At 43.3% G+C, this 72,089-nt stretch overlaps 2 long non-coding RNA genes across 3 annotated transcripts; both read left to right on the forward strand.

Moving 5' to 3' along the window:
- Positions 1-26,877: 26,877 nt before the first annotated feature.
- On the forward strand, positions 26,878-34,190 carry LOC106559881. Its single transcript, XR_005371806.1, has 3 exons — positions 26,878-28,827; positions 30,240-30,328; positions 33,488-34,190. It is a non-coding gene; the product is annotated as an uncharacterized LOC106559881 (long non-coding RNA).
- A 9,162-nt stretch (positions 34,191-43,352) lies between these two features.
- LOC106559882 lies at positions 43,353-56,904 on the forward strand. Of its 2 annotated transcripts, XR_005372112.1 has the most exons (6): positions 43,353-43,792; positions 43,886-44,025; positions 44,285-44,376; positions 44,618-44,710; positions 46,018-46,077; positions 56,684-56,904. It is a non-coding gene; the product is annotated as an uncharacterized LOC106559882 (long non-coding RNA). The 2 variants fall into 2 exon arrangements; XR_005372111.1 differs by having other exon boundaries at positions 43,353-44,025.
- The last annotated feature ends 15,185 nt before the right edge of the window (positions 56,905-72,089 follow it).

Consider the following 72,089-nt stretch of genomic DNA (forward strand, 5'->3'; position numbering starts at 1 on the left):
CAAAGTTTCCCAGGGAGGCTAGAACTTACTGTCAGAAAACTCAATCTCAGGGGATGGAGTAGCAGGAGAAACCAGCAGTGAAGACTTAGTGGGGAACCAGGTCCTGGGAGAGCCTCTGTCTGGAAGCAGGCCAGCTCAAAGGCCATGAGGTAGCTAAACCCATGGATGAGTAGCTTCAGTCACATGCTGGGCAAATGCTTAGACCGTGTCTGCCACTTGTTGGCATTTGGTGCCAGATTCTCTCCTAGGAAGAGGTGCTTTGTGAATCATTTTACCCAAAAAGAAGCCTGGGTCAGGTGATCTTGACTCCCTGTGACAATGGGAGTGAAGGGCTGGGAAAATACCGCAAGAAGTATTGTGCGCTCGTGTCTTACCTTTCCTGGGGAAAAAGAGAGCAAAGGAGAAACTGGAAACAGTCACGTCTCTAGACGTCCATTCATAGGGAAAGAGTCATTGCCTTCCATGTGGGGAACACAAAGGGAGGTTTTGCAGTCATCTGCAGGACACCACTTCTCAGGAATGCCCATATCTGAACATTGCACAGCAGTAACCGGTGACTTGGTGCTGAGAAGCTAAGTGGCAAAGAAGGAGCACAGGCTTTGGAACCAGACAATGTGGGGCTGAATCCTGTCTCCACCACTTATAGTTCTGTACTAGTAAGAAACTCAGAGCTCAGGGATGCCCGAGTGGCTCAGTGGTAGTGTCTGCCTTCAGTTCAGGGTGTGATCCTGGGGTGCTGGGATCGAGTCCCGCATCGGGCTCCCCACAGGGAGCCTGTTTCTCCCTCTGCCTGTGTCTCTGCCTCTTTCTCTCTCTCTCTGTCTCCCATGAATAAATAAATAAGTAAGTAAGTAAATAAATAAATAAATAAATAAATAGTAAAAAAAAAGATACTCAGAATTCAAGGCACAGTCAGGTGAAGGAGCCTGAGACATTTCATTTTTCTAAAACTGAGCTTTAATCATGCCACTGCCATGACGAAAACCTTTCATCTGCTTCTGGTCATCTTTGAAAGAAAATTCCACCTTTATTCCTTGCAGAGACTACAGCCATAGGATGATTCCTGTTCAGTGCTAGCTTAGTCTCATGCCCCATGCTCTCCACACCCTGTACTCACATTTCCTTACAGTCCCTGGGGTCTCTTTGCACCCTGACTCTGCACATTCTGTTCCCTTTGCCCAGAATGAACCACTTGCTCCAGGAATAGGAATTCAACCTTTTAAAAACTGGGCTCTGTGGTTTTTTGGCCACAGCAGAACCAACCTTGATGGGTTGAGAGAGCTTCTGAGGGCAAATTTCTCATTTCCCTCAATTCACAGGATTGATGACTGTTTTAGGGTTGTTAGCTCACGAGACTGTGAACCTTCCAAGAGGCAGAGGTCAGTGCGTTTCATCTCGGTATGTCCCAAACCTACTACCTAGCCTGGAAAATATTTGTTAAATAGATAAATGATTGAATAGCTTGGTTTCTAGCCCATAGCATAATATTTCTCATGCTGTGATTCTCAGACCACCTGCATCAGCGTGTCCTTGGGGAGGCTGTTAAAACTGGGAGGTTCTGAGCCCCACCTCAGACCTACAGCATCTCTTGGGTAGGGCTCTGATATCTGCATGACTAGTAAGCTCCACAGGTAATTATAGTCATGTTGGTGTAAGAATCACCTGCTACATCAGATCGAAGCAAGGAAAGGCGCCCAAAGAGAAACACTGGCCTAGAATGGAGGGTCTGATGGGTGACTAGGGAGAAAGTGGGCTTTCAGAACCACTGTGTGACAGAGCTTTCTCTTGGGTCACCCTGATAGTCTAATAGATAGTTATAGTAGTGACACTGCATCCTTAAGAAAAGTTTTGTTTTGTTTTGTTTTTCAGATTTACTTATTTTGGAGGGAGAGTGCACAGTAGGGAGGGGCAGAGGTAGAGGGAGAGAGAGAGAGAATCTCAAGCAGACATCCTTTTGAGCCTGGAGCCTGACACCAGACTCCATTCCAGGGCCCTGAGATCATGACCAGGGCCAAGATCAAGAGTCCAATGCTCAACTGACTGAGCCCCCCAGAAAAGTTTGAACCTCTAGTCAGCAATCTTTCCCAAGAAGGAGGAGTAGTGTATCAATCATTTTAGGAATATTTCCCCCCAAAATGGAAAGATTAAACTCTCAAAAACTGAAGAATAAACAAATGGATTACTTGGAAAATTAACTCAGACACAAAAAGCCATGGGCAAACTTCACAGGGAAGAGCACTAGCTCTGACATGGATACTGAGTTCATTTTAGGCAGTTCATTTTTGCCTTGCCGTACTCACCAGCTGGCCTCACTGGATGCATCAAACAGAGAAAGTGTCCAGGAAGAGGAGAGAACTCACGATAAGTGTGTTCGGTTCACATTTGCAGGGCTACTGAATGGATACTGCAGGGTGTTTGGAGCCTGGAGGGCCTGTGCTCCCATCTCATGTCCCACTCTCATGCACTCTGGGTCCTTGAGTATTTCTTTCTCCGCCTTTAAACTGGGGGGTGATGTGTTAGTTATGCAGTTGGTATGCTTGGTCATACTAAAATCCCAGGCACTTTACATGCATTATTACTAAAGAAATTGCTGCTATTCCCGGATGGAAAAGTGAGATTGAAAGAGGGCGGGACTTTCCCACCATTGCCTAGATAGCAATTGATCCCAAGTTGGTTGTGCTAATGGGTGTAACAGAGCTGCTGTCTGGTGGGATATCAATGAATTTATATCCTTCCTTTCCTATTGCTAACAGGATTCTAAAGCATAAAACATAATGCGAGCAACACCTCGGATCTCTCTGGAATTGTGCTTTTGGCTTCACCACACAAGCAGCCAGCATCTCTCCTGGTTTCTCTCCATCTGGAAATATTAAATGTCTGTCTCAGGGTGCAGGTGACTGACATGGTGGGAAGGGCCAGCTGTTGAAAGATTGACCCCAAAGGTGACCAGGATCAAAGTGGATGTGGGCTTTGTAGATCAAAGGCGTTGCCTCCCTCCACGGAGTGACCCGGAGAGCCAAAGTCAGGGCAGCTGGCAAGCCCAGGCTGCTGGAACATTGCGCTCCCATCAGTTCATGTTCTAATTAGGCAGCCAAGTGCATCAGCTAAGGCTTCTGGGTGGTCTGAGTGGGACTCTCCAGTTGCTAACCATTGCTGAGCTCTGACGGGAGGTCTCGAGGCATGCAGAATGGCGGTGGGGCCCAGACAGGGAAACAAAGATCCTACCCTTCAGACAGTGCAGTCGGCTCCCAGCCCGGTGGTCATTATGGTTGTGGAGACTTCTGTTGTCCTCAGGAGCCTGTTTTGAATTAGCTGGTGGTTTCACAAGTCAGGCTTAAAGAAGAGGTGCTCAGAACCCCCCAAACCACTTTGACCTCATGGCACTGGTTGGCTGGCCTCAACGGAGAGCATGACTTTTTAGAGGTCTGTGCTGTTTTAGGCATTGGCTCAGGGCTCCCACAATAATGCAGAGGAAATAATAATTAAAACTTTGGTTCTTGAGTGTTTATTAAATACCAACGTTCTGCATGTCACTCAGATCCTCACAAAATCCTGCTGATGGATATGGATTATTCCAGTTTTATAGAGAATGACATTGGGACTCAGAAAGACGAAATGCCTTTCACAAGGGCACATAGCTCAGGGTTAGAGGTTCAAGGGCTTAGATCAATCATTTGGACTCCAAACCTTCATTTGTTATCTGGTGCCGCAAGAACAATGTGTGATGCACAGCCATAAATCCTCAGAGAAAAACAACCACTGACATTTATTTTTGCTTACCAGTCTAGAGGTAACATGGGAAGTTCTACTCATTTGGAACAGGATCCGCTGATCAGGACTGCATTCATTCCTGGGTCTTTGGTCAGCTGGTGGGTGGGCTGGTACAGCTTTATTTTGGTTGGTGTTGTCTGGGAAGACCCATTTCCCATACCACATGGCCTCTCAGCCTCCAGCATGCCAGCCTGAGCTTGTTCTCTGGGAATGGCAGGGGTCCATGGTCAAGACCTTGAGTGAGCAGGCCTGGGTGTCAAACTGTCATTCTATACGTCTAACTTATCTCGATGAACCAACACAAGGTAGAGTATTGGGTTGATATTTGTTTTGAATACTGTGTTGAATCTGTTTGGTAGAATATTTAAGTGTTGAAAAATAGATCTCATCTCTAGGTGGGAGGAGCTCTGAAGTCACACTTGTAAAGAAGTTGTTTGGATGTAGACGGGCCATTAATATTGGGCCCTTCATGTACTTTAACCCCAAAACTGTGCTCTTGCCCCATGCCAGCAATGCTGAATTTTGTACATTTCTTCTGCTTTTAGTAAAGGAGTAGGAACTTCAATGTTGCCTTTTCCTTGGTTTAAGTATATGTGTACTTAAGTTGGGAGATGGATAATAAAATTCTCCATATAATATCAAATATATTCTTACATAATCAAAACCTAATGGGAAATGGAAGACATTGAGGCATGTAATTCTTTACAGTTACTTGGTTTTAGGTTTACAGGTTAGGACTTTTCAGATCACAGATACATTGCGATGAACCCTAACTGATTTTTAACATAAATGCAAAGTCCTGTTTGGTACTTTGGAATGTTACCTGTTTCCTAACAGGTCCACTCTGCCCTGTGCACATTGCACCCCCCACCCACCCCACCGGGGCCTCCTTCCTCCAGTCACAATTGATTTGTTTCTCCCCAATGATGTCTGATATTCATCATCTCCATGTTTCTGCACATACTCTTCCTTTCATCGAGGTGTCTTCCTGTCTTAGTTCTTAACCACCTCCTGTTTACTGGTCACATGGCAAGGGGACCCTTTCCTGTGCACTCACACTGGAGTCAGCTCTGAACACCTTGCTGCATTTTCTGGGCTTAAACCCATCTCTACACTGTGAGCTCCCTGGGGACAGCTTTCATCACTCTATTTCTAGTGGCCAGCACAGTCACAGTGGGTAAAGAACAGTTACTTATCAAATCAATGGACATATAAATAAACTATCCACCTGCTTTCAATGCTACTTAATATTTGAAGAAATGACTTTTATAAATAGTTTTTAATTTCATAACTCCTTGTGCCATTTTTGCAATTAAAATTATACTTTCCATGGTCATTCCTTCACATGACAGTTTCATGGGGGCTTCTGTAATAGTCACATGGGTTGAGTTGGCGGAAAGCCATGTAGGTTAAAGAGAGACACCTTCATCTGAGGAAACAAAGCTTTGAGCCCTATAATATGGCTCCAGATCCACAAGCTCTGTCAGAGCTCAATGGAACGTTGTTATGAGCTGTTTCCAGAATTCCTTCCATCCCCAGCTTCCTTCTGTTTGTCCCATCTCCTGAACACTTGGGTTATTGGCTTTCCACTCTGGAACACGGCCAGCACCCAAACTGGGTGTGTAGCTTGAAGAATGAGGGTGTGTGAAGCATTTCAACAAATTGTCCCATCTTGAAGGGTTTACTGATGAAATAGGGTGTAGTGAAGGGTGTCAAGGATACAAGGAAGAGAAACCAAATGAACAAGTACTGAGTTTTAAAATAATTCATGTAGCTTTATATGAAGATTTATGCACACACATTATTGTCTAAGTATAGTATGTATGTATGCGTGTACATATTTTATGCATTTTACATATAAATGTATTTCAAATTATGCATTTATCTCTCTGCTTTGTATATGTATGTATCTATGTACATCTCTATATGTATATGCATCTGAACATGTACATAAGTGTATACTTACATATATATTGGACAAACATATTACATACATAGCATGCACTAAGCGTGCCTAGTTCTGATTAGCTTCCTACATAGAGTTATAGCAAAGCTCATTCATTCGCATGAATATACATAAATTCTGCATGCACAAATGTGTAATACTTCATAAACATGTACTTATTTGTGTGCATATTTTTGTATGATGTACCTATCTCTGATTATTCATATGGGTAAGCAGGCGTACACGTTTTTCTATGTATGCCGATAGACACACATTTGCATGTAGCTTTATCAAGTCCTAGATTTAAAATATGTAACATGGGTATTTTTGTACAAAAAATATATTATGGAGGAAACTCAAGACTGTGTTTAATAATTTTTTTTATTTCCAAGAGTGTCTGGGAAAGTATTTTGCATAGAGTAGGCACTCATGAATATCTCTGTTGATGATATCTTTCAAAAGAAACTGCATTACTGTGAAGCTAATGCTAATTACTGGAACAAATAAACCTAAAATTTCAGTGGGACACTGGAGATGTAGGTCCTATCCTGCTCCTTGGTGATGCTCATTTCCTTTTCTTGGATTTGGTTTGTTCCTCTTTAACATGAGGGTGTTGCATGAAACAGCTCCAGATTCTTTGTTAGTGATTACATGCTTTGCCTTTTTATTTTTGGCAATCTTTAAATGGACAGCCAGACTCAGCCTTGCAACGCTTTTAGAAATAGAGTAGCATGGACAATGAGAGAAGAACTCTGAAGTGCAATTTCTTTTGCAGACTCTTATTTGCGATTAGTGAGTTCTTGAACAATCCTGCTGAAGACAGTGACCAATTCAACTGCAGTTCCTGAGGTTTTTGATGGAAAGAGGTCTTAAAAGAACCAACCATGGACATTCACTAACTTGCTGTTGTGCCAAATTCTGTGTTGTTGGAGGAATGTAGATACAAAGAGGCAGGAGAAAGGTGATTCCATTCCTATGAAGTCACTTACTAGGTCCTTTTAGAAAGCCACCTGGATTTTTCTCATATGTCAGATAAAGATTATGGTAGTGCTCTACCTACACATGGAGATTTGGCACAAGAAAGAAATGAGATTGTCCATAAGCTTTATAAGATTCCAAGTGATTTTGTTGAGATGATGATGATAATTGACATCTGCTGTTCAGGTTTATAAAATGTAGTAGTGAGGCAAGGCAAATACTTTCAGGAAGTGACTAGAACAATGGTAAACCTCAAATACAAGTGACTTCAGTCTTCTGGAATAATAACAAATGCTGGGCAGAGGCTTTAAGGTCATGATAAGAGAGAATGCCATGGGATCCATGGCCAAGGAAGGCTTCTCAAGGAATCCTGGGTTGATCTGTGCCTTGAGACTTGGAGATTTTCATCCATGGGGAAGTGAAGATACAGTGAAACCCAGAGAGTGAGTTCTCAGGCACCTTGACAGTCTGGTATCCACTCGGACACCTAGACTGAGTTTATCAGAGATGCTGGCTGCAGAAGCCTCTGGAAGATTTTGGGCTAGACCAAGGGTTCTTGATTTCTGGTCTGTGAACTCTCCAAGAGGTCTAGGGATAGAATTTGGGAGTTTGTAAGTATAGATGGGAAAAATCACATCATTGTTTTCACTAATTTTTCAGCTAAAATTTAGCATGTCCTTTAATTATGAATGTAGGAGATAAATCATAGTCATATTTACAGTACCTAGAAAATCAATAGATATCACATTTATTTTTATATCCTATTACAGATGTTGTAGATGTCTAGAAATTCATACCCATTGCAACTTCAGAATTCTTTTTTTTTTTTTTTCAACTTCAGAATTCTGATATGTACTAGGTTGCCATTAGATTTTTAAGATGTAGGCAGCCCGGGTGACTCAGCGGTTTAGCACTGCCTTCAGCCCAGGGCACGATCCTGGAGACCGGGGATCAAGTCACATGTCAGGCTCCCCGCATGGAGCTTGCTTTGCCCTCTGCCTGTGTCTCTGCCTCTCTCTCTCTCTCTGTGTGTGTGTGTGTGTCTCATAAATAAATAAATAAAATTTTTTAAATAAAAAAAAAGATTTTTAAAATGTAGTATGTTAAAGAAACAAATATTAACCATATCATACATTTATTTTAATATGAATACATGTATTCCAACATAACCGATTTCCTTTAAAATCCTTGTCTGTTTTTTTTTTTTTCCCCTTTTAAAATATTCCAAGAATGGATTCAAAGATTCCACCACACTGCTAAAGGAAGTTCATGGCATGGAAATAGTTAAAGCACCCTGGACAAGACAAAAAAAGATATGCAACATGACCAAGGACCAGCTGAACCATAAGTCAGACTTGGGCTTGAATTGTGACATCAGAGCAGTGATGCTGGGCATTAGGTACTAGGAGGTGGGCAAGAATGGGATGGGAGGGAAATGATAGCAGCAGAAGCTAGATATTGGGACTGAGAAAGGATCGGGAGAGAAAAGCATGGGATCATTGATTCAGATTAGTGCTTGGACAGGACCAGTGAGACTAAAAAGCTAAAAAACCTTCATTATATTTGGTACAGCACTAATTACAACATCGAGGCCAACCTGACTGAGTAGATGTCAGGTGCTAGGTTAAGAATTTTACACGAGTAAACTCATTTAACTCTGACAAGCCCCGAAGCTCAGAGAGGTTAATTAAGTTGGCCACAGTCATGCAAGTAGAAAGCAAGGGTTTAAACCCAGGGAGTCATACATACACTGGGGCTTATTAAAAGAACACAAAATAGGCATCATTCATTATAAGCAAAACACAGAGTCAATCCCAGAAGGCTGGAGCCCAGGGTCCATTTCTTATGAGAGAGAGGCCCCAGCAACACTTTTCAACTCCACATGCAGGAAACTATGTCCTGATTCATCCCTTATTTATAAAGGGGAAGAGGTTACAGCCAAACAAAGGGGCAAGCACAATCCCACTTGTGGAAACAGGCAGGGACATTGGAGTCTCTGAGTTGGTGGAATGTACTGGGCATTTTGAGCCTTTCCTCAGCAGAGCCACTTTCTGACATTTCATTGGGTGCTTTCCCTGAGTCACTGTCAGGAGCGCTGAAGCATCCTATGCAAATCCAGAGAGTTCTTAATTGGAGTTGACCACAAGAAGCCCCAATTAACTCTGTGGGGGGCAAAATGAGGAAGGAGGTTCTATGAGGTCCTATGATGATCACTTTGTAACCCCTTTAAAAAACAAAACAAATAAAACAGCAACAGAAAAAAAACAAAACAAAACCGTTAGACTAGAGTGCATATTTCAAATCAAGCAGCTAACTCCTCTCTTCTGTTTTCTCTTTAAAGTTTAAGACAGTGTGAGTTGGTGGTGAAAATGGCACCCAGATCCCACCAACCCTCCTTCCAAGCAAAGCAGAAGAGAAAGGAATTCCCAGGATCCTTCTTATCCAGAGAGGTGGGGAACTCAGGCTAAGGTGTGGACATTCCCAGAGATAGGGAGGACTAGTAAAGTATCAAGGTCTCTATCAAACTTTACTAGACACTTGAATTCTTTCTACAGCGTGTTTTATGACCAGAGATGAAAGCACATTTATTTGAATTATTTAGATGTCATACAAGTTGCTTTTTCTAAAGGTGGCCCAGTGTATGCTAGACTCTATCCCTACAGCACTTCCTCCACCATGTGAATTCGTATTTCTCTCACATAGCTCCGCTTTAGTGCTGTGATGCAAAAATAATTTTAAATCATTTTAAAATAATTTTAACAGTGATGGCAGAACGAGTTTGTGAATAATTCGATGAACTAGTTGAGCAGTCAAGGGAAGTCCTACAAATCTCCTCCCTTCCTGTCCCATCCCCTCCATTTCCTTAATTACTAATATTTTTAGTTTTTTCAGGTCTTACTGGATCAAACACAAAACGTAAGCAATGTTAGTTCAAATATTGTGTAATTTAATCCCATAATGGATGTGAATTTTTACTCTCATGGCCTAGGGTGTGGCATTTATTAGGTTCATTTTTTGGGGGGAGGGGCATGTACTCTATGCTTTCATTTAATCTTCATAATGACTATATGGATAGATATCATCTCAGTTTTACAGATAAGAAAAGTAGAACTCAAGACTAAGAGTCCTGCGTGAGAACATCCACCCGAGTAAATGTGAAAGCCAGGTTTCAAATGCAGGTTAACTTCTCTCAAAATCTACACTCCTTACACTGCTATACTCTATCTACCTCTTAGATAATTTACCACGTTATTTAATAATGCTTACTTATTTGCTTCCTATAGGATTTTGGTGTCCTTATGTACAGAGAATATAACTTATTCACATGTGAGTACTCTACGTCTGGCAGAATCCTTGTGTGCAAAGTGAACACTTAGTAAATAAATGAATGGATCATCAAATGAATAAAAATAAGCATGATTACTTCATTTAGTCTTCTGAATACTCTATGTATTAAAGAAAAACTGGAGAATCCGTTACTTTCCTAGATACACGTGTTTGAATAAGATAAGCAAGGCTAACTACATGGAGAGTTGCAGGATTTTACCAGAGATGATGACGGGATGGTTAGAATCTGTTGTTTTCTGTCTTAAGGCAAACCAGGTGATCAATCAGATGAGATGAGAGAGGATTCTTGGAAAAGGGATCTGAGAGGATGCTGAGGTCAAAGAGAGGATGTAGAAGTTGAACCATGGTTCACACAAGAACTGGGAATGACTCCAAAGGAAAGGAATTCCAAAAGAAATGAATTTATTTCAATATCCTTAGAATTCCATTGCACTATATGAGCAATATTTGGAGAAAGGACAGAAGGGAGAAAGGGAAACATAAAGCTATGTTCTCCTTAGATATTCTTTGTTAGACAGTGGAATATCTGGAATGAGAACTAGATGTTGAGTCGGAAAGACGGGTTCAAAACCTGTACTCTGACATTTATTAGCTGTAGGTCAACCACTCAATATGTCTAAAACTTTGTCATCTGAAAAATGTCTAAAATTTCATTTCTCTCTGCCATTTTTAAGATGGATAATATTCATCTTAAAATTGAGTGAAAATTAAATGAGATACTCATCATGAACATGTCTAGCATAGTGTCAGCCACATACTAAATGTTCTGAATGTGTTTATATAGATAGCCAAGAAAAGCTCTGCTCTTCCTAAAACAGCAAGAAAGATTGGACCTTCTGTGTCCCCAGTGATCAAAAGTTGAATCGCCTTGGCAAAAGGCTAATGTGAAACAAATGTAGATGAGAAATAGATTTTGTTAAGCAAGCTCTGTTCTTGAGGGAGTGTGGGGGTGCCTTTTAAATCCTTTCCCACCTGCATCCAACACAGGTCCTCAGAGGGGTGGTGATAGCCTGGACAATGTACAAGAGACAAACATGGAAAGATAAAAAAGATGAGCCCCAGTTCTCTAAGAAATTATAACCTGGTGAGTCATGCAAATATTTAGTGGGTGTTTTTATACATTTGGGAGGGTGTTGGACATGCCCAATTATATGATCAGATACCTAATGTATTGTTGAGTTTCTTCTCCATTGTAAGTACTTCCACATATATTTTTTTTTTTTTTTTTTTTTTTTTTTTTTTTTTTACTTCCACATATATTTTATCATTCAGTTTTCACTGAAACATTGCATGCTGTAATGTCTATCCATGTATTTAGATGCCAAACATGGAAACTCAGAGATTAGATAATGGTTTCCAGTTATAAAATTAGAGAGCAATTAAACACTTTGAAAATTAAAAATCCTTTCTGTATGTAAAGGGTAATGGTGAAGCATACCAACACCAAACTAGGAAAGTATTATTAATATTATTCAGTTGATTTGGGGAAGTAAGTATTTCCTAAATGTTCTCATTGGAAATCATAAAATGACAAAATTAAATAAAAAATAAGACAGAAAGACAGAAAGAAGGAAGAGAGATTAAAACTTTATAATTAACTGGAACTAGGGAATGTGAACCTCAACAATAATAGTTTTAAAACCATTATTTTATATTAAGTAGTCTTTCATTTGAAATTATCTATTCTGACATGATACCATGTTTAAATTGATTCCATATTCCCTACCTCTCTTCATAAACCATAAATTCCTCACTTATGACATCTTTATTTTGATTCTTATTTCAAGCACATTTTTCAAGATCACAGATGTTCTGGTTTTTAAGATCTTTTATCATGAGAATCATTTCATTGTTGTTGTCTTTAGCACGGTGACTTTGCTGGAGATAGAAAAGAATTGGGTCATACAAATTTCCTTTCAAATCTCTGTAGAATTTTTTTCTTAATTGTATGCTAGTTTCTAATATTGCTGAAGCAATGTCTGGATCAGAAGAATTTAATCTCCTTTTTTAGTAATCTCAGTCTAGAAACTTGATTTGTGGTATGCTTCTTTATCCTTGAAGTTTACTAATTTGATCAAAGTATGCCTTGATCTGCTTCCCCCCCTTCAATACCATGAATATTAGTATATTATAGATGGTATAGTAAAATCCAACAATGTCTTGCAAAAATAAAAACATTAATTCTCACTATCTGATCAGACCATTGGTTTGTGGCTTTTCTATGGGTCAGTTGACCGCTGCTGGCTCAGGCTTACCTCCCAGCCCTGAGCAGGACACGTGGCCTGGAATCCAGGCTAAAATAACCTCAGTACCTGGAGCATGTCTTTCTTAGAAAGGAGGTTAGAAGTTCAAAATGGTGACTGACATGTGATGCTTCTTCAGACCTTGGCTTGGAATAACCTATGTTCTTATGGGTCAGAGCAAGTCCTACAGGCAACCTTAAAGTCAATGAGGTGGAGAAGTATTCTAAGAGTATAGAGATAGGAGTGGGTGGGGAGGATTTGAGTCTTCTTTTATTTCAAGAAATGTATACTCACACACATACATAATATATATTATCTTTAGAATTTTTTTCTAATTTCTTCTGTGATCTCTTTTTTTTTAAGATTTTATTTATTTTTTATTTATTCACGAGAGGCAGAGAGAGAGAGAGAGAGAGAGAGAGAGGCAGAGACAGAGAGAGAGAAGCAGGCTCCATGCAGGGAGCCTGACGTGGGACTCGATCCCGGGTCTCCAGGATCACGCCCTGGGCTGAAGGTGGCGCTAAACCGCTGGGCCACTGGGGCTGCCCTGTAATCTCTTCCAGATCTTGGTTAAGAAGATATCCAGTGGATCTCCAGGGGCTGGTCTTCATGTCTGCCTGTTACCTTTGATTATTGTTTATTTATCTTTCCTTCCCTTTCTCTGCCATTTTCAAGGCTGAAGCAACTACAAAATAAATCATTGAATAGACAAAATTGAGAGTTGTGAATATAAAGAAGTAGCAGGCAAATTTGTCATTATTTTCCAATGGAAGATATAAAAATCTTCAACTTAAAAATTGAAGAGGAGCAACTGAACATGTTTTATAAAGCTTTGGTTGTTGTAAGTTTGTTGGTAACAAAATACCTACAAATTTATAAGTTTAATCTTAGCAATGATAATGATGTGGTAAATGACCACAGTTACAGTAACATTGAAACATGACACAACTAGATATTAGCTTAAATACAAGTATTTGTAGTCTATATGAACAAAAATGTCAACCTTTTCAGATAGATGTACAGAAAATTTGAAAACATGGTTCTTGCAATCTCAACATTGTAAAGCTGCTCATTCTCTCTAAACTAATTTTTATATTCAACCTAATGGAAATAAGAATTTTAATGAAATAGAAATTTTCTTTTAAATTATTCTGGAAGAATACACCGATTAAAATGCTTAACACGTTTTTGGAAATGTAAGGAAAATGATAGAAGATGCCCCACCAAATCTTTAAACCTAACAGAACACCATTGCAATGAACTAATTTTGGTTGTTGACTTGGGAGTTCACCAACAACTCAATGAAACTGAGTAAGGAATCCTGAAAGCTACACATGTTATGGGGTTGAACGGGTCATAATGGTGGTATACACATCGATAATCAGGAAATACCTTCAGGACAACTAACCTTGAGGAGGATTTGGAAGAGGAACAGACCTTTGTTCTCAACTCATTGTAATGTATGTAATAAATTCAAATTTTAATTAAGTTCATTTAAAAAATCATAAACTCACTAGAAAAAATTTGATGAATTTTTTGGGGGGATGAATATTTTTATAACAGGGTTTGGAAGACGTTTCTAAATTCTACCTCAAACTCAAAAAGTATAAAAACAAGTTTGGTAGATCTGAGTATACTAACATTTCAGACTGCTGAATAACACAAAAACACTATAATTGAGGTTAGAGTAAAAAACAAAAATTAAAATACAGTTGCAACATCTGACATCATGTGCAAACCTTTTATAGAGTGATAAGAAAAAAGGAAATTAACATTGCAGTTAAGATGGATGAAGGATTTGAGTAGACCATTTACAAAAGAAGAAAATATAAATGGCCACTAAATACACTGGTGACATCCAAACTCATTAACATTTCAAAAGCTCAATCAAAAGTTCGGCTTCTAAAAATTGTGTATCACTTACCAATACTTCCATCGTTGATGATACAATAGAAGCTCTCTTAACTTCCCCTTAACCGACTCGCCAGATTAACTATTGCTCTTGGCACACTCTACCAGGATGTTTCTTTTCTCTTCCCCAGTCAAATTGATGCCTACCCATTTAGCTGTGTTTGTTCCCAGACTTGTTTATGCCAGTTTATTTGCCATGTCAATTATTTAATTTAATTAAGTCCTTTTTAAACCAGTGAATGCAAAATAGAGAGCTTGTTGCCGTGAGTTTGAATGTTTTGGAGAGTCTCTGAAAGTGTGAATGAATTTTAAAAAACGTTGAATTAGACATGAGAAAGACAAGTCTAAAAGTTTACACCAGATAAAAGGAAACAGAAACCCTCGAGTAAGTCTGCACAAAGATGACTTCACAAGTGCTTTCAAGCTCCTGTGTTCCCTCAAGAAATTGAACTTGAAAATGATAGAGAAGGAATCACAATTATCTTTTAGGCAAAAGGAAAATAGGGATTGTCAACTAGCAATTGGACAGAGAAAAAAAAATTAAAGTCTATGAGCTATATCCAAAGATTGGTCCAAGTTTAATAGCAAATACATAAAGGCTTCAATGCTGGGAAAAACTTCATGATATCTTTATGTATCATACTAGGAATAACATTTTGGTCCAATTAACCTTTTCAAGCATTTATAAAGAGTTTCATTTTTCTATAGGTAAATTTTGGTTGGAGAAAAAAAAAAAACTATAATTAGATGAAACAGGTCTAAGTTACAAATTACCACTACCCAAATAATGGTATGGTAAGTAGAACAGGAAATACCACAAAACCAGAATTCAAAAAAAAAAAAAAAATCACATTCCCTGCCACAATTCATCTGAAACTCACAAATTGCCATTTTTTTGTGTGTAACAAATCAAAGAATCCTGCCACTATTAAAAACAAACCATTTATCATCGCCAGTTTACTGCTGTTTACAAGAATCAACAAGGAGGGATTCCAAATTACTCCAAGGAAGCTTTTACCTTTGCCCCATGGATTTACACAGTAAACTTACTTGAACAACTTCCTATCTTAACTGTGAGCTGAAAAGAGAACAGGTAAAGACCATGTTTTTTACCAGTCTCTGCCGTCCTAGACTGTTTAATGAAATGTTACTAAAAAAAATTTTAGTTAAGTTTTGGAGAAAAAAAAAATAGGAGACACAAATATATTTTTAAAGAATCATTTGAAATTAGCAACTCCACTGATATTTTTTATAATGTAGCAATAGAATGGAATAGTTTTCTCAGGACATCTATTCCTTATAATAGTAATCTGTGGTCTGAGACTGACTCTGCTACAGAAAGTCCTGAACTGTGAAACAAAATTTTAAAAAAAAAATAATTTTTTAACTGACCTCAAACCAAATGAATTATTTATAGTCTGTCTCTGACTCTAGAAGTTTCCAAAGACAGGACTTTCTATGTCTTGTTCACTCCATCGCTCAGATTGGTATTTGATTCATTAGAGATACATAATAAATGTTTATTGAATTCATGAGTAAAAAGATTGAGATACCATATTTCTAAGGTCCCTTCAGCCATACTTTTCTATGGGATTATTATTATATACTAGGATAACCATAGACTTTGGAAATGGCATAGAGTTCCCACTTCAGCCACTCTCTTGCTATGTGAGTTAGATTATTTTACTTAGGGTTTTTATATAAAATCAGTACTACACCTTTTAGACTTGTTGGTCAAATTAACTGAAATAATATATAATTTATCTGGTATACAGAATGTTCTCAATAAGTGACAATGATGGTGATGATGAAGGGGGGTGGTCCTGGTGGCTGTGGGGTGGTGGAGGAAGTGGTAGTGGTTAATGGTGTGGTGATGGTAGAGGTGGTGTAGGGATCTAAACTCTCACAGTGCCTTTGGAGAGTAGGGTATGTTTCTAGTCTCCAGACAGCACTCCCATGCTCAAAAAAGGCCACACTCTCAGAGAGGAAATTGCTCAGCCCAGAAACAGTTCTTCAGTGGGTCACATTGCAGAAGCACTGCCTTGGCGAGTCTAACAAAGGGGCCATTATTCTCATCCACAGACAACGCCAAGAAGGTGCTGGGTGGTCTAGAATACAGGAGACAGATAATGTAATGACTCCATTCATCAAAAAGTCGAGCATGCACACCAGCTGCCCGCCAGCTGGAAAGTGAAGCTCCTCTCCGTTCTGAGGATAATTTACTTCTGCTGGGGAGACTCTATGATACCCTTCACCTTAAGGGACCAACAGAATTCCAACAGTATCATGTAACATTGTGCTGACCCAGCAATGAGACTCAAAGGAAAGCAAAATAAAACAAACAAAGCACGGAGGGAAAAAAGCAGCTACCCTGGAATTTAGGAAAAAACAAACTAACAAATAATTGTAATTTCTTCTGTAAATTTGCTCTATTTTTACCTTAGAGATACTTTAGATTCTCGAGTTGATCATCCTTCTCTTTTGTCTTTGGCCACCAGGAAGTCTAATGTCAAATTTTGGTCTAAATCTAATCACAAGACAAGAGACTATGCATTTCTATATTGAGTAATTCTATAACTTTTACTGTTTTCTCCTCCAAATTTTACTTCAGCCCATGACCCACAATTATTAACTTTATTTTCTTATTTTGGATATATTTTTGAGAACATCTCATATCCTCTGCTGGATGACTCATATCACAAAACATAATGAGATCATGATTTAAAGCCTATGTAGTAAAACCAATAGGTGCTTCTCTCAAGCATAAAAAGTCACATAGTTCTTTTTCTTTTAATAATAAATTTATTTTTTATTGGTGTTCAACTTGCCAACATACAGAATAACACCCAGTGCTCATCCCGTCAAGTGCCCCCTTCAGTGCCCGTCACCCAGTCACCCCCACCCCTCGCCCTCCCCCCCTTCCAACACCCATAGTTCATTTCCCAGAGTTAGGAGTCTTCATGTTCTGTCTCCCTTTCTGATATTTCCTACCCATTTCTTCTCCCTTCCCTTCTATTCCCTTTCACTATCATTTATATTCCCCAAATGAATGAGACCATATAATGTTTGTCCTTCTCTGATTGACTTATTTCACTCAGCATAATACATTCCAGTTCCATCCACATTGAAGCAAATGGTGGGTATTTGTCATTTCTAATTGCTGAGTAATATTCCATTGTATACATAAACCACATCTTCTTTATGATCATTTTCTGTAAGTTAAAAAGCTGAGATTCAGAGCTACTTATTAAAGGCCACAAAGCTGAGAATCAAATCTGTGTGATGTAAAAACTGGTGAATTGGATCTCTAATCATCCAGCCATCTTCCTCTGATATTAACATCACACATTTATTGAATGTTTTCTAAATCCCAATTAATGCCAACTATTTTGTAGAAAAATCATCATTTAATCCCCACAACAACACTTTAAGTGGGTTCTATCCTTATTTGCGTATGCAGATGAATGGTCCTATGATTTAAAATTATTAGATACTTTATCAAATTCCTATAGTTAGAAATTGATGGATCCAGGATTTGAACCAGTATCTGTCTGAAAGCAGAGTCCAAATCTTGAACTATTGATCCCCTGTATTTTTGCCTAAATGTATTTGTCTGTAACCAATGCGTAAAGCCCAGTGTCTTGGAGCATAATCAGATCCCAGGTAAAATCCATCTGGAGTTTGTGAGGCTTTCTGAGCCAGCTGATGTTAGTTTGTTGATTTGGAAGCAAAGCTTTCCCTTCTTCTAGAAGAGCATGTGTTAACTCACACTAAAAAACACAAAGCAGTTCAGGAATTGGGTGTTGCAGTCCCCAGGGTAAAATGAAAACTACAATAGAACACGAAGAAGCAGTGTCATGGAAATAATGAAGGCTTTTTGGCATGGTTTTCTTGCAAGGAGGAAATTATTCATGAGAGAGAACGGAGGAGGGGAAGAGGCAAGATTCCACTCTTGGAAAGCACAGAGGATGAACATGACCTGCAGGGGTGGGTAAGTTAAGTGCAAAAGATCCTGTGTTTTGTAGAAGAAAACTCTGGATATAATTTTTAGGTTACATGAACTGTTTACATCCAACTATTTTGCCAGGAGTAGGTTCTTTCCTGCTCTTAACATTTTATTCATTAATCTAGAAAGACTCCCCACGCTCCAACATGAAAATCACTGTCTTTATTGGAAGAAATTCAATCTCCAGGAAAGGAATCATCTGTTTTAGTTACATTTTCCATAAAAAATTGATTTATCTGACCGCTATTTTTGCCACAGCACAGCCAGGTTATAAATAAACTCATAATAAGTCATTAAAGGCTTATTATTTCCAATCCCTTCCTGTGGGACGTCTTCTCTAACCACCAGCCCACAGGAATGATGCCGTCCTGGGTGCCATCTGGACTTTCTTTGTATGTCTGCCACAGCTATCTCGAGGACCTGTCACCACCTTGTGGGTGTGTCCAGCCTTGCATCATTTCCATTCTCCTATTTGATCCATTATACCTCCAAAAATCCCTGGTGCTGACCACAGGAAACAAGTTACTTAATCCTATCGTCCTTCATTCCAACAGCAAGTGTTCAATAAAACAAAATCAATGGTGCTTGCCACCCTGCCTAAGTGAAAAAAGTCACACTGAGGACTACAACGGTTTCTCACCAAACTGGAAAGAGCTTTGAAAAAATAGATCTTTATTTACTTGTAAAACATTTCAAGTTGAAGAAACTGAACTTGAGATCAGAAAAATGGAGGAAAGAGGGTTTGTTTGCAAAATGGCAGACTTGGCCAAGCCACCTAGCAAGGGAAATGCCTCATTTCATGAGGCAAAAGTCTCAGTATAAGGTGGACTGATGCATTGTACGTTTTAAGGTAATGATCAGGTCACAGATGATGGGGGAGGTAGGAAGAGGGAGGAAGGGAGGGGGAGGGATGGAAGGGGAGAGAGAGAATGAGTGAGCATACAGAAGAAAAACAGCCCAGAGGAACTCAGAGGAGCTCGATTTCCATAGAAAAGGAAGATGTCTACCATGTACTTTTTAATGCTAGCTAGAATGGTATCTGCCAACCAGCCTATGTTATAACAGTATCTATTTATCCATCCAACAAACTGATTGTATCAGCATTCTTGAAGATTGGTCTGCCATCGTTGTGCTCACCTTATTACCTTTCTAGAGGTCAATTACTGGGAAAATGTTCAGTTGCTAAGATGTCTCACCCACCTACCTTCTCCAGATTAGTCAGGTGTCAGTGAAGAGGTCAAGGTTGAGGTAGAGACAATTGGTATCAATAGTCGGAATAAACTACGAGGTAAATATGGAGAAAGCAGGATAAGACCAGTATTGATGAAGACACAGGTTCAAAGAGAACTGTCCTGGCCCACCATACATTTGCTGTTTCATGAACTTCATGACTCCTCCCATTCCCTTCTCTTCATGGGGCATAAGAATCATCTGAAGGTCCTGTTAGAATGCCGATTCTGATCTCATAGTTCTGGGATGAGGCCTGAGAACCCGAATTTCTAACAAGTGATGTCCCTTGTGCTGGTCTAGGGAACACACTTTGAAAAGCACTAAGTTACCACAACATGGCAGAGTCTTGCTCACCTCTGTGTCAATTGCGCTAAGTCAATGTTTGTTTATCTTAACTGGATTGTAATGGGGCAGCAATATTTGTTCTCAATGATCTGTCACCTCAGATATATAGCTAAAAAATCTGTTAATAGAGCATGGAGAAGAGTTTGGGTATGGACTAAGCAGATAAACCATTCACAGCCTACAGCTCCATAAGGACAACCAAGGCCAACAAAAATTGTCTAGCTCCGGTCGAAGGGAAGTTCTCAGATTATACCTGCATTTTTGGTGACCCCATGAGCGGCTAAATAAACTTGTTACTGGTTCTTTCACTTCTGTGGCTTAGATTTTATCATCTGTTTGGTATTACTGAGGAAGAAGGCATACAACTCTGGTCTTTCAGAGAAAGTACTTTTTTGGTAGTAGGACAGGGATATAGTCCAATCCTGCCCTGCACATGTAAACCAAACAGTCCAGTCTTCATAACCAAGCTAGTAGGTTGGCAGTCAATAAAAACAGGGCCTGGAAACTCGCTTTGAGTCTTTCCACCCTTGTTTATTCTAATTCTTGCTGTAGAAGCAAAGAGGAGGGTCATGAACTCTGTTTAAGGGCCAGGAAGATCTTTCTCCAAGGTGTGAAACCTATATGAAACTCTGAAGAATAAGTAGGTATTGGCTCAGGGGAATGGAAGGAGCATTCCTAGCTGAACAAAAAGCAGATGCAGAAGTAAACTTGGGATCTGCAAGCAACTGAGTGTGGCCAGAGTGCAGATTATGGGATCGGGAGGAGGAAGGGAGATAACACTGAGAAGGTGACAGAGGACAGATTGCGGCGAAACATGAGCTCTCCAAAGAAAGCATGAAGACCCCTTTGGAATGGCTTCATTTTCAAGGGAACACCTTGACTTTGAGGCCCAATAATGCTTCTCCTCTAAGAGACTGCCTGTGAGCCCATGCCATGTGCTCTCCGGTGGTCTTCCGGGTAGGCCTCCATGAGTTGCTAGGCAAGGCTCCCTCAACTGCTTCCCCACCTTCTGGCTTTCATATCTTCATTCTATAAGGGGCGTAGGAAACTGATAATTACAAACTGACATTTCTGTCCCAGGAAAATGGAATTTGGAGACTGGAGGTTTTAAGGCAACAGAATATCTCATAGTTTATGAACGATATCTGACATTAAATGCTGAGCAGATGTTGAAGATGGGTTTCTCATATGAGAAACACCCGGACATATATGTATGTATATTCCTTACCACATAATCCAAGGACTTTTATTTAGTGTTGTTGACTTTATGTTGTTGTCGCTTCTTCCCCTTAACATGCTTGGGGCATAACTTGAAATAGTCGCAACACGAATAGTAACCTGAAAATAGACAATGCTATTCAAGTAACGAGAATTTCAATATGAGAAAAGTCATGTGGTTTATGTTATTTGTATTCCACCAAAGAAGACAATCTCTTGCTATTTGCATTAACCCTTTGGTAACAGCTGTGGGACGTCTGCAAGACCAGTGTAAAAATTTTTGCATGTGCGTTTGAAAAAATGTTATATATAACATCTGTTTTCATTCATGGGTACAGTGCATTATTTCATCATGATGTATTCTTTGTGGTATTATTTTAGAAATCTATTACCCACAGATCACCAGAAGATCTCTTGTCCTGTCATCCTTGGGATAATGAACACTCTCCATATGTGTAAATCTGTCAGGCTCTGCCTCCCTGGAGTGACAGTTACTAATTTACAAATCAAAGAAATCATTCTTACCTTTTTTTTTTTTTTTTAAGTCAGTGACTGTTTTACTACAGAAATACAGGGTCATTAGCTTGAACTATAAAATATCACATCAAAGAGCTTATCAGCAGACAGCAACGTAATCTTCTTTGTTTTTTTTTTTATAAAAAAAAGATTTTTAAAATCAAGAAATTCCAAAATATATTCAATTTTTGGAACACTGATCGATAAAACAGTCCCAAATAAAACCTACTTTGAAATTCACATTGTACGTAAAAGCAACAAAATTAATCTAGCAATAAGGGTGCCTGAGTGGCTCAGTCGGTTGAGCATCAGACTCTTGATTTTGGCTCAGGTCATGATCTCAGGGTCCTAAAATTGAGCCTACATGGACCTCTGTGCTCTTTGGGGAGTCTTCTTGAGATTCATTCTCTCTCCCTCCCCTCTACCCTCCCCCTGCCCGTGTTAGTTCCCACTCTCTCTCAAATAAGTAAATAAATCTTTCAAAAACATTTATCTACCAATAAATTATTTTGTGTTGGGTTTCTTGGAACTTCTATAACTGATGTCCTAGCTAACGTTTAACCAGAGCTTTTGTTGGTCTATACAAGAAAGTTCTTCAGCAAGATATCAAAATAGACTTGGTTTTTTCCTTAGATGGGCCTCAAGAAACAGCTATGGTGGGTATAAGATATCCCTTGAAAAGAGCAGAAGTACTACCTGATGGATGCTCAGTTCTGTGGGATGATGTCACAACGCTTCCACTCTCTGTTGCGTGGCTCTTTTATTTTTTAATATTTTATTTATTTATTCATGAGAGACACAGAGATAGAGGCAGAGACACAGGTAGAGGGAGAAGCAGGCTCCCTGCAGGGAGCCCGATGCAGGACTCGATCCCAGGACCCTGGGATCACGCCTGAGCTGAAGGTAGACACTCAACCAATGAGCCACCCAGACGTCCCTGCATGGCTCTTTTAAATGAGTATTTATTAAACAATGTCTTATGGGACAGGCACTCTGAAAAGTCTTAAAAGAAGTCATTCTTACCCTTACTCCTCATGACTTTCAGGTACTAAAAAAAATGCCCAGAGAGAAGTTATTAATCATGAAATATATCTGAGATTTCAGAATGTGCTTTTGAGTGCTTCAGGTCAGAATGCTCCCTCCTGAAATGGCCAAGTTGGGGATGGATGGGAAGAGGGGAGCTCAAGACCCTCAGAGAATTCAGAAGGAAGCAGAAATCGGAGAAAGCACACAGCAAAGCACGAAACTGGAAATGTGAGTTTTGGGTTAAATGTAAAAAGAATACATTTGTCAGTGTTCCAGGAAAATTATTTCTGAATGGTTAGTTTATTCAGTATTACTCAGCGGAAGTTGAAGTGCATAAAAATAGAATAAACAATCAAATAAAAGATTGTTTTTCTTTAATAAGTTAGCAACCTCTCAATTTTAAGATAATCTTATTCAGACCTATTTTGTATTATGAAGACTGTTATTAGCACCAAAAGGAATGATTTATAATGTATTAAGGACTATTATATTCATTTAAATTGGGGAATAATCATGGTTTCTGCAAAACAGAAATGTTTTTAGATTAAGAAAAAAATCTGTTTCTTTGTCTTTGGCACTTTTTTCCAGGTTTAAAAATATCTTTTTTGGGGGGAGAGGAGGATGGGTGGCAGGAGAAATTAGAATCGTGCGCTATTAGATCTAATTTTTGCTCAGGAAGAAATTCGCTTTCTTGTCTTCAATAAGTGACATCTAATAAAATAAGCAAAGCTGAGAATGTGGTTGTGGCACTGGTTGCAAAATATCTTTATTAGGCTGGTGATACTTCTTTTATGCTAGGACTATGGAATAAAGGAGTGTGTGGTTGGAGTCTTGCTTATTATGCTTTATTAGGGCTTCAATCTTCTTTTTCTTCTGTGTTACATATCATTTTGCAACTTTCCTTGGAATTGTTTACTTTAAAATATTTTGGTAACCTCAAAGTTGATAGAAAGAATGAGAGATGAGATATGTGCCTGTGAGTCGTTGAATGATCTGGAGTTATTTTACCTAAGAACATTTACTCTTTCAAGTAATGGTGAAAAAATGAGAGCTACAAACACTTAGTAGACTATGCACAAGGAAAACCCTGGCCGCAAACATCCTTCTCTTTATCAGTAGTAAAACGGGGAGAGAATCTTCTGGAAGAAGGATTAAATCTCCTAGGTGACCTAAGAGAAGATGAGGATGAATGAATGGGAAGGGAAGACAAGTTTAGGCTAGATTAAGAGTCACTTGCCACGTCAACATCTGAGTAGCAGTAACAGGAGATATTTTTAAGGTGCGATATTACCATCGCTGCAGGTGTGCAAGAGGAAGCTCAGTTACACTTAGCAGTGCCATTTCTAAAGAGGACTCAAACCTTTAAGGGGTTTCTTTTTTTAAAGATTTTTTTATCCATGAGAGACAGAGAGAGAGAGAGAGAGAGGCAGAGACACAGGCGGAGGGAGAAGCAGGCTCCATGCAGGGAGCCCGAAGCGGGACTCGATCCCGGGTCTCCAGGATCACACCCTGGGCTGAAGGTGGCGCTAAACTGCTGAGCCACCCAGGCTGCCCATTGAAGGGGTTTCTAACTTGGGTGGCTCTTCAGGTTCCTTCTGCCCTCCTGACCTCCTTCCCTTCCTAAGTTTCTGCTCTGCTCTCCAGGGTAGCAGACAAATTCATGTTCTGGTCTTCTCGGCTTCTCACCGGATCATTGCTTTGGCACGCACATGGGGGTGTTTCTTGCTTTTCAGCTTTCCTCACCTCCTGGAACCTGAGGATCTCAGCATCCGGCCCATACGTATGACGGATGTGGAAACAGTGAACGGTCCCAGAAGGGCTTCCCCAGCCCCAGGCCAGCACCAGTACTGACAGTGAGGACCTGGGACGAGCTGGGGAGGTGTGCTGCTTGCCTCAGAGCCTCCAGGGGCCTGGTCTGAGCTACAGCCTTGCCCTTGCTGCTGAGCCAGTGCCCGTGGATGCGGGTGTAGACTGACCCCATGAAGCCCTCATATTCTTTCTCCTGGGGACAGTCCCTGCAGGGTGACATTCACAGCATCCTGTCTCAGTTCCCTAAAGCCCAACAGTTCATGCCCTTGGCAGATAAGACTTTTATCCCTTTCTTCGGATTCCTGTTCCCCTCCATAGTGATCCTACCTGTTCCTTTAATTTTTCAGCCTCTCTAAGTGTCCTTTTTCTGGTACTTATGACCCAAAGCACTTTCAGTTGCATAATGGTTTGACTATATACAAAAAAAAAAAAAAAGAAAGAAAGAAAGAAAATATGGGGCACATCCAGATGTCCTGCTACATCGAGGAAGCCCCCAAACAGACTTCAGACCATCACAGCTCAGGTTGCCATTATAAAGGATTGGATCCAATTTGTTCAGTTTACCCAGAAGAATGAATGGAAGCACTGCAGTGTGTGTGTGGGTGTGTGGGTGTGGTTGTGGGTGTGAGCATGGTGCAGTAGCAAAGCTGTGCCTGTGTGAAGCACAAGCCTGGCCTCTGGCACAGCGTTCATGCAGCCGGGCAGCCCTGGGCCTCAGCTAAGCTCCCAGCCCACCTAAAATAAGAAAGTTGGGTCAGATGATTCCAAAAGCCCCTTCTAGTTGCTCGAAGCTCTGATCCGGGCCGCTGAGGCACAGAAGGGTCAATCGCCTGGCCCAAGCATGCAGAGCCAGGAGCAGAGCTCCAAGACTTGGACCCAGGTGTGTTATCTTAACACCGAAGCCCTTTTGGAGACTCACTTGCAGCCCAGAGCATTCCGCCCTCGCCATCTCTCCCAGTGTTGGGGGGAAGCTGATGTGCCTCCAAATCTCGAGGCTGTCAGACCGGCGAATCCCTCTAAGGACAGTGGTTGACATCACCTGCCTTTTTCTGAGGGCTTGTCGGGGTCCCCTAAGTCACTAGTACAGCAAATGTGATGTTCCCGGGTTTCCCCTGGCTCTGGCACTGGCCGCGTGGTCTGCAGTTACCCGGTGTCCACGGGAGCGCTGTGATCGTGGGAAACAGAGTGAGCCCAAGCGTGGTCCCCGAACCACAGTAGCTCCTGACATCGTGGTTTACAACAGCTCCATTTCATTTTATGTTATTTTCTGAGCCAGAAAATGATCTCCTCCATACACTTCCCACGTCTCCATCTGTTGTCCAGCCCGGGTCTTTGGGCTTCCTCGGGGACTCAGCCCCTTCCACGGGGACTCCTGGCTCACATTGCCACGGGGCTAGTTGCGCTGCCTTCTACTGCAGGATGGAAGTGAGCTCAGTCCCCCGGAGGGCCTGCTGCTGTCCCCACATGTCAACCTTCTCTGGATGAACTGGAAAAAATAAACTAAAGGGAGAACCCGCTTCACAATCCCAGCTCCACCCCTCCTTGGGGCCACCGCCTTGGGAGAGCACCCTAACCTGGCCGAGACAGCACCTCTGGCTCTAACATGGGAATATGAATCCTCACTTGTCATCCGGACAAGAAACCATGTGTCACCGGCTCAGGAGCTCGAACAGAACACGCTGCCCTACACCAGTCAGGACGCTCCAGAGCACCCTGGAGTGTTTTCCGCACCAGTTTGGCATTCACTGTGCTTCTGATGAGTTTGAAAACGTGACAGAGACACTGAGTGGAGGGAAGCAAAAATGGATCAGTGACAGGGGAGGATTTCAGACGCTGGTCCCTGGATGAGAAAATAAACTTTCTAGTCGGGGCCGTGTGAGGTTAGAGAGTCATCGTGCCTTTGGAGTCTGGTGCGGCTGAGAATAAGGGCCTGGATGGCCTGGAGGACAAAGTCACTGGGAACCTGAGAAAAATCAGTGTTGCCACTGCCACCCTGCCGAGGGCTGACAATCAAGCAGCTAATCCCACTGAGGGACTGGAGAATTCAAATTGAAGCTGGGAGAGCGGGCAGATAGATCCCTGTGTGGGGGCGTGGGGGTGTCTCTTAGATCTCTCGGTGAGGACCTCAGGGCAGGCAAGATTAATCCCCATCATTGTGCCCCCCCCACACACACACAAGGGAGCTTGGGGGAGTTCCCTGGTCCACACAGCAGAGAAGAGGACTCCACCCATCCCATCCTGCTGCCTGGCTGGCTCTTGGGGTCATGGCACCTGCAGGTGAGCAAACCCACAGAGCCTTGAACAGAGGTGCAACCCGAATGAGCAAACTCAAGTTTGGGGTATTTGTTTTTTGTGGGGTTTTTTTGTTTGCTTTGGTTTGCTTTGGTTTGTTTTCTTGCTGTTGTTTTTGTTTTCTTTCAGGGCAGATTAAGTTTTACCCTTCAAAACTCCCCTGGAGATACAGAGGAATACTCACATATTTGCACTCTATTTTTGCATTGCAGGAAAAAGAAAAAAAAAAACTGAAGGAACGTAAAATTAAACTGGGTAGTGTGTATGTGCAGGACCTCTGGACATTCAGATCTTGTCAAGTGTCTGTCCTTCCTCCTCTGGGCCTGTGCGCTTGGGACGATGACACCCCTGAATCCTCGCCCTTGTCTATAAATACTAATGCTACATGAGAAATCCTCTTGGCTCACCTCAGGTTTCTCTGTGGCTTCGTCTACCGTCCTGCACTCTCGTCTCTCCTGGGGTGAATGTGTGCTCTGGAGGAATCAAAGCACACAAATAATCAACCTTCCATGGATCTGGATACTTGAGGGGTGAATGAGGCTCATCAAGTGGACCTCATGACCATATGGATGACATATGATGAAGCCAAGCCCCGACTGCCTCTCTGCTGATCTCCCCAAAGGGAAGTTTCCTTTAATTCGGGAATACTCGGACTCTATCTGCGCTGAGAGAAAGGCAAACACAATGTTGTGAGATCTTTGAGAAAATGTCACTAAAATGGGTCAGCCTTTCTATTTCAGAGCCCTGCTCATCTGCAAACATTAAAGGCTAAAAATATGTACATGGTGTGCTCTCAGCTCAAGCTTTGGGAAGGCTTCGGATATTAACAATCGACTTGCAGCCCCGCAGCCCCTATGACTTTCCCAGGAAGAAGGTGCACATTTCTCGAAGACTCAGCATCACTCCCCACACCTCTTTTCCAGCAAGGAATTTGGACAATTTGGACAATACTAATCTCTTGGGGGTGGCAAGGGGATAGTGGGGAAATAGGCAGGACTTAACGAATCCAGCTTTTATGCACCCCGAACACAGAGTCAACCTGCCTGGGGAATATTCTCTGGGCTTGGCATCCAGTGCTAAATGCTAGATTTCCACATTTAACCTGGAAAAACAAATGCCAACATCAGCTTGGGTTTCTGATGCTCAACTTTTGTCTTTTTTCTTTTTTTAAAAAAAGATTTTATTTATTTATTCATGGGAGACACAGAGAGAGAGAGGCAGAGACACAGGAAGAGGGAGAAGCAGGCTCCCTGCAGGGAGCCCGATGAGGGACTCGATCCCAGGACCTTGGGATCACACCCTGAGCCCAAGGAAGATGCTCAACTGCTGAGCCACCAAGGTGCCCTGATGCTCAATGTTTCCCCTTGTCTCTCTACAGTATTCAGGTATCCTCCACAGTCTCCTAATCTGCATGGACAGGAACACAAACAAGAATTCCAAGTTGCCTAGCAGAGAGGACAGTGGCTCTGGAGGCAGGCACGCTCCATGCTGATTTCCAGTTTTGCCCCTAATGAGGTGTATAAATGATGCGACAGTTCACTTTTCCTCTCCCAACCATTTCCTCATCTAAGTAGAAATCATGGCGAGCTTGGGAATTTGCCGTGAGGCTTGGTGATGCTGGGTCTAAAACTCCTGGATTAGTTCTTGCTGCACCATCAGCACTATGTGAGTGCGGTGTGAGTATTATTACCGATGCCACTGTGATCACTTACTTGGCTTGATACGCTTGGTTCAATGTGCCGGATCTGGGGTCACACAATCATCTGGGGCCTGACGTCCCATCTGGATAGCTGAGTACTCTTTATTCCTAAATTCATGGTCTCCATACCTGAGCCAGTGAGATGGCTCAGATTTTTATGTTTTCCCAAACCCCTGGGTGTTAGAATTATTTGTGTGTCTCTCTTCTCCAGCTGGTGAACTCCTTGGGGACAGGGAGCAGATCTGATTCATGTCTTGTGCTTTGGGCCTCGTACAGGTGGGGCACGGAGATGTTCTCAGTTCTGCTTGCTGAACTCTTCGGGACTGTGTTTATGCTGGCCGCTGTCACCTCCTCCGTGGCTCTGTGGCTGCCTCTGGCTTTCCTGCCCTCCCTGCACCTCATCCCAGAGGAGGGCGGAGTTCCAGGAGGCAGCCCTCCCTCCCTCTCTGGCCCTGGCTTCCTGCTGAGCGAGGAGACTTTCTTCCCAGAGGTCAGTTAACAGTTCAGGCACGTATTGCTAATGGGAACACAATGAAACTTGACCTGAAAAAGCTTGCAGTGATTACTACAGTCATAATAATTTATATTCCAAAGAATTTGGGAAGGAAAGAGGAAAGAAATTAAGGAAGGAGCCTGAATAAGAAGGCCAGGAGGCAAAGAGGAAGGAAAAAAAGTAAGGCAGGAAATTCTTCTAAGAATCTGCTTGATGATGAGCCTGTGGCCAGACATCTTTACAGCATCCCGAGGGGTATTTTTTTTTTCATTTCTCTTTTAATATTGAGAAGACTATGACTCTGGGTAAATCACTCCCCAGATCATATATGTAGTAAGAGGTAGAATGACCACTGGAAGATGTTAAACTAGGTCTCAAACTTCCAAAAAGTATATGAGAAAACTATATAAAAAACAATCATTGACCAAACCAAAAGTCATCCAAACCCTATTTTGCTAGGCCCCCTCCCATTTCAGCATATGGATTTTAATACTAGGAAAAGCCTACATTAAATTTTATAAGGGGAGGCACCTGGTGGCTCAGTGGGTTAAGCATCTGCTTTGGGCTCCCAGGGTCCTGGGATCCAGCCCCTTTTGGGCTCCCTGCTCAGTGGGGAGTCTGCTTCTTCCTCTGCCCCTCACCCCCTCATGCTCTCTCTCTGTCTATCTCAAATAAAATTAAAAAATAAATAAATAAATTTTATAAGACATTAAAGGTTACATCCAGAAATGGTTGTAAGACCAAGTAAGAGTGACTAGCCAAGGGACTTTCCCAAGTAAGGCTCTGATTTTAGACAATTGCCCAAGGTTCTATTTTTCTCTCCCCATTCTTTTGACTTCTTAAGAATTCTCTGCCTCAGTAGGGGCATAACCTGCTTGCTCCTTGCTGAAGTTACTGGGAGCTCCCCGCTTCACTCTGCATGTATGGGCACAGGGTTTTACATTTTTAAATGACAGCTGAAATCCATAGGAACACACATCTTTTCACATTTGAAATTTTTAAAGAAATGACTTTGCTGCCTTGGTGCAAATAAAATGTTATGAAATGAGTATAAATCAAGAATCACTGTGATCTTTAATAATTACAAAACTTGCCAACGTTCCGCTGTTTTAGACATGCTGGTCACTAGTTTTGAAACAACTAATCTCAGATTGTGATCTCAGAATGCAAAAATCCGGTAGTTTCCTCTAGCTGTGCTCAGGGCATAGCAATAATTAGAAGGTCAATAATTTGTGGGTGAATGAGCTCCACCATTCAGGTTTCTTGTCTTCTATGTGGAATTACCTGGTCTGGTCAGCCTCCCTAGTTCTTGTCAGTCAATAATTCAGTGTAACTGCATTAGTCCAGAAAATATTTGCCAGGAAAACACTTCAGCTCATTTTATCTTGCAATCTTCCCTTCTCTGAAAGGTCACCAAAACTCTAAATCACCAGAGAATGTGGAAAAGGCGAGATCTGTGAACAGAGACTGGCCCGCAAAAATTGGAAATTTGGACCTGGTAAGCTGATGAATGTTTAACACCTGGGTCTCTGAAAAAAAAAAAAAAAAAAAGTCTAAGTTTGCTGATATCAAGTATAATGAGTACACAATTTATAAATCATAATAAAATATAAAAATATATATGAAATATATAAATTCCATATAGGCAATTGCTTCTCACGAAATGATTTCGTTGGCTTTTGCCAAACTCTTGTATCCATAGACAAAATATGGTTTCAATGGACAGACGAGTACAGTTCCAACATGAATGTGAGTTTATGCTTTATCTTAGCAAGTAAATCAAAGAGAAACAACGAAGAAGTATGTCTGAACTTCACTCATTTGTCGATGATGTGAGCAACTTCTTTGCTGAATTGGATAATCGCTTTCAAATGCTGGAAGAATGTTTACTTATAATGCACACCATGTTTATTCACTGTGTTTCAGCTACAGGCATCACACTTATTTAAGTTTCATCTGCATTAACGTTTTCTCCATAATCTGCTTAAGTCTAAATAATCAACAAATGAAAACTTGTATTACTGTACTTGCCAAATTCCATGGTGTAAGTTGACACCCAGGGCTCATTTCCATCAACCAATGTGACATCACTGAAGCCTGATTTGGAAGGAGAGTCTCAGTAGCTAGACGTTACATAGCATCTCCAACATAGAGTTAAAATAGAGGTAAACAACCTCAAAAGCATAGATAATGTGTAGTAAAGTAGCAAGTGATGAGTTTTGAGTATTATTACCCTAGCTTTTAATATCATTTGATTGTAAATTCACATAATTTCACATTTAAAAAGTACTATGTTTAACCATCAGCTAGCAAACTTCCGAAGATTTAACAATTGGCTCCTCCGGATGATATAAGCCAGCTCTAACGAGTCACTGATTTTGAGGTTGAGGAGGAAGTACAGATGATAACTGAATGCATTTCAGAGCACTGATTTCAAACTTGACCCTGTCTTCTAGCTCGTTTCTGTTTAATTCTAACCAAGCAATCTGTCACAGAGATGAAGGGTGCTCCATTCCTCATCTCCACTTGCTAGGAACAGTGGGCTGCTTCAAATTGGCAAATGTACAAAAGCTGATATGACGCAAATACAAAACTCAAGGTTTTGCAGATGTGATCAAAGTAATGAGTATGAATATTGACCAGTTCCTTCAAGCAAACACTTGATATACATGTTCCTTATTCAATTTCCAACTCCTGCATCAGATGGTTTGAGCAAATTAGATTCTGGGAAGAAACTCCATTAGGATCAATGAGTTGAGTATATGAAAAAGGTTTAGTTCTTCTCTTTGTTTTTAATTTTTCCCATTGGTACATTTTATTTATTTATTCATTCATCCATTTATTCATTTATTTATATATATTTTTTTATTTTAGAGAGGGAGAGAAAACAAATGTGTGTGTGCTAGAGTAGGGGGAGGGACAGAGGGAGACAATCAGGGTGGAGCCGGACATGGGGCTGGATTTCATGACCCTGACTTGAGCTCATGACTTGAGCCTAAACCAAGAGTCAGACACTCAACGGACTGAGCCACCTGGGTGCCCCTCTCATCAGTACATTTTAAAATTGTCTCTAAAGGTATCGTTTTTACATTTTTGTGTAGAGAAAGAATATATTTTACTATAAGTAGTTTTTAAATTCTCTGGAGATTCAGACTTCAAAATCAAACAAAGGAACAAAAGAGACACTGAAATTTAAAAAGCGAGGGCACCTGGGTGGCTCAGATGGTTAAGCATCCGCCTTCAGCTCAAGTCATGATTCTGGAGTTCCGGGATCAAGCTCTACATTGGGCTCCCTGCTTCTGGGAGAGCAGGCTTCTCCCTCTGCCCCTTGCCCCACTCGTACTTTTGCTCTCTCTCTCAAATGAATGCAACCTTATAAATTAATAAATAAATTAATTAATTACAAAACAGATGAGAAGTGGCAGACATTTCATTGAATTTAGTCCAGCATGGATCTTATAAGTTTGATTGATTTTTAAAAACTTTTTCCTAGGGGAGTGATGAGCTTACTGAAAGAGACAGATACTGAAAAAAAATCACAGTAATCTCCAATATGTTATTCAGAGTATTTGTCCAAACCAAGAAGTTTCTCATTACTTTTTTCTCTAAAAAACAGCCTCATTTGTCAATGACATTAAAGGTTAAAGCATGCCACCTGTATTTAAAGGATAAAAAGAGAATAGTATGAAAAACCTTATTGAAATAAATTTAACAAGTTGGATGAAATGAACAATTTCCAAAAAACCCTATAAATTACCAAGAGTGTTAAGAAAAAATGGAAAACTCAAATAGCTCCATTATTAGAGAAATTTATTTATAGTGAATAGCAGTCCCACAAAATTCCCTCCAGTTCCATATAGTTTCCTGAGTGAATTTTAGCAACTTTTACAGAAAAAATTAATAATAATTCAACCAAAAAGGATTCAAGAAAATTGGGGAAAAAAAAGAATAATTTCCAACTCCTTCTAAGAGGCTGACATTACCCTGATATCAAAATCAGGCAAAGGTCTTGCAAGGGAAGACTAAGACCATATAAACATTGGTGCAAAATCATTCTTTTAAAAATATATTTTATTCATTCATTTGAGAGAGAGAGTGCGAGTGCTTGTGTGTGAACAGGGGGTGAGGAGCCAGGGAGCAGAGGGAGAGGAAGAAGCAGACTTCCTTCTCAGCAGGGTTTGATCCCAAGACTCCAAGATCATGATGCTTAACTGACTGGACCACCCAGATGCCCTAGTACTGGTGCAAAATTCTTTTTTTTTTTTTTTTTAAAGATTTTATTTATTTATTCATGATAGTCACACAGAGAGAGAGAGAGAGAGAGAGAGAGAGAGAGAGAGGCAGAGACACAGGCAGAGGGAGAAGCAGGCTCCATGCACCGGGAGCCCGACGTGGGATTCGATCCCGGGTCTCCAGGATCGCGCCCCGGGCCAAAGGCAGGCGCCAAACCGCTGCGCCACCCAGGGATCCCACTGGTGCAAAATTCTTAACAAAATTTTATCTAATGGAATATAGCACATTTGGCATAATACCAGGAATTCTGGGTGGGTTTCACATTTGAAAATCAATGTAACTCACCATCTTAGTGAGTTTTGGTGGCTATAACAAAAACACGACTGACTGGTTGGCTTAAGCAACAAATCTTTATTTCACACAGTTCTGAAGTTTGGGATGTCTAAGGTCAAGGTCCCAGCAGGTCCTGTGTCTCTTGAGAGCCCTCTTCCTGGCTTCCAGATCTTGTATCCTCAATGATGTATCCTCAACATCATATCTTCACCTTTCCTGCTTGTATCCTCACATTGTGGAAAGCAGAGAGAAGAAGCAAGCACTTCTAGAAGAGCACTAATCCCATGGAGGGGGGCCCACCCTCACGACCTGATCATCTCGAAAGGCCTCACCCAACACCACCACATTGGGCATTAAGATTTCAACATGCGGACTTTGGAGCACTCACTTATTAACAGACTAAAAAACATCATACGTCAAGAGATGCAGAAGAACTGTTTGACACAATCCAACATCCATTCCTGAGAAAATCTTAATAAATTTGTCAAAACAAATAAGTAAGCAAGACCCTAGGCAAATTCTTTTTTTTTTTTTAATATTTCATTTATTTATTCATGAAAGACACACAGAGAGAGGCAGAGACACAGGCAGAGGGAGAAGCGGGCTCCATGCAGGGAGCCTGATGCAGGACTCGATCCTGGGACTCGGGGATCACACCCTGAGCCAAAGGCAGACGCTCAACCACTGAGCCACCCAGGTGTTCCGAACCCTACGTAGGCAAATTTGATCTCCAAGCAAATCTTCCTCATCTACAGAAAATAAATTTCATCTCTTTCTCCTGAATTTCTCCAGCATCAATCCTTTCTACTTTTCACTCCTTACTTGTTTGTCAAGTTGTGGGTTACATAAATAATTTGCTATTTTACTAGGCAAAATGCATTGCTGTAGATTTAGAAAATCAGTCTCTGCCCCATAGCAGGGCTGCCCTTGAATTGGTCACCTTACCCCTCCAGAGCCTGTTTCTTCATTTGTGAAATGGATGTTTGAATGTGACCCATTTGAAGGAATAAATCTGCATGAAGCCCTAGTGTTTATTGTAAGCACTGCCTTCGCTGGCTCCCAGCATGCCACCTGCTGCTGTAAGGCCTCTGGCTTCCTCTTCTTTGTAGCCCTAAGTGCAGACCAGACCGAGCCCGTAGGAGCAGGACTGGACAGTGTCTGCGGTGGATCTGATGGCACTGTGGGGACATGCTCCACCGCTGGGCACCGGGTCAAAGAGAGCTCAGTGCTTTCTATAATCACTGCCATCAACGGAGACCATCCCAGATCTGAGCAGTGCAAGCCCTCTGGGCCTTGGCACAATTTGTAGCCCAGATTAATTAGTTAATGTTCACAGAGCACTTTGAAGATGGAAAACGCTGTGGGAGTGCAAAGCCCATTAATGATCATCATTATATAAATTTGAGCTCCAAATTCAGCAATCGTAATTGGAAGTTGCTGATTCACATCAGGGCAGCGTCCAGGATCCAGAAAGCCTTTGTGAAAGGTGTCAAGAGCTTCTTGGCCCCGAATATTTAGGGGCACAAAGGGTGCTCCAGGAAGCACGTAGGCCCTGTCCCTCCTAAACCACCCTGTTAGAAACGGCCCAGTAATGCCACCTGCCTGCAAGATGACTCACTCAGTTTTCAGTGACCGTATGCTGGGAACTTGCTCTACGGGAAGCCCAGTTCAAATCCACATGTAGTAGAACTCAAAGTCCTACCCCTGCCCTTGTGCTAAGGGCTTGGGGGTCATAGATGGGCGGGTCCAGCCCCCAGCTCTGGTACTTTTACTGAGTGTGACTTTGGAAAGGCTGTATCACCATGTAAGCCCCAGGACCCTCGTGTCTAAAACAAGCACAAATGGAGGGTCAGCCTATCAGCCCTCCAGAGCTGGCTCTAAAACATCTAGTAAGAACCCAACGCATCTTGAGTGCTTAGTCACTCTTACTCACTCTTACTATTTTGTTACCAAACCATTCCCATGATACTAGAGAAACAGCACTTTTGTGCTTATACCCATTGATGTGGATTTTGATTGGCCTTTGCTAGTTAGGGCTGTTTTTTGTGTTTTTTTTTTTTTTCTTTTTTTTTGAGGACAATCTCCCCTTGGCCGCTGAGGATCCGCCTCCCTCTTACCCCCCCGCCCCCGCCACCTCAGTGGTCTTATTAAAGGAAGGAGAAAGGCATTTTGTTCAATGTTTTCTCCTGCTTGCCACAGCTCTCACGGCCCTCAATAGCTCATTGTCAATGACCTAGTTAGTCGGCGGAATATCTCACTTTTGGAAGCAACTCGGTGTCCCTGAGTGCTCTGAGCGCAGAAGGGCGATCAAAGTCCTGCCATACCCTGGCACAGCCTCTTGGCCTCCGGCAAGGCGGTTAAAAGCACACACTTTAAAGGCCTCAGACTAAGCCACATCTTGGTGCTAAGAGAACATGGCAAGGGTTCCTTCCTTCCGTTAGGTTGTGCTGACTAAACTTCGCATGGAGCCAGCCCAGCTGCCTGCCGCACCCCCTTCCCCCCCGCATCCCTCCAGCCCCTCTCTCCCGGTGGTCCTGCCATCCCCACGGCCCTCCCCGCCAAGCTCCACTTGAGAAAGCTCGAGATGGAGTTCTCCACAGGCACGTCAGGGGGAAGCCCTTTGAAGATGCAAAGGGTGTGTGTGAGTCATTCATAATCATCGTGATTCATAAGCCAACTTCAGAGGCCAGGTTCTCTTTAATACTCATTATCCCTTCAATAGACCGAGTTGGGCCAATAGTTAATTTGCAAATTGCAGGACTCAGTAAGGTGAGACTCTGCAGGAAGGGTAATTCATAAATTATTTTTTAAAGGGAGGTTGGGTCTATTCAATTTTCCAAATTTATTACACACATGAGACAATTTTTGCTAATTCCCTCCCCTCGAGGCTCAAGAGAGTTCATCATCAGCCCTCCTCCCTCTGTCCTCTGCCACCCTCATGTGGGGGCTTGCAGGTGCTATCATCCACACCTTAGGCTGCCAGGTTGTCACGGGCAGAGGGTGTCGCTCACAGAGGGCCCTCAACCAGCACTTGCTTATCGTAAGACGCGTCATGCCTACCCTCCTTCTCTGTGCCTTTGAGTTGGGCCTCATCTCTCAGCTGAAAGGCAATAAAAGTGAGTCCTAGAAACCACTCACAGTAACGCCTTCACTCACCCTAACTCCGAACTCCTAAGTCTAAGGCTTAACTCCTAGTAACTCAGAATATGACCTTATTTGGAAGTGGCGTTGCTGTAGATGCCATCAGTTGACACGAAGCCACACTGGAGTAGGCACTCCTGAGCTAATATGACCGGTGTCCTGAGAAAATGCTAATGTGTAGATACAGAGACACCCAGGGGGAAGCTTCACAAGGACAGGAGTTTGGAGTGATACACCTACAAGCCAACCAATGCCAACAATATCCCGAGAAACAGAAGAAAGGCAAGGGAAGGCAAGGAAAGAGTTCCCTACAGGTTTCAGAGAGAGTGTGAAGCCATCAACACCATGATTTCAGGCTTCAGGCCTCCAGAATCATAAGACAAGCAATGTATGTGGTTTTAGGGCACCCGGTTTGTGGTACTTTGTCACAGCAGCAGCCTTGGCATACAAAGACACGGGCACATGGCAGAGATGACATCTCCTATGCCTGAGTTGAGGCCAGGACAGCACTGGCGCCCAAGTTTAAAGATTACGTAGCGTTAAAATGTTCCATCTTTATACACATGATCTAATTTAATCATCTCAACAACCCGATGAAGTGATTATTATTGTGTTTCTTTTTTTTTTTCATTTGTTTTTATTGAAGTTCAATTTGCCAACATATAGTATAACACCCAGTGCTCATCCCATCAAGTGCCCTCCTCGGTGCCCATCACCCCAACTCCCCATCCACTTCCCCTTCCTTGACCTTTGTGTGTTTCCCAGAGTTAGGAGCCTCTACTGGTTTGTCTCTCTGACATTTCCCACTCAGTTCCCCTTCTTTTTTTATAAACTTTTTTTTTATAATCCCTTTCACTATTTCTTACATTCCATATATGAGTGAAACCATATAATTGTCCTTCTCCGATTGACTTATTTCACTCAGCATCATACCCTCCAGTTCCATCCACATCAAAGCAGATGGTGGGCATTTGTCCTTTCTGATGGCTGAGCAATTGCACTACTGGGGATTTACCCCAAAGATATAGATGCAGTGAAACACCGGGACACCTGCACCCCAATGTGCAAAGCAGCAACGCCCACAATAGCCAAACTGTGGAAGGAACCACGATGTCCTTCGACACACGAATGGATAAAGAAGGTGTGGTATATTATTGTGTTTCTAACTCACAGATAAAGAAAGACACTGAGGTTCAGAAAGATGAGGAGACATCTCTAATCTCACAGCCAATAGATGGCAGACCCAGGGCCACATTTCCATGCTCCTAAGCCTTCACTTGCGTTCTCTGGACTGTTGTCTGCAGATTCTCGAGCTGGAACCATGATCTGCTCACCTAGACTTTTTAAATTATTCTTGGCTGCTCGGTGGCCACAGAGTTCCCCCTGCGTCACTTTGGTAATGGCGGCTGAGGAGAAGGCTGATCTTCTCTGAAGCTCTGTCCCCCCTTCTCTCCATAGGAAGAACTTGTTGACCGAGGGACAGACATCATTGACAGGACAGTTGACAGACAGGAGTGCCTCAGCTGACAGAGGCTCCCTATCCCTGATTCAGCTGACAGAAGGAGACACACCAGTTAAGAGTGATGGCGGCTAGCTGAAAATACACACTAATCTAATCTTCTGGTTGTTCTAGATGAATCTCAGGAATGTGGGAGGCTAGCATGTCAGATAGGCAATTATTGGCCGGACGCAGGATTGCATAATGCAGTGATGACTCGGGCTTCCTGCTTCAGCTCGCATGTGGGGAGCTTGCCAAAGAGGGTTTATCTTCCCAAGAGAAACATGCCAACTTTGGGAGGATATGAAGTAACTGTCATTATGGGAAAAAAGACATGCCTAATGTGAAAATAGTCGAGGTCTCCTTCAGCTTGTGCTCTGAATCCCTTTCCATTTTTCTTTTTTTTTCTTCCCTTCTGGCTCTTTCTCTCTTTCTGTCATTTGGTCTTTCTCTGCATCTCCGTGTCCCTTTCTTTGGTTTTGCTTCGGTTTAAACTGGCCTCCCTGCTTTTCGTTCAGAGCTCCACTAAGACTGATGTCATGTCTGAGGAAAGTGCCTCGATGCATTTCCCATGAAAGAAGATGCTGATAAAAAGTCTCTGTGTTGGTCTTGCACTGAGGGGTCCATGAATTGAAGGGTCATATTAATCTGCAACACGTGGGCTGATCTCTGTCTCTCTGGCAACCAAACAAGCATCTGCTTTTTCCCCACGAAGACCACATCACATCCCTACACCTGCACATACCACAACAGCTCACAAAACAAACAACTAAACAAAACCAACCAAACAAACAAACCCACGGGTCTCCTCTGGTCTCCTTGAAATCCTGCCTCAGAACTCCTCAGAGGGGCCTCTAAAATGCTTTCTGAGAGAAAAGTGACTCCTGGAAACAAAACCAGAGAGGAGGCACAGAAAGGCCTCCTGGAGGTATTTCTTAGTTTTCATAGAAGGATAGTGAGGCGCAGAGTGGCAGGGTCACGGGCACTGAGTTACGCGGTCTCCCACTGGAGCTTCGGGCCCTAGAAGCCACAGCTCGGAAGTCCAGGCCCAGTTGTGCACGAATGCATCATGCGTCCTCTCTTCCTGTTAAGTAAGACACATCGTGCGGCTGTAAAAATGTAATATGGCAGCTAAGAAACTATGGAAGGGTACAGAACTCCGAGAACATGTATATTTATAGAAAACCCCTCAGGAAGCATTTATTATTTTCTAGGAGGATCTTGCACCGTGAAGAAAATGTTATGTCATTTAAGTGATAGCACTTAGAGACTGGGGAAAAGGGAATTAAAGTTCTCATGAAAATCTTTTTCTGGGAACTGAAAGGGGTTAGCATTAATTACCTAGAAAATACACCCTGTTCACTCAAGTCCATATAGAGTGATTAACCACTTGCTGAATATTTACTATTTGCCAAGCTCCATGGTAGGCATTTGAAGAAAATTAACTTACATCTTTTTTTTTTTTTTAAGTGAAGTTTTATAGTCCTTTTTGCAATATGAAAATCCAGTTTGGAGAGGTTAGTCAACCGGCTTAAATCGTTGTAGTTGGTAAGATGGTCGGTCAGCACTGACACTCTGGGCGGGATGACTCCTACACTGGCCCCCTCTCCCCATACTCTCTCCCCATTCTGTGCAGGGACTCACCCAGGTACAGATGAAAGCAAGATTTTATTTCATTAGGTGGTATAACTCTTTCCCTCCTGTGCCCTCTATATAACCATGTGGCCATTCAAGAAATGCCGAGGGAATTTTACATTGTCACAACCTAATTGACCTAGATGCCAGGATTCCTGGTAAAGAATCGAAAGTATCGTGTTCACATTCCTGACTTTCCTCCCAAATAGCACGTATCCATCCATGACCCTCTGTGACAACTATCCAATAAATGCTCAAAATGTAGATACCGTATTTTCTTTTCTTTCTTTTTTTAAAAGTTTTTATTTATTTATTCGTGAGAGACACAGAGAAAGGCAGAGACGTGTAGGGGGAGAAGCAGGCTCCCTGCAGGGACCCTGATGCAGGACTTGAACCCAGGACCCTGGGATCATGACCTGAGCCAAAGACAGATGCTCAACCACTGAGCTCTGGGCATCCCTGAACACAGTGTTTTCAAGATGAGATTCATAGAACAACGTGTGTCAACCTCCTCCCTAAATAGGGTTCGAGACTTGCAGGGAGGCTTATGTTTTGTCACTGTGTTCTCGTAACATTACCTAAATACATAGAGATCCTGAACGTCACACGACGGGTGGCCACACCTTGTTGTGCTTTATTTTATCAGTAAAATCTCTCCGTGATAAATGCTGTCAACTCCCACCCTGCCACAGATTCTTCCAGCTGGATCATCCTTTATGGAACAGAGTTCCTGAGCCAATTTTGAGCTCCAGTATTTCTATCAGATTTTAGAAGTCTCACCCTGAGGCAGGTGGGGTGTGAGGGTGCAGAATGAGACCTGCTAACTCACTCTGCTGTGGTCGATTCAGGATGGGTCTTGGTGTCATCAGCTCCCAAGACACACGCCACCTCCATCATAGCCCTCCTCCTCCTCCTCCTCGACCTCCGGCCCTCTCCACCCTGTTCTATCAACCACTTCATCCCCAGCATCACCATGACCGATCTTTAACTCTATGAGAAAGAAATAATGATCTTCATTTTCTTTGGCTGATGGGGCCCCGGAGTTCCCTTGCCACCCATTGGGGTTGACACTGGAGATCGCCTTAGCTCCCTTTGCTCATCCAACTCAATGTAGATTTTCTAATTCTTTGTTCTCCTTCCTTAGAAGCCATTTGTAGTTGAAATCCCGGAATGCCTTGTGCCCAAACTCAGAGTTAGGATATTCCCAGGAAACTTCCTGTATATTAAAACACTGTGAACTGTGCGTCATTTTTAAGAAGTCTTTGGCCTCCTGACACAAGTTACCTTCTTGTGTTGGGCTCTTGCCACTGCTTTCAGCAGCTCCCTGAAGAACGACTTGCCCAGGAGCTCCTGAAGGCAGCTGCAGACAAGTGCCCATGCCCAGGACAGATGGACAATCCTTTCTCTGGGTCCTTGGATGCTTTTTTCCAAACTCAGTTCCACCTGGTGCTGTGGTCAGATCTGCACCTGGTACAGATCCTTTTAAACTCTGTTCCTGTATGGTCTGAGCATCAGCAGTGTTTCTCTCCCTCTTGCTTAGGGCCTATCACCTGGCTGGGGAGAATTTGATGCCCTCAAACTGGTCAGTTTGCTGCTGAGATGGCCTGCCTTGCCCCAGCCCGGTCCCCTCCAAGACAAGGGGATTTTGACAGTTTGCTGTCTGATGACAGAAGAAATAGAAAATAGCAAATAGCTCTCAAACCCTCTCACCTACCTCTGAATCAAATACCTGAAGTTCTGACAAACTATAGGTGTCTGACCTCCCAAATCAGTGTAAAATAAAGCAAGCATCCAGAAAGAACAGAAGTTAAAAAACCCAGATGGGTCCAGAGGAACTTATGAGTATTTCCCAATTCCATTTCATTTCATTGGTTTTCAAATAATTCTTTCCACTTGTTTACTCTGAATCGAGATTCTAGGAAAGGGATACAAACCTTACGTGATGCTGCAGAGAAAGCTGGCTCTACGAGCCCCAGACCCCAAGCCTGATGGCAGCTACGGGAGGGCCCAGGGGTCTCTGCAACAGCAGCTGGGGCAGGAGGGAGGCTGGGCAGGTACCATGAGATGCTGGCGCTGGGTTTTTTTACTCTGATACTGCCTTGCTGAATTGTCAAGGCAAATCGTTCTACTTTTCTGAGTTCTCTCAGAATTCTCTCTCTCTCTCTCTCTCTTTTTTAAGATTTTATTTATTTATTTATTTATTTATTTATTTATTTATTTATGGGAGAGAGAGAGAATGAGCAAGAAGGAGGAGCAGAGGAAGAGGGAGGAGCAGGCTCCCCATTAAACGCAGAGCCCAACTTGGGGCTCAGCCCCAAGATCATGACCAGAGCCAAAGGCAGGTGTTTAACCGACTGAGCCACCAGGTGCTCCTCTCTCAGAATTCTTTTTTTTTTTTTTAAGATTTTATTTATTTATTCATGAGAGATACAGAGAGAGAGAGGCAGAGGCACAGGCAGAGGGAGATGCAGGCTCTCTGCAGGGAGACCGATGCGGGACTCGATCCTGGGACCCAGGATCACACCCTGAGCCAAAGGCAGACGCTTAACCGACTGAGCCACCCAGGTGTCCCTGTCTCAGAATTCTTATTTACAAAATGAAATGACTTCTCTAAGTCCTTTCTAGGTTGAAGGTGTAAAGGAAAAAGTTGAATGTCAGGCTGCCCTGCAGCTAAGCATGCGTGCTGGTGGGTAGAAGGAGGGAAAGCAAACCGTCTGCCAATTGTGGGGAACAGGGAAATTAAGTGGACACCTGTGGGCAGAAGTATGTAAGTACTGGGGGGCTGCAGCGATCAGGGCTACGGGGGAGGGGGCATTGATCCACTCCCTCTTCCGATTCCCCAGAATCCAGTCCCCATAGGAGAGGTGAGCATATGCCTCCCTTCCTGGCCATGCTACACGGCTTCCAAGATGTTTACAGAGACTCCAAAGGGTGAACCGAGTTATTAAAAGAGTAGCAATTAGGGTGGCCCGTCCCAGCAATTTAAAGTTTCCTGTCTAAGGAAGCATGTGGAGAGAGGGGGTATTCCGGGAGGGGAGAGGAAGCAGCATTCTCGTCTCCTGATTGGGCCTCCCCACAATTCCCATTTCGGAATGCAAGAACAGGAGGCAGGGTGGGGGAGAGACTGCCTGGAGCCCCAGCTCCCGGGGGGTGGGGGTGGGGGTGGTGATGGTGGTGGGTGGGGGGGACCCACATGCAGCCCCAGATGTTCCAGCCCTTGCAAGGGCCTCCTCCTCCAAGAAGTGTCTCCCTGCTTTCCTCTTTCGGGGGACCTCAGCTCAGCTCTTAAAGCCTCCTGGCATCTCCTGCCTGCCTCCCCAGATTGAGCTGTGCTGGAAGCTTCCTGCTAAAGCGCTCTGTGCACGTTGGCTGCCGTGGGGCTCCCAGAGAGAGGCCGCCTGGTGATTTACAGCTGCTGTCGGAGCCGGGCTTTTCCCAACAGCCGGCGCTGGCCGGGGAGGCATCCCTGGCAACGGGAGCATTTTTGTCTAATTCAGACTAAAGGAAGCAGGATTGCTTTGTTCAACCCTTGCCGGCTGTCCCTCCGGCCAGCCAGCCAGCCAGCCAGCCGGGATCCCCAAGTTCACGTCTGCCTTGCCGCTTGGGCTCTAGAAGCCAGCTCCAGGGGAGCGGGGCGGGGGGGGGGGGGGGGGGGGGCTGTCCTGCCACAGGCCCGCTGGAGCCCAGGCCGGGGAGCCTTTCTGAAAGGAGGTTGCACAACGCAGGGCAGGCCCTCTGCTTTGCTTTGCGGTCGTGGTTTCTCGGAAGCCCCAGGGGCCCATCCAGGAGAACGCCCATGTTCCCTCGCTTTATCCGCTGCTCCTTCCCAAGGGGATTTCATTTCCTTTATTATTTTCCACAGTTGGCTGCTCTGAGTCAGGTGCCCAAGACCCAGCCTGGGTCGAATGGTTTCCAACACCCTAACACCTTTCTCACCAGCAGCACGTTGCGGTGGGGAGACCCCCGGCCTTGTGCGCACACAGAATTTTGTTCCCGTTCCAGGTGATTCTGTCGTGACAAGTTCCTTCTTTTAATGTTCATTCCTCATCTCCAAAGCCAGAGCAAGATCTTCTCTGGGAAACTGTTGTGTGGAGGAAACCTAGCTTGGCCGGCGCCCAGTAGGTAAATGAGTAAATGCAAATCAAATAGAGCTCGTAAATTTTGTGGCTCGTCTTCTGCTTTTGTTTTTGTTTTGTCTCCCTTTTTCCCTAACAGTTTTTCAGCCTACCGTGTCGATGGGGACCCAAAGGAATGCTTCAAGAATGTGAGAGTCGTGACTGAGTACAAGCTTGCTAAAAATCACTTTTGCAAGACTCAATTTGACCAGGCAGTGTCAACGACATGAAACTCCTAAGGTAAGACTTAATGGTGATATGATTGGCAGTAATATTTTGCAAAGGACACAGATCATGAAAAAAAAAATACAAGTTTTTTTTTTTTTTTTTCATGTGGAGAGAACACAGATTTTTATCTTGGGGGTGAAACATCTCCTTGGGAATGTTTACTGCTGAACGGCAAGTGACAGGCCATTTGAAAGAGGAGAAAAACACTCACTTTTGCTTCCCAAGAATGGGTGTCTCCCATCTGAGAAAACTAAGGACTTATTTCTTTCAGGAAATGTGCTAAATTGACCCTGAAATAGAGATCTGTTGCCTCCCAGTCTCCATTACCAATTCCTTGTCTCTGCTAACCCTCCAAGAGCAAAGGTATGGAGTTTTATTGACCAGAAATGGAAATTGTTTCCTTTTTTTTTCTTTTTTATCGATGGGTCTGTGATTTGGGGCAGAGCATACACAAGTGAGCTTGATCTTATGCTGACATCTAAAGTCTTATTCCAGAGATTCCCCTGGGATATTCATGCCCCTTGGTATTATCTAGAAATTTTGCTTGAAAGGACCCGGAATAGACAAAGTTAGTTATTGTTACTGTATCCCTCTGTCTTCCCAGATGATGCCAGATTGAGTTTCTTCCATCTGTGCTCTGCACCTGTGTACACACACACACACACACACACACATGCATTCCTGGTTCATCTCCCAGGTAAGCCTATGTCCTCTACTTTCCTCTTTCCTCTGGAAAAAGCTCTCCTATTGCAGTATCTACACACACACACACACACACACACACACACTGTATATTGGAGTACAAGAGATTTAAATTATACTAAATTGGAATTCAAAAGATCTGAGTGTATCCTTTAGGTTTTGTCACAAACTGCCTGTGTGACCTTGGGGAGTTTTATTCTTTTTTTTTTTTTTAAGATTTTGTTTATTTAGTTGAGAGAGAGAGAGAGAGAACACACCGGGGGGAGGAGAAGAGGGAGAGGGACAAGCATAATCCCTGCTCAGTGCAGAGCTCAACGTGGGCTTGATCTCACGACCCTGAGATCATGACCTGAGCCGAAATCAAGAGTTGGACATTCAACCATCTGAGCCATCCAGGCACCCCAAGGAGTCCTTTCTTGTTTGTAGATCTCCATTTTTCCCACTTAGAGACTGAGGCAACCAGACCAGCTAGCTTCTAAGATCTTTTCTGATGTTAGTTGATTCTAGATTTTTACAGCTTCTGGTCTACCCCAGAAGCTCCATCCAAGAACAAAGTCAAAGCCAGCCTCAAGTTTATGGGGTGACAAGGAAGAGGTGAGAGCCCATTAAGGGAAATCAAAAGCCAAGGGTCCCTTTCTCCACCACTGCAAGCCTTGTCTGTAGCACGGCTGTGTTTAATGGCACTCATTTGTATTATGAGAAAATGTGGACATTGGCTACAAGCCCCACTGATTTCTCATCCATCACCTTGGACTTTTATAAGAATTAAATAAAATAATTCTAGGATTCCCATCAGTAGTGAACAGCTAAGTAATGTTTGGCATACTCACACTTTATTTTTAAAATATTTCATTTATTTATTTGAAAGAAAAAGAGAAAGAACAAGCTGGACAAAGGGCAGAGGGAGAAGCAGACTCCCTAGTGAGCAGGGAGCCCAATGTGGGGCTCGATTCTGGGATTCTGGGATCATGATCTGAGCTGAAGGCAGATGCTTAGCTGACTGAGCCACCCATGTGCCCTGTACTCACACTGTAGAATACTACACAACTACTCAAAGGAAGGCATCAGAGCTCACCAGGCTGACTTGGGAAGGGTTTCCACAAGGCATTACTGATCGGAAAAAGAAAGCAGTAGAACATATGAGTATAGTATTATCCCATTTTTGCAAAACAGCACCAGAAGTTTGATATATGTGTGCGTGTATCTATTCACAGATCACCCTACTGCACACCAGGCATCTCCACTCTCACCCACTCTCCCCAACAGTTTTAACCCCCTGTCCTGCTTTCCTTTTCCCCACAGGATGAGAACTCTGTGTGGTTGTTTGTTTGCTGTTACTCATCGCTTCATCCTCAGCAACTGGTATAATATTTGGCACATAACTAGTATTTAATGAATATATGTAGAGTGAACGAATGAATGGAGTGAACCAAAGCGTATGAAAATGGAGGATACATGGAAGAGATAAGGCGAGGGGGAAGGTACAAAGGGAGAAAGCTATAGAAAAAAGGCAAAACTAAGTTGCATTAACCATGGCATGGTAATAGGATTGCATTTACATACTTATGAATGTATCTGTGGTTGTGCGTGTGTCATTCAAAATATGCATGATAGGGGCACCCGGGGGGCCCAGATGACTGGCATCCACCTTCTGCTCAGGTCATGATCTCCAGGTGCTGGGCTCCAGCCCCATGTTGGGCTTCCGGCTTGGCAGGGAGTCTGCTTCTCCCTCTCCCTCTGCCTCTCCCCCTGCTTATGCTCTCTCTGTCTCTCTCTCTCAAATGAACAAGTAAAAAAGAAAAATTAAAAAAAATATGTATGATGAATGGACTACCTCAAACCTCTAAGAGGATTTTGTAAAGTCCCTTCACTCTTCGTTTTCATATGATCTCGGGATTTGCAAGGAAGTGACTTTGTGGTGACCCTGGTACTGGCATCCCAGCATCTGCAGTTCTTCCCCACACCCTCCTGCCTGGCAGGGGGAGATGTGGTGTGGTCCCTATATTCCCATCATAAGGGTGTGGCCTTGGCCAAGTCAATTCCATGCGCTGGATTTGTGTTTGCTCATCTTTATAAGAGATCTAAGGACACTGATCTTTGCGCACACCCAGGTTTTTAGTGAAGGCTGTGAAGGCAGTGCCAACCTCCTCTGTGCTCTTCTCCATCTCTGATCCACTTTCCCTCCCATGCTGGGTTTCCAAATGCAAATGGTTATTTCGGTTGCAGACGAATATGAATCTCTAAGCAATAACAGCATCTTCAGAGTTCGGGTGAGGATTGTGTCTTATCTTTGAAGTGTCAACATTCAGCCAAAGGCCTTGCTCAGAGCAGGGGCCCAGAACTCTTTTTTTTTTTTTTTAAGATTTTATTGATTTATTCATGAGAAACACAGGGAGAGAGAGAGAGAGGCAGAGACACAGGCAGAGGGAGAAGCAGGCTCCATGCAGGGAACCCGATGTGGGACTTGATCCCAGGTCCCCATGATCACATCCTGGACCAAAGGTGGCGCTAAACCCGGGCTGCCCCCAGAACTCTTTACTAAGCTCCATTTGTGCAGCCCCGATGCCCTCTGGGATCACTGGGGGTTCAAGTAAGCTTGGCTCAAACCCCAGCTTCTTGGCTTGGATGAGGACGGACCTGGAGAAAATTCTGAGGATTTGGACTTTCCTTCCCACTGTTTACCTCTATTTGTGGATTGTACCTATGCCCTTGGCCCTGACTGCCCCACACTGAGTCAAAATTCTACCCCTTAACTCATTCTCATTAAAAAAAAAAAAAAAAAAAATCACTTGCACTAATGATCCAGTATTATGGATCTAGTTAATATTTCTGAAAATTTGAAGAGTCTCATCACTCCTGTATGGCTTTTGACCACCCCTTATAGGCACCACCCCTCCTGCCAGACAGCTTTCCAACACCTGCATTTTTTAGCATTTGATTTCTGGCTCTGTCCATCTCCCTAGGAAGTGTCTGCTCCAACCTCGGATCTTCATGCCTCTCCCACCAACCTTGAAATTCCAGCAAATAAAATGTCTCCAGCCTCCAGGCGAGTCTACCAAATTATTATGCTGTTCTTCCACAGTCATATATTAACCTAAACAGAGTTCCAGATGTTTCTCAGGGTACAACGGATAGGTTACTATACTTCAGGCCAATGGATGGAGGCAGACATTTGCATAAGTAATAGGGACGTGACATGTTACATTAAGTCCAAGTATAGAGGACAGCACAAATAAAGTGCTCTCTATCTAAAGCAAGCAAATATTAACCGTTGGGAGCAGCATATATCAGAGAACCCGCTGATGTATTCAGTAGTCACTAAGCATCTGCTAGGAATGTCCATTTCTGTGCTGTAGGCTGGCCATCCTGAGGTGAGTCCACCTGTTAGGAGAGAGGACGTGCATTCAAACGCTTATAATTTAGCTCAGGGACTGTTGCTATTACAGAAGAAAGGTGGAACGTTCAGAAGCAGAGCAGTACCATCCCATGGACACATCTTTCCTGAGGTTGTAGGAGATGGTTGGTGTATTTGTCAGCCAGAGCTCCCATTACAAACCACCACAGGCCTGGGGACTTAGACAGCAGAAATGTATTTCTCATAGTTCTCAGAGCTGGAAGTCCAAGCTCAGGATGCTAACCGATTTGGTTCCTGGTGAGAACAATCTTCCTGGCTTGCAGACAGCTGCCTTCCTGTTGTGTCTTCAGATGGTAGGAAGAGTGTGAGCCAGCTCTCTGGTTCTCTTCTCATAAGGACATTAATCCTATTGGATCAGGGCCCCACCCGTATCACCTCACATAACTTGTGACTTCAATTGCCTCCATAAAGACCCTCTCTCCAAAGGCAATCACCTTGGGGTTGGGTTTCAATATATGAATGGGAGGAGGGGTGGCATTCAGTCCCTAGCAGATGCTATTTTGGAAATCTTTCTAAAGGGTTATCTAGTTATAAAGCCATTCCAGGCAAAGAGAATGCAAAAAAAAAAAAAATGATGGCGATGATGAGGATGGTAATAGTAACAATACTGATGACCTGAACCGTGTTCCTGTGAGGAGCCCATAGATATCCCTTATCAGTTCTAACAACAGTATCACCAGTCAAGTGGTACGGTGCTTCTTTAATAGAGGAGAAACATGAGGCTTCAAGTGATTTCTGCACGAGACCATTCCACTGGTTAATTGGTAGAGAGAAGGTCGAAGTCAGGTCTGGTTATATGAACTAGCACTGCCATGCTGGGGACTCGTACAAAATGTTCCAGGTGCAGGTGCTGTGTGACCTTTGCTCTCCCTCCCCCATTGACTCTGGAGCCTTACCTTGAAGGGGCATGGAAACTAGCCAGAGCTTTTCTCCAGACTTTCAGCAGCCTTGTACTCAGGGCTACGAAAGAGCCGATATATGTAAATCCCAAGTATCTCTCTTAGTTTTACCTTCACACCAACACAATAGGCAATGGAGTTTTCTAGTGGAGTCTAAATAGCTCTTTTGTCAGCCCACAGGCTTTTAAGCCAAATTTGCGCTTCTAGAAGCAATTTTCTCAGACCTGGTTGGGGTGCAGGGAGACAGCTAAATGCTTCTCTACCTCTTCTTGTCTGACAAATTGAGGTTCCTGTAAAGAAGGGGGGAAATCCTAATAGTGATTCATCTGTAGCTTCTACTCGTGTCTGAGCTTTCTGAGGGATTGTTTATTCCTTTTATAAGGATTGTTTATTCCTTATCCCTTTACCTTACTGTGCATTAAAATTCTACATGAAGCCTTTATGAGTTTGAGGGCAAGTCTGAGTGTGCCTGGGATGAAGCCATGTTGAGAATCAGTGCTAGTGGGTGCATATTTCACAACTGGCACAGATTAAATTGTGTGTTCTTAAACCATTTACTTAATCTCCTGACCCTCAGTCTCTCCTTCTATAGCAGTACTTCCCTCACACGATTGTTATGTGGGAAGAAATCATGCAAAATATATATATATATATATATCATCTAATAAAATAGACACAAAATAGATACTCAAAAACTAGTAGTACTTTAATTTCTAACATTAGCACTTTATTTTTTTAAATTTATTTATTTTAGAGAGAGAGAGAGGGACAGCGTGATTGGGAGGGGCAGAGGGAGAGGGAGAGAGAATCTCAAGCAGACTCTATGCTGAGTATGGAGCCTGACTTGGGACTCGATCCCAGGAATGACCTGAGCCAAAGTCAAGAGTTGGATGCTCAACAGACTGCATCACTCAGGCACTCCATCACTGGCACTTTAAAATATTAGCAACACTAGTAATATATTCTATGGTTTAATTCTGATTCTCAGAAGGAAATAAGTAATATGTCTTATTTGATATTTCTTATATTTCTAAGTATACCTGAAATTGGTATACTTAGATTGGTCTGCACCTGGTCAGCTCTGAAGGTCACAATAACAGTAGAGGGATGGATTGGCTGTTACTGAGCACCACCATATGATAATGGTGTCTTGCTCAATCTTTGCATTCACTTCATGAAGCATCTGTTGTCAACTCTGTTTTACTGATAACTTTCAGTTCCCTGAGTTCCAGGGCTGTGTCCATTGTGTTCCCCCCAGAGGGTTGAGGACCAAGGACAACGCCTTGCAAGGACATTCAATAAGTATATGCAGAGTCAATGTTTATATTCACTTTCTCTAGTCAGTCTGTAAAACCGACTAGAGTCCTGGGTCACATCTCTGTTCCCTTACTTCTGAGCACAGAGACAGGTATGCGTTAGGCCCATTGTTAAAGACTGGGTTTAAAAATCGGTAGTTTAAGGCAAAGGCCATGAGAAAGGGACTCCACAGAGCATCATGTGGAGAAAGTAGGAGGTCACTGGTCATTTTGCAATGAAAAAGGATGCATCCTACTCTCAGGGAAAGTGGGAGGGAAGAGAGTAAGCAAGAAGGCAAGGAGGCAGAGGAGAAAGAAGAAAAGTGTTCCTTTGCAAGGTGGGGTAGGACAGAGATTGAGAATTCTACCTTTGAGTCAAACAAAGCTTGGTTTGGTTCTTGCCAGGCCAAAGCCAAGTTATCTAAGACTTTGGGGCCCTGGTTTTCTCAACTATAAAACTGGTATCATGAAACATACATTTCATGATGTTTTGTGGTGATACGTGCATATGGAAGTGCCTTATAAATTATAAAGGGCTACAAGCAAACGGTTCTCAGTACACCTCCAGCAGCAAGATCTAGCACTTCTTATAAATGTTATAGAAGAAATATCTCAATCACTATTGATACACAGAATAGAGATCTGCTTAGGCTGTAAACTCTTGTAATCAATCAATGTATCCCACAGCTTAGAATTAATGAAAGAGCTAAAGATAGGGGTTTAATCCATCCTTCCAACTCAATCTTTCAAAATCTTACTAAGAATCATCTATCAAGGAATCCGTTTAAAAAATTCAGAGTTAATGAAAGTTGAAGTCAACCAGCACATCTGACTCTATTGTTCAGACAAGTGATGAAGTAGAAAACAAAAACAATTTGTTTGTATGAATGGAGTGGGCTTGTTCTTCGTGCAGCGTGATTCACCAAATTCCTGAGCCAGTCCAATGGGGAGATGAGAAATGTGAGACTTGTGTTGATTGCTTTGTGTTGTTTTGGTAAAATGAGACAAATTTGTGTATGTATAATTTTTAATACATTTCTGAACTATGGGGGGGAAGCCTTCAATTTTTTTTCCATTTATTTTAAACAATGGCCTTTGAAACTGGCTGGTTTTGTATAAAAAAGCAGAGAAGGGATGACCCACTTTCCTTCCCTGCTTCCTCCCACCCAGCCTCTAAATAAGTGTGAGCTAGTCACTACCATACATGTGGGTGGCAACTCTGTTCTTGGTTCAGGGAGAGAAAGAAGCACAGACAAATAGAGATGCTTTTTAGCAAGTTGTGGGACTTGAAGTCTTGCATTTGTAATAATCCAAGGAAAATGTAACAAAGTCGATTATTGTTAAGAGATACTAAGGTCAATCACATTTGGTTATTGTTATATGGTGCTTGGCACAGAAAAATTACCCCTCGCAAACTTTGTTGGCATTTTGCAAAAAGCTTAATTTCTAACAGGCAACTTCAGCAATATCAATGGTGATGTTTCATCACATCGTTTCTGACCTGCTGGATAGTATTTGCTCACTAGGATCCCTGAATTTAGAAATCGGAGTGCTTAAGAAAACATCAATGAGGGTAAATAAAAATCTCCTGATGATAAATATTGGCAAAATACTTTAAAAACAATGTTTGTTTGTTTTTTCAAAATTGCTGATAGTATCTTCAGATGAGATGGTCTCATGAGGAGTAAATAGGAGAAAAAGAAGATATCTAACTCCGTTTGGGTGTTAGATACATTCTCCTTGAACTCCACTTACTCAGCATTTATTTTATTATGTATCAGGTATTGTCCTGTGAGGTACTCTTTAGCGACCACTGTTAAACTGATTTTGTAATTATAGTCTTTTCTCTGCCAGCATTTAGGTTCCTTGGAGGTGGTTCATGGCCATCACAGAAAGACAAGGTGAAAATCAATGGGCTGCAGTGTTCCCACACATGATCTATATTTATAGATATTGGAAGTGGACTGAGTCATCCAGAGATGAAGGAAGTGTTGAGGATCTAGGACTCAGAGACAATAATATCCCTGTTTTGTGCTTTGGCTCCCTTTGCCTTCTGTCTGAGCATGAGAAAATAAGAGCTTTCATCCTTTGACCTGGAATCTTCATGACAATATTCCTTGGGAAGCACCAGGGATAGTGAGTACAGAGGCAATCATTATGTCTGTTTTGGTGTTTGTATGTGGGTTCAACTGGCTTTACTGGCTAGTTATGGAGTAAGGAAATGAACACATTAGTATCTTTAAGAATTGCATTTATCAAACATCTATTATGTGCCTGAATCTACCACATTCATTCATAGACCTGCATCAGAAGACACATGAGACATTTCCTTGTGATGAACATTTTATCACGTGGAAAACAAGGTGTTTGCCAATGGGGAGACTTCAAACCCAAAGATGGCACGTAGCTCGGAGGCACATTATTACAGGCTGAATTACAAAGTGAGAATGAGAAAGTTGTTTAGACTTACGTGAGTGGTCATTACAATGGGTGTTTCCAGGTGGCAGGGGATTGGCTAAAAGTGCTTATCTTATACCATCTTAGGAAGACAGCTTATGTTTTATTTCCAATTATTGGAAGGATTTAAAAGACATAACTCAAGTTAAATTTTGCTTATGCTCATGAAATAAGCTAGATTAAGTTCCCTTCCCTGTTTCTGTCTGCTTCTGGTATTTTCAAGTGGTCTTCATTTTATTTTATTTTAACAGCTGTCTAATTGGCCTCCATACATAGATAAAAAAATGAACTGACAAAGCTCCACACATTAACACTATGGCAAACTACACTTATATACTGTCCTGGGTAGAATCATGGCTCCGCCAAAGATGCTCCCAACCTAACAACTGGAATCTGTGACTGTGTTGTGTTCTAGGGCAAAAGAGAGTTTCAAAAGTGATTGAGGTTACTGATTTTAAGATGGAGAGGATCCTGGGTTATCCAGGTGGACTTACTTAATCACACAAGGCCTTAAAAGCAGAGAACTTTCTCAGGGAGCACTCAGAGAAATGTGGTAAAAGCTGGGGAGACTCGAAGTGTGAGAAGGCACTTGACCCTTGTTGTTGGAGGAGGGCCACCTGGAAAGCATGGGAAGAAAAGCGAGTGACCTCCAGGAACAATAGAACGGAGACCCCACTCCTACAATTGCAAAAACTCATTTCAGCTCACAACCTGAATGATCTAGAAGCAGGTTCTTCCCCAGAGCTCTTGAAAAGCAGCTCAGCCTTGCCAGCACCTTGAATTTGGCCTTATGCGACCCTATGCCGAGAACCAGCGAAGCCATCCTAGTCTTCTGACCTATAGAACTGTGAGTTAACAGGTGACTTGTTTTAAGCTACTAAATGTGTAGTGATTTGTTATGGCAGCAATAGAAATCCAACGCATGGGACTTGAGGTTTGAGTTGAGTAACCGATGTGTGTAGCCACTACCTTTTTACATTTAAAAGCAGCCAATGAAACATTCATGGAGTCTTTTCTAATTTCCGCCTAGTAATACAATTCTAAGATTCCATTTTACCTTTATGTAATTTCAGCTCAAAAAAAGCCCAAAGGCTGCAATTACTGAGGAGGGATAATAAGATACCTAATGTATGCTACCTGAGGAGAATTGGACATGTTAATTTTCATGGAGAATCTCCAGTGAATTTCCCAAGAAATTTCATTTTCTAGCACCTTTCAGCTCAGGGCAAATTGCAGTTTGGGGCTCTGCAGCTAGTACAATCAATTATGCGAGGGCTATATCATCATTTTTCAATGAAAAGTTCAGCACTGCCTCACCTGCGGTGGAAGGCGAGGAACCCCAGACGTGTTGTCTTTCTGGAAAAACAACTATCTGTGGCTGCATCAATCAATGTTCTTGACCTTATTGACTAATAGCTCCGGCCACTTTAGAGCAGCTTCCGCTCTTCCCTGGCTCCTCCTCCCATGCAGTGTCCTAATGAAGGTATCCGTGCGGTAATGATGTAGCGTATTGCTTCTCCTACATTCTATGTTGCCTGGTAGCAGAAACTATATCTCCCACATATTTATATTTCTGCAGGAGCCTGAAATCTGGTCTTTTAATATATTCAAGATGATTTATATATATATATAAAAGGAAGGCTTTGCAAACTCGGCCATCCCGATCTTCTGTATGCCTGAGACTTTTCCAGTCTCTAGGAATGGAATCAGATACAGGTTTTCTCTTCTCAGGGTGCTTGTAGGTCAGTAGGCGCATGGACACCCAAACAAAGTCTATGACACAAAGTGTCAAGTATGACACCTGATGAATATCCAAAGTGTTAGAAATGACAAGAGAAAGACCTGGGACTTTTGGCTTCTTTGAGAGAGAGACAGACACAGACAGACAGGGCTCACAGCAATGGGGGAAGGACAGAAGGAGAGAGGGAATCTTAAGCAGACTCGACCTTCTGACCCTGGGACCATGACCTGAGCCAAAATCAAGAGTTGATTGCTCAACCAACTGAGCCACCCATGCGCCCCTAGACCTGGGACATTCTGAGGCGAAGGGGAAACTGTCACCTAAGAGTTTGTGGCAGAAATGAAGTTCATGCATAATCTTAAAGGATGAAGTGGGTAGTTGGGAAAGAGAAAACGACATGCTCTCTCTTGGACTTGCTGTCCAAGTAGGTTGACATGGGACAATGGCAGAAGGCAGGGCTGGAGAAGCAGAGAAGCAAGTGAGGAATGGCCTATATGCCGCGGACGTCGTGCCCAGGGCAACGGCATGGGGGTGACAGAGCCATCCCACAGGCCAGCATTCCAACAGCCAGAGGGGCTGGCTTGGCAGCCAGAGTTCAGGGAGACCAGGGGGGTGGGAGAGACATCAGGTGGCTGCTGCCAATGTCCTGAGAGTAGGAGCTGAGTGCAGAATGGTGGCTGAAAGGCAGAAAAGAAGTTGTTGCCTTTGGAAGCGACTCTCTAGGACAGAATCTAGACATCGAGGTTAGAATCACCAGCAAACGATTACAGTTTCAAAGGAAAAGCATAATTATGCACGTTGTTTGGTGACACAAGATAGAGATGCCAGGTGGAGCTGCCTTTGCTGAACTCGGCTCAGCTTAATTGAAAATGCTTCGTGGTTGAAAGAAGCGAATCCTGCCTCCCTCTTGTAAAAACAAACCAAAAAGGCATTCCTGTTTCACCTGAGCATCCTTTCCAGGGCCAAGAAATGAAGGCATTAACTGGACACACCCAGGGACCAGAGGAAATGTGCACCGATTGACAATTAGCTAAGAGGTCCAACATTAGCTGCTCCTCTGGGCAGGAGAGAATGTGAGTTTGGATAGAAACTCATGGTGCATGAACGTGATCTCTTTATGGGTTCTCTTTCCCGCAGTCAAGGTGAGAAGGAAGAGGGACTCTCTGAAGATAGCAAGGGAAGGACAGGGGAAAACAGGAGAAGTTAAGGCAGAGCGGGTTAGGTCAAGCCAGACGTCTGGGTGTGAAAGTAACTTTGCAGACTTTCAGGGAGGTGGGTAGGGCACCAATCTTTCTGGGACTCTGCTGCTCCGTAACAAATGATCTGTACTAGTGAATATGACACAGCCTCAGGAACTGTGGCCTACTTACTCAGAAAATCCTATTTGGCTAGGACATTTCATAACTTACCAATTTGACCTCTTAAGTATCTCTAAAACAAGAAAAAAAAAATTTATGTCAATAAAACTATCCCATCTGGGGAGGAGGGAAACAACTTCAATCTCAGTTCTTTTTTTTTTTTAAAGATGTTATTTATTTATCTGAGAGAGAGATTGAAAGCATGGGAGAGCAGGAGCCAGGGGGAGCAACAGAGGGAGAGGGAGAAGCAGACTCTCTGCTGAGCATGGATGCTGACTTGGGGCTCGATCCCAGGACCTTGAAATCATGACCTGAGCCGAGGGCAGAGGCTTAAGCCACTGAGTCACCTAGGCGCCCCACCCTGTTCAATTCCATTTCAAATGAATAAATGAATGAATGAATAAATAAGTGAATTCCAAGGTATTAATGATCACTGAAAATTACTCAGGAAAATCATGCATTTCCCCAAAAAAATCCCAAGGATAGAGTGGTGGGAGCGAGGGAATTGGAGATATGTTGGTCAAAGGGTACAAACACCCGCTTATAAGATAAATAACTTCTGAGGATCTAACGCACGGCCTGGTGGTTATAGTTAATAATACCATATTATGCATTTGAAAGTTGCGAGGAGAATAGGTCTTAAATGTTCTCATCACAAAAAATAAATGGTAATTATGTGACATAATGGAGGTGTTAGCTAACATGGTGGTGGTAATTATCTTGCAATATATAAGTGCATCAAATCAACATGCTGTAAATCTTAAACTTGCACAATGTCATATCTCAATTATATTTTAATACAGCTGGAGAAAAAAAAAAGAAACAAAACCAAGACGAAACAGAAAATTGGTGACAGATGAACAGACACGTCACCAAGGAAGATGGGCCAATGGCAAACAAGCGCATGAAAAGATGCCCAAGATCATGTCACCAGGGAAATGCAAATGAAAACAACAAGATACCAGTGCACAGTTCTTTTTTTTTTTTTAAGATTTTATTTATTTATTCATGAGAGACACAGAGAGAGAGAGAGAGAGGCAGAGACACAGGCAGAGGGAGACGCAGGCTCCATGCAGGGAGCCCGATGTGGGACTCGATCCTGGGTCTCCAGGGTCACGCCCTGGGCCAAAGGCAGGCGCTAAACTGCTGAGCCACCCAGGGATCCCCCCAGTGCACACTTCTGAGAATGGCCCAAATCAGGAACACCGACGACACCAGAAACTCGGAAGGCTGTGGAGAAACAGGAGCTCTCATTCGCTGTTGCTGGGAATGCAAAATGGCACAGCCCCTTGGGAGGACGCTTTGGCAGATTCTTACCAAACGAAATGCACTTTCATCTTAAGAATCCCGCAGTCCCACTGCTTGGCATTTGCCCAAAGGAGTTGAAAACCTATGTCCCCACAAAAACCTGCGCAAGGCGGCTGGTAGCAGCTTTCGCCACAGCTGCCAAGACGTAGAGGCAACAAGGGCATCCTTCAGTAGGTGGATGGATGGGCAGGTAAGCTGCGGCCCACCCAGACGATGGGATATTATTCAGTACTAAAAATAACTGAGCCATCAAGCCTTGAGAAGACACAGAGGAACCTTAAATGCATATGGCTAAGGGACAGAAGCCACTATGAGAGGCTACATCCTGTAGGGTTCTCGCTGTCTGACATTGTGGGGGAGAAACTTTGGAGGCGGTGAAAAGATCCGAGGTTGACAGGGATTGAAGGGAGGGAGGGAGGACGAGGCAGAGCACGGGAGGTTTTTAGGGCAGCGAAACTGTTCTGTATGCGACTATCTATGATACTGGGTGCCCGTCCCCGTGCATTTGTGAAACTCCTAGAACGTGCCACACCAAGAGGGAACCCTAGTGGGCATTATTGCGGACTTTCCGTGATAACGATGAGTCAGTTCATCGACGTGTAGCTCATTGGTTGTAACCATTGCACCTTCTGGTGAGAGATGGTGATGGGTGTGTGTGTGTGTGTGTGTGTGTGTGAGAGAGAGAGAGAGAGAGAGAGAGAGAGATCAAGGGGCACATGGGATATTTCAGTACTTTCTGCTCACTTTTGCTGCTCCCCCAAAGTCTTCTTCATGAAAAGGAGGGGAGGTTTACTCCAAATTAGCAACTGTAGTCAGATGTTACCATCTCTGGGGTAGGAAGGGATGATGTGGGGGTGGGGGAGGTAAAATGATGTTACTGGGAGCCCCAAACACTGGGGCTGGGGCTGCTGTGGGCATCATCGCGGCCACCACACTGTGCAGGAGGCCGTGGTGCCACCACAGCTGCCAAGGCCCCTGGGCCCCCCCTGGCACCACGCTCCCCAGGCTGCCCCAGGCCCCCTCATGCTCTCGGGACCCCATCTGGGGGCAGGAAGCCAGGCTGCCACCCCCGGAGGGGCTGCGGGCGGCCCAAGGAACACATTTAGAAACGGTGCTCCCTTCTCCCTGCCTCCCAATCTGCCGGCAGCGTCCCCCATGGGCGAGAGTGGACAGAAAGCCAGCTGGGAAGGGGGCCTGGGGCTGGGGGTGCGCAGATTTCCAGGCCTCTGCAGGACAGAAGGCAGCAGGTGCACCAGACGGACGATCGAGGCCCCGGGAGCTGGCCGGGCAGTTGGGGAAGGACTGCAAAGGCGCCTCCCCTTGTACATCCGCTGCTCTTATCTCTGTAGGATTCAGATCAAAAGAAAATTGTGTTTTCTTTTTGCTTTTGGTTTGAGGCATATTTTTTGATTCGCGCGCAGATTTCTTACTTGGCCCATTGCTGGGGCAGTCGTGTGTTGTTTAATATTTACATATCAACTATTTAATACTTACGTGGCAGATTTTCCAGCTTTGTTTTACTGTCGATCTTTAGTTTGTGCCATCGTGGTTGGGAAAATAGACTTCCTCTGATTTCGGTCTGAAATTTGTAGTATTTGTTATGTCTCTGTTTCCGTGATTTAACCAGGGGATTCGTCTGTGTGTACTTGAAGAAAATGTGTATTCTGTTTTTCTTGGATGGAATGTTTTATATGTATCTTTTAGAACCGTGGATTCTAAAGCATGCTTTAAGTAGAAAATGTTCTTGTTAAAAAAAGAAAGAAAGAAAGAAAGAAAGAAAGAAAGAAAGAAAGAAAGAAAGAAAGAAAGAAAGAAAATGTTCTTGTTGCAAACAAAATAGTTACTGTGACTGGGGGTACTGCTTTAAAATAAAATATAAAATAATACATATTGGAGGGGAGGTGAGCAGGGGGGCTTGGTGAGATAGGTGAAGGGGGTTAAGAGTCCGCTGATCATCATGAGCACTGAGTAATGAGATAATGAGATATAGAATTGCTGAATTACTATATTGTACATCTGAAACTAATTTTTTTTTTAATTTTTACTTATTTATGATAGTCACAGAGAGAGAGAGAGAGAGAGAGAGAGAGAGAGGCAGAGACAGGCAGAGGGAGAAGCAGGCTCCATGCACCGGGAGCCTGACGTGGGATTCGATCCCGGGTCTCCAGGATCGCGCCCTGGGCCAAAGGCAGGCGCTAAACCACTGCGCCACCCAGGGATCCCCATCTGAAACTAATTTAACACTGTGCGTTAACTATACTAAAATTTAAATTAAAAAAAAACCTAAAAAAAAAATAAATAATTGGGCAGCCCAGGTAGCTCAGTGGTTTAGTGCTGCCTTCAGCCCAGCGCATGATCCTGGGGACCCGGGATCGAGTCCCACGTTGGGCTCCCTGCATGGAGCCTGCATCTCCCTCTGCCTGTGTCTCTGCCTCCCTCTCTCTCTGTGTGTCTCTCATGAATAAATAAATAAAACCATAAAAAAACTAATAAATTTAAGAAAGATTGGAGCCCTCACCACTATACGAGGGCCTATGTCAAGTGCCCTGCCAGCTATTTTGTATTATCTCCAATCCTATTCACCAGCCCACAATGTAGGATTTAGATATATATATACATGAAACTGAATCCAAGACCTTAAGTCACTTCTCCAAGGTCAAACAGCTCTTAAGTGGGAAACTAGTCCATCTCTGTTTCATCTGCCATCAGTTCTATGCTGTTTATAACTTCTAGAGCTTTACCTAATTAGAAATTGAACATTGGGGGTTTGTATTTTTTTTTTTTTTTAATTTCCTAAGTCATCACAAGAGGAGTTCATACTAAAACGTGTAAACAAACTTCAGCAAAACCGAGGCTGGAAAGGAGCATCAGAGTCTAATTATTTGCCTACCCCCTTTCTCCTTCCCTGGAGACATGGACTTAACCTCGCTATTTTTTTTTTCCTTTTTTTCACCATCTAGCTATCTAGGGAATAGGTGTTAAAAAATCTGTTTCAAAGAAATGAAGGGAAATTAGCCCAGGGATGGCTCATTGCTGTTAGCATTACTGCCCTCTTCACCAGGGCCAGACCACAAAGCCAGGGCCAAGTGTGTAAATGCCCCCAGGCCTACAAAATGATGGGCTTTTTGCTGTGCCTTCATCTTCCTCTCCACAAGGGAGCATGGGTGACTGTGCCCCAGCAGACCACACGGCCCTAGAGGTACAGGGGAAGGACCCTGGATGTGTTGGAGCCCCATAGCTGGGGCCAGAGGACTCGGTCGGCATAGACTCGGTCAAAGATGTTTGGGGGTGTGTGAAGAAACCCTGCCACTAAAGAGTAAAGGTCAGGCTGTGAAATCCTGCCGGGGTGGGCATCCGGGGTTCCGTGCATTTGTACAGTGTGAGGGGGAAGGGGTGAGTGGGACGTGTGAATGATGCTTTATAGTGGGCCGCACGCAGCAGGGGCTGGGAATGAAAGAAATGTGCATAATGTGTTAGCCAAGGCCCTGATGAAAATGGGTGGAATGTTTGCATCTCGTGTGGGGGAGAGAAGCATAGGCCTTTTTCTTGAACCACGTCACCACCATCCCAGGGCAGCGGCTGCCTGAGAACTTCAGACTTTCATCCTCTTTGCATCTCAGTGTCCCTACCTGGCAACGGCTACCTGCATCACCTTGGTTCCAATCAGCGCGCCTTGGATTGTCAACCTCTTCGGAGTTACAAAGTACTGTGGGGTTATTACACGGGGCAAGGCACCTTTCCTGTCCTCGGGGAGCCTGCGATCCAGAAGAGGAGAAAAGAGGGACAGACACAGAGAACGCTGATGTAGGGCAAAATCAGGAAAATGCCAAAAAAGGTAGAGGGAAAGGAAGCCATCACATGTTGAGAGTTTTGTAGATCGGGGACTTCAGAGAGATTGTTCCATTGAAATGTTAAGAGTGTGGGATGCCTGGGTGGCTCAGCGGTTGAGGGTCTGCCTTTGGCTCAGGGCGTGATCCCTGGGTCCTGGGATCGAGTCCCACATCGGGCTCCCCTCAGGGAATCTGCTTCTTCCACTGCCTGTGTCTCTGCCTCTCATGAATAAATAAATAAAATCTTTAAAAAATAATAATAAAATAAATGTTAGAGTGTTCATTAATCCACCCTGTTATCCTCATTTTACAGGGTGGAAAATGAGGTTCAAAGCAGATAAGTAACTTGTCCAAAGTCACATAGTCGGAGCCACTAGAGCTAGGATTGCGGGGAGTTCTTTATTTTAATTTTTTTTTAAAGATTTTATCCATTCTTTAGACAGAGAGGACTGAAGCACAAGCAGGTGGAGTGGCAGGCAGAGGGAGAGAGGGAAGCGACTTCTGCTGAGCATGTGGGGCTCTATCCTAGGACCCTGGGATCATGACCTGAGCCGAAGGCAGACGCTCAACCGACTGAGCCACCCAGGCGCACAAGGGGAGTTCTGATCGCACGCCCTGAACCACTCTGCTTCAACAGCAGCAATAGGAGCAAAGAAACCAAACCCCAAAGGCTCCTGCAGGAGGCTTATGTAAAGAAGTCGAGTTTCCTGGGGAAGGAGAGCAGAGGGAGCACCAAGGATTGGCCTGGCCCAGACAGTACAGAATGGGGCATCCGTGAGGCACTGGATCCCTACAGGGGTCTGAGAGAAACTTCTAGAAGCCAAAGGGCTACAACAGACAACATGTGTTAGCATCTGCTCCTGTGTTTTCTGTGTGGCTTCAGTTCTATTTCTCTCCTGTTTTCATTACACGGAGTACCTAGTCTTGGAAACTAAGGGTTCAAACAAATGACCCAACTTGTGATTTCTATGAGCACAGTTTAAAATCAAAATGAAAAAAAAATTTTTTTTAATTTTAAAAAATAAAATAAAATCAAAATGACTGGCCGATCCGTCTACCAATGGTGTTAGATACTGAAATGAGACGAGTCAGGGCAGCACCTCGCCTACCCCAAATATTATCTGTGAGGAGACTCAGGCCAAGAGGCTTGACCCAACGATATAAGTCACAGAGCCTATTTGGGGACCCAGGGCCCCTAAGACCAGATCCATATACTTTGAAGTTCCTTCCCAATCTCCCATTATGAAAACAGAGGAACAGAGCGGTTTCCACCCCAGAATGGGGCCCCGCTTTTCCTCAGTTGTGCTACTCTGCTTTTTGGAATTCGAGGTGCCTTTCCAGAACAGATAGAGAAAATCAAAGGAAGGAGTATCTTTTTATATGACAGATGTGCCTTGTGACAGAGGAGGCTTTTGTTTCAGCTGCTGTGATCAAGCAACAGACAGAGCTTGTGTGGCCCATAGCTGGCTACGTGTGACGGGATTTGTTCTGTCTCCGGGTGAGAGCCAGGCTTCCGTGAGCCGCCAGTTGGCAGGCCCGACAGCTGCCTATAGCAAAAACGTCAGGGCTAACATGTGGGGAAATTACTGATTCACGTCCCCTGAGAAAGTCCCTGCACAGACAGCCCCAGAAACTGCTGCAAATTGCTCTTTGTCGTTCTGCACTTTATAAGCAGACGCAGGCTTCTAGACATTCTGTATAAATGAACGCGGCATGCGACACATTCGTCTGGGGGTCGGGGCAGGCAGGGCACCCTCTAGCAGTTGTTACAATATGGGTTCAGGAGACCCAGTAGTGCAGTTTATGGGAAAGGCAACTTCCTGATAAAAACCATGAGCCTGGTGCTTGTGAAATGTGCCCATCACCACACTCAGAGATGGAGGCTTTGCCTTTGGAGTGATTTTTCTAGGCAAAGGGCTGCTAGGAAAGTGGTAGCTCGCCTCTTCTGGGTGTAGTCAGGCAGGGCCCCGTTGGGACCATTCCCTGAGTTCCTTGAGTTCGGGGGTGCGGGGAGACCCGGCTGGCACTGCGCATGGTCTCCTGGGCCCTGGCCAACCAACCACCTTTCCCAACAGTCTTGCCTCCTGGTGACTCTTAGCTTTTTCCAAAAGCCAAATCCTCTTCGGGAGGCTAGGAGGACCATCGATTTCTCTTGGAGGGACGGATAAGGCAGTTTCGGGGTTCTCTATGTGTTTCCAGGCAGGAATTCCTGCCTGTGTTTATCCATTCATTTGTCCACTTAGCCTGTGAAACATGCATTCAAATGTCTCTACTGAGTACGTTCGTGTAGCAGGTGATGCACCAGGTGACTCTGAGGCACTGAGGACATGGTGGCAACCCAAACCATATAGGTCTCTCTCCTAATTACATTAGAGGAGGATGTTCAAATAATTACTCAAATCACCATGGAAGTTCAAAGCATAAGTAGATGAAGAGAAGGCAGACAGAGAGGGAGACCAGAACCTCGGGGGAGAGCGGAGGAGGCTGTGTTCCAGGAAGGGGTGGGGGCCAGAGAAGGTTGACTAGGATTTGCAAAGGAAGCTTCTGGGGCAGTATGGCATTGAGGGGACAGGGTGGTTGGAGGCCAGGGATAGGAAGGAGGAGAGGCCAGCAACACTCAGAGCTGGGGAAGGGGGAGTAAATTGAGCAAGAGTAAATTGAGAGGAAGAGTGTTTCTGGAGGGGGCAGCAGCATGAGGCCATCCCTGACCACACTCGGGTTTGGTATCCTCTTAATGTTTTGGGAGTTTATCTTCAATGCAAAGGTTTTGATCAGAGGAGCGGCACATGTTAGTGTTTCGAGAAGGTTTTCCCTCTTCACCTGGGTGGCTCAGTGGGTTAAGTGCCTGCCATTGGCTCAGGTCATGATCTCAGGGTCCTGCAATTGAGCCCCGCATCAAGCAAGTCTGCTTCTCTCCCTCTCCCTTTGCCCATTCCCCTCCCCACTTGTGCTCTCTCTCTTTCTCAAATAAATAAATAAATAAAATCTTTATTTAAAAAAAAGAAGAAGAAGAAGTTTTTCTCTCTTCACTACAGAGAACAAACTGATGGTTACCAGAGGAGAGGCAGGTGAGGGGATGCGGGAAATAGGGGGTAGGGAGTAAATAGCACACTTATCATGATGAAAATAATAAAATAAAATAAAATAAAATAAAATAAAATAAGGGGAGAAAAAGAAGGTTTTTCCCTGATTGTGGGGTGGGAGGAGGTTATAGCTGAAGAGGACAAGGTTGGGGACAGGCTGCTACTGGGAGGAGGTCATGGTGGGCTTGGTAAGAGACCAGAGTGGCTCTGGCCCAGGGACACACAACGGAGTTGAGGGAAACTGGATGTATTTGAGATGTAGTTTGGAGCTGAAAACATCAGGACTTGGTGATGAGTGTGAGGGGGGAATGACAGAGACGGGATATTTTGAAAGTGTCAGTACTGTCATCACTTGCCTACATCATAGCCCCGGCAGGTGGTAGTGCTGCTAAACAGATAGAGTTGAGGACGGATGAACGTGCTGGCCTGGAGTCATCTATGACCCAATGCCAAGCTATCTTCAGGCTGATTCTCTTGGAAACTCCTATCGACTATCCCACTGATTCCCTTTTACCAAAACTATGTCTGTCTTTGCACATTTCTTTAGTATGGCCTCTGGGCATGTTCTCCTTCCCCAAGCTTACAGCCCTCTGCCACAAAGTGCTCTGCCTTCAGAGCCAGTAGAAGTCCCCCTCCTCTGTGAGGTCTTCCTGCCTTCCCTGAGGCAAGGGCAGTTAGTCATGACTCTCTCTACTCCAATGCAGCCTCGTGTCCCCTTTTGCCACATGGATCTGTGTGTGGTACCATCTTCATGAATTTGGGACAACACCACAAAAGAAGCGACAGCTCATTTGGACAAACTGTTTGCAAAGTGGGGAAAATGGGTGTCTTAAAACAATTCATTCTATATGTTGGCAAATTGAACACCAATAAAAAATAGATTTATTAAAAACAAATAAATAAATAAACAAATAAATAAATAAATAAAACAATTCAAGTGCACCTGCCATTTAAAAGCATTGATGATTTTAAAAAACACAAACGTATGAGTTATTAGAAGGTCTGGCAACCTGGAGTTGGTCTCAGGAAGACCCGGATTCAATCCTGGCTTTCCCTCAGAGCAGCTGTATAGCAGTGGTTAATTCCAGTTACCTCGCCGAAAGAATAAGAATATCAACAGTGCCTACCTCATGGGGTTTTCATGAGGATGAAATGAGATAACATAGACCAGTTGTGTAGCTTGGTACCTGGTGTGATGAACATAAGCACTCAATGAATATAAACCATCCTCATCCTCATCACCATCACCATATAACCATTATCATCCATAATTTTCATGAGTAATCTTCACTCCCCTTTCTTCATCCATGGCTAGACTGAGCATTCCTCAGGGCAGACATCGGGAACATTCATTTTGGTGTCTCTGACACCTGTCTAGACCATCACAGGTAGTCGGGGGATATTTTTGAACGAATGAGAAAAATGAATACTGGCAAGATGAAACTCTCCGGCAAGTGAGAAGGCCAAACGATACACTTAGGAAAGAAAGCAGGGAACCAGTTATGCTCTTTTAACCCAAATATTTTGTTTTATTATAGAACCTACAATTTATTACCAGGAAAGAAGACATATGCCTCCTGTTTTCAAAAGGCCACTGCCTGTGGGAAACAAACAGGAAATCCCATTGCATTTCTACTTAAAATGGAATTCCTCATTTCTCCTCATGCACAGAAAAGCAGCTGAGTTTGGTGGGCAACTGTAGTTGGGAGGTGCGGAGGGATTGGCTTAAAAACTAGGATAAAGTGTCAGCAGCACCTTTCCCCAGAAATGGAAAGGAGGTTGAGGGGCCAAGTATCATGTCACAAACACTACATTGCACGGCAAGGACACGGCAGTGCTGTTACTTATCTTGCAGCAAAGGATTGTCCTTAAAAGTGTATTATAATACCAATTTAGCATCTGGGTTTGGTGGGACATCACTGGATGATGTCTACGTAAGACAAAGACATTCTTGAAGATCTAGCATGAGACAACATAAAGTGCTTTTGTTTTTCTTTTCCCCCTTAGGGCTCCTTGTTTCTAACCAGCATAGGTGCTAGAAGGTGAAGAGGTTTTTTTGTTTGTTTGTTTTTGCAGTTAAGGTGGTGGGTAGATGGGCAAGGTTCAAGATAAAGATAGAACAAAGCAAACTAAAGATAGAATAAAAACAGCTAGAGAGGCAGGGAGAGAAGTAAAAGAAAGCAGAGAATCACCACCTGACCTCCACCATGGAAATTTCCGGCACCATGGAGATGTCTAAGGGAGATTTCAATTTGTTGTTGGCTGGGCCAACATAAACCCTCTGTCGGCTCTATGCAATCTTCAGTAAATTATATATTGCTCATGAGTGCTTTTGTGTGAATGGATTATTTTAGGGGAAAGCAACTCACTGAAGGGAACTGGAAACATGGTTATTTTTCTCCCCTTTGAGAAAGTAGTAAGACACATTTTTAAATGAGGGGAAACAAGAGATTACAGGGTTTAGTGCCTTCTGAGCAGAGGAAAGTCTTTGTGCTTTTCTTTGTAAGGAAGAAGGAATAAAAAAGAGAAAAACAGAAGATAAAACAAGAGACAGAAATCTTATGCACTAAAACAAACATGTATTGAATCATATCAAACTTACTCTTCCCAAGTTCTTTTTTTTTTTTTCCTTTAAAGATTTTATTTATTTATTCATGAGAGACACACAGAGAGAGGCAGAGACACAGGCAGAGGGAGAAGCAGGCTCCCTATGGGGAGCCCTATGTGGGACTCAATCCCAGGACCCCGGGATCACATCCTGAGCCGAAGGCAGACACGCAACCTCTGAGGCCCCAGGTGCCCCCCAAGTTCTTTATCAAGCTATCTGTGCTAGTACACAGAAAAAGAAAAATCTACATGCGTAGTGAGAAGGCACATTTATTATCAATCACATTGCCCCGGAATCCAGGATCCACTCCAAAGGTACCGAACTATAAAGGATTTAGCTGTTTATTAGTTTTTAAAGATTTTATTTATTTACGCAGTTGACAGAGAGCTAGAGAGAGAAAGAGCACAAGCAGGGGGAGCAGCACGCAGAGGGAGAGGGAGACTCCCTGCTGAGCAGGAAACCCATGCAGGACTAGATCCCAGGTCCCTGGGATGATGACCTCAGCTGAAGGCAGACACTTAACCGACTGAGTGACCCAGACACCCCAGGATTTAGTTGTTTAAGGAAAAAAAAATAGTCCTGGTGGAGATTATTGTTAAAATCAGAGTAATGTAAAGATATCATGATATGATGGTCAAACCTTAGTAAGGATACAGAGGTCCCTCTCAGGGCTGATGACCAGCTCTTGCTTACCCCCCGGGCATCAATTCTTATCGATAGAGTTCTGTCATGGTTAATTTTATATGTCAGCTTGACTGGGCTAAGGGATAGCTTATCAGCCCAGAGAGCTGATAAGACATTATTTCTGGGCGTGTCTGTGAGGGTGTTCCCAGGAGAAATTCCATAGCCTGAGTGAAGAGATCTGCCCTCCCAGTGTGGGTGGGCATCATCCAGTCTGTTGGGCACCTGGATTGAACAACAATAACAAAAAATGAACAAAGAGAAAATTCTCTCACCATCTTCTTGAGCTGGGATGTCCATCTTTTCCAGGCCTTGAACATTGAGCCCCTGATTCTTAAGACTAGCAATCCTCAGGTTCTCAGAAGTTAGGACTTGGAATGGCTTTCTGGGGTCTCCAGTTTGCAGGCAGCAGACTGTGGGACTTCTCGGCCTCCATAACCACATGAGCCAATTCCTATAATAAATCTCCTCTTAAATATATAGATATACCTATTCTGTTGGTTTCGTTTCTCTGGAGAACCCTGACCATGCAGGTTCATTTTAAAAGGTCCAGGTCCTTACTATATCAATTGTTAAATAGTTCAAATATCCTTCTGCCTGGGTGTCTAGGTTTTATTTTATTTTATTTTATTTTATTTTTTTAATTTTTATTTATTTATGATAGTCACAGAGAGAGAGAGAGAGAGAGAGAGAGAGAGAGGCAGAGACACAGGCAGAGGGAGAAGCAGGCTCCATGCAGGGAGCCTGACGTGGGACTCGATCCCAGGTCTCCAGGATCGCACCCTGGGCCAAAGGCAGGCGCTAAACCGGTGCGCCACCCAGGGATCCCGGTGTCTAGGTTTTAAAGCCTAGTTTATAAGAAGGTATTCAAGTTCCCTGGTTCTTTCTACTTTTCTTTATATCCACATCTCTTTCAGCCCTTAGGATGTTGCCCCCAAAGTGAGTGCTAGCAGTCCTCAGATTAAGCTTGTCTAGTTTCACTAGAGGTAGAGGTGATTGACTCTCATGTTCTTATCTCTCCAAATAGACAACAGATACGTGCCTGTGCGCACACGCTCGCAAATTAGATACTAAGAGATGAAAGTAGAGAACACCTTCACCATTTAACCCCCTGCCTCTTTGAAGTACTTATGACCATTTTACTTGCAAATGTTACAAACTCCCTTCCAGCTGCCAAACCAAAAATAAAACAAAGGTAGGCAAAAATGGACCTTCGGATGCCTGAGGTAGGCATGCGCATCTGGATCAGACTCTTCTCTGAGGCAGTACCACTTCCTTAGGGGATACTTGGACATATAGGGGGAGTTCTGCTTATCACATTTGGGGGAGGGGGATTATTGACATGGAGGGAGCCTCCAGGAGAGGATGGGAAGGTCTAGCAGTGAGCAGAAGACTTCACCCGAAGGGCAAGTATCTTACCTGGGATGCCTGTAGCTTTCCCTTTGAGAAACCCTGACCAGATGAACAGAGCATGACATCAGGACTCTCAGTGTCTTTGCTCTGCCGTGCGTGTGTCATGGCTTCCTTGCCAGGGAGCTCATGGCAGATGTTGGCACAAGAGCCACCTATAGCCTCAGGCTAACAGCTTAGCAATGCCAGCAAAATAGTTCTCTCTTTCCCCTTTGCTTTAGCAGAAATCCTGAGTCCATTGAGTAGGGTTGACCCAACCCAAATTATTGCTCATCTTTGATTTGAAAACCCTGGGCAGAGGAGGGCATGCAGGGCTTCAACTGGCCAGGCTTGGGAAAGTATTTCCCTCAATCGCCAGGGGTAGGGCTTAGCCTCACTGAGCCCAGAGACACTGAGAGGGTTAGAGGGAGTCCTCAAAGAACTGTTGAAGTGATGCTCCCCAAATGGGAAAGGATAGTGGGCAGACAAAACCAACACATGTCCCCTTTCTTTAGGTCAACTTGCCTGATCCAATCTCTTCTATTATCCCACGGTCCAGGATTGTCTAGTGCAGCCGACTCCAATCTCTCTCATCTTTCACACACATAATTCTCTTGTCCTCAGATGCCTTTTCTCATCAGTTTTTGTTTTGCAAACTTCTATTTATGCCTCAGGACCCAAATATCACCTCTTCTGTGAAGCTTCCTTTTCTGCTGCCCCTACTAAGCTTCTACCAGCCATCTTCTCCACACGCACAGCATTTTGTACAATAAACCAGGAACTGAATTCATTAGCAAGGATAAGAAGCTGAACAACCCACATCCTTTTGAAAATGGAAAGCAGATGATGTTGGATTAGATAAGATCAAACAACATCAAATCAACAAATGTTTATTGAGTGTATACAATGCACTAGGTCCCCCAAGCAAAATCTTGCTTCATTTGTGTATGTGTGTGTGTGTGTGTGTGTGTGTGTGTGTACGTTCAGAATCATAGGCTTTTAAGATCTTGGTTTCTTCAAGCTTATCTAGTTCAACCACTTCCTTATTCAGATCAGGAAGCTGAGGGTGAAGTGGGTTTCTCTCTAGCTCTAACAATATATGATCTGAGCCACCAAAAGGAAGGAAAGATTGGCCCAATTCTAGGCCGAGAAACCACAGCTATGTAGCTTAAACTTCCTGTTCTAAATGCCATGCCAGGACAAAGTCCTTGTATCCAGTGCCAATGGCCACTCCAGGGAGAGAATCAAAAATCCATCTCTCCGTCTCAGTCCCTCTCGGTGCCCTCTCCCCTTTCTTTTTGGAAAAACACAACACAAAGAGAAATTAGAGGCAGGGCCAGTGTATTGGAGCACTGATGCGTATTTTTTTCCTGTTGTGCTGATGTGTTTATAGAAGGACGCTATAGATGACTCACCACGTAGTGAAGAGATGTCATAAATTTTGCTGGGAATTCAAAAATGTGCCAACAGAGTATGTATCAAATGCCTGGTGATCACGGGGACATAAAAGTATTTTACGGGATAAAGGTGACTTATTCTCGGTGGCAGAAGTCCCTTCTATTTTTATGACAATATCTGCATAGACATTCTCTTTTGAAAGAGTCAGAATTGGCCAGAAATAGAATTGCATGATCCCTGTGATATTCAGAATGGAACGTAGAGATTTATTTGGATTCCTGCCAAATATACTCAGGCACAAACATGTAGGAATGTTTCCATAAAATATTTTTTATGAAACAATTCACAGGCCCCATCCATCCCCATGCCACGGCCCCATATTACCTCTGTCTTGTCTCTGTATTCAGGCTCTCCCTAGGCTCTCCCCACTGATCACTCTTCTACCTGATTCTGGAATCCTTTCGATCTTTCTTTTGACCACATCAACATTCTGTTCAGAAATTGCCTTCTGAGAGAATGCCCTGGCTCCCCAGTTTGGCATTTGGGCCCTTCTAAATCAGCCCAGCTTCTCCATACAATGTTGATGTGTATTTGATGTGAGACCTGGCTTGTCTGGGTACCAGGTACCAAGCTGACTTGGTATTCAGGTAAGAGTGCTTAACAACAAACAAACTAAACAAGTTCAACCGAGGAAAATAAAATTAGGCAGTATGATAAGTAGGGCTTTGGAGGAAAGGAAGTGAAGGCAACAATCTGAAGAATCTGGGTTCCTGACTAATGGGAGGACACCGGCCTCTGGGAACAGCTGGGGATGGCTTCTCCAAGCAGAAAAAGAAGCAAGAGCAAATTCCCTGAGTTATGAAAGAATTTAATGTGTTCGAGGAATAAAAATAAAATAGATGATCTAATAGAGCATAGTTAGTGAGAGAAAGAGGTAAGCAGACGTCTGATCACAAAATATCTTAAAGCCACAGAGAGAAGTTTGGGTTTCATTTGACCATGGAAAGTCAGGATCCAGTTTTCAACTTAAGAGTTATATGATTGACATGGTTCAAAGGTTTGCTCTGTCCTCTCGGTGGGGAACGGACTGTGTGGAGGGCAGCCTCCACTATAGCTCCCACCGATCCCTGTGAACACTTGGCTTAAAACACCAGAAATGTGTTCTCGCATTGTTCTGGAGACTGAAAGTGTCAAGTCAAGAAGTCAGCGGGTCCACACCCCTCCTGGAAGTTCAGCGGAGAATCCAGTCTTCGCCTCTTCCAACTGCTGGTGGTTGTCCGCAATCCTCGACTCGGAGCCCTGGGACTGCCTCACCCCCATCTCTGCCTCTGGGGTCACATTGCCCCCTCTGTGGTCCCTGTGTGTCTGTCCCAAATCTCTCTCTGCCTTTTACTTATAAGGACACTTGTCATCAGATTTAGGGGTCAGATGGATAATTGAGGATGATTTCATCTCAAGATCCTTAATTACATTGGCAAAGACACTTTTTCCAAATAAGGTTACATTCACAGGTTCCAGGGATTTTACAGGGACATATCTTTGGGGGAGGCATAATTCAACCTGCCACACCTTTTTTTTTTTTTTTTAAGATTTTACTTATCGATTGGACACACAGAGAGAGAGAGAGAGAACACAAGAAGGGTGAGTAGCAGGCAGAGGGAAGAGAGAAGCAGCCTCTCCCCTGAGCAGGGAGCATGATGAGGAGGCTCGATCCCAAGACCCTGATATCATGACCTGAGCTGAAGGCAGATGCTTAACCGACTAAGCCACCAAAGTGCCCAAGTCAACTTATTATTATTATTGTTATTATTATTATTATTATTATTATTGCTCCTTTTCTATGATCATACAGCCAAGATTCAAATAGGTCATCCAGTTTCAGAGTCCTTGCACTTAATCTCTGTATAACGTT

This window comes from Canis lupus, chromosome 17, assembly GCF_011100685.1.
Source record: "Canis lupus familiaris isolate Mischka breed German Shepherd chromosome 17, alternate assembly UU_Cfam_GSD_1.0, whole genome shotgun sequence".
NCBI lineage: Eukaryota > Metazoa > Chordata > Mammalia > Carnivora > Canidae > Canis > Canis lupus.